The sequence below is a fragment of the Aegilops tauschii genome, chromosome 3 (assembly GCF_002575655.3).
Source record: "Aegilops tauschii subsp. strangulata cultivar AL8/78 chromosome 3, Aet v6.0, whole genome shotgun sequence".
NCBI classification, from domain to species: Eukaryota; Viridiplantae; Streptophyta; class Magnoliopsida; order Poales; family Poaceae; genus Aegilops; species Aegilops tauschii.
In genome coordinates this window covers 457,500,181-457,572,269 of record NC_053037.3, presented here as the reverse complement: position 1 = coordinate 457,572,269, position 72,089 = coordinate 457,500,181, and positions in this window count along the sequence as shown.

Below are 72,089 nucleotides of genomic sequence, written 5' to 3'. Positions count from 1 at the left end.
GTGAGTACATTGAATGTACTGGCAAATTCACACCATAGGATAATGATGAATAATAACTATCACTACATGCATATATGGCTGGTGGAGGCTCCATGGTTATTGTTTTTGCGTAAAGCCAATTTTTCCCTACTACAAAGGAATATATTTTATTTAACTACAAAGTTTGCTGAAAACATTGAGAATGGTAAACCCCATCTCAATCCCAATTAAAAGTTAACAATCCAACAAATTAATTAACTAGAGTGACGAGATCAACATGATAATTCAAGAACCAGATACTCAAGATGTCCATAACCGGGGACACGGCTAATCATGATTAGTTTGTACACTCTGCAGAGGTTTGCACACTTTTCCCCACAAGACTCGATCTCCTCCTTTGGATTTCTCGCACTACATGGTGTTTGAGAGACGGATGGCCGAGACACAGTCTTTCAGAAACATTAACTCTTTACTCTGGGTAGACAGTACCAACCTACATCACCTACATCTGCTAGTCTACCACTAAAAGAGGTCATGCAACATACTCAACTATGCTAGAGCCCATAATAGCTTGTGGCTGCACACGGAAGTTTCTAGCATGAATAATCTTATGATCCCTTTGAGCCTGGGTGGCATTCCGTAGGATGATCACACGGGTACCCCAGGATATCCTAGGACACCACTGGTATATCCCCAGGTGTCCGGGCAAGCCACTGGTATATCCCCAGGGTGCCCCAACCAATCCACCCAGATGTGTATTAAAGTAGCCACCTTAAGTTAACCATTAATAAACAATCTCACATCTGTCATGGATCACTCAAACCAAACCACGTCTACGAGCATAGCATGGCAACCTAAGCATAACATAGAAGTAACTCCCAAGGGTTTGATAATAAAAGGGCAATAGGTTCTACCTCATCATCTACTTCCCAATACCCACAAGTTAAATCACATCCTAATCATGCAGTGTTTGATGATGAAACTAATGCATAAAAAAACTGGGTAATGAAGGGATATGATCAGAGTGTGAACTTGCCTGTACTGATGATGAAGATGATTCGCACTCATAACTCCTGATAGTTCTACTCGTCACACTCCGGTCAATCTATCGTGAGCAAGCAATTGCATGCATAAGCACTCATGCAAAAGAATAAAAGAAAAGATCTCGGAAAACTTTGAAAACAAGCAAACAAGTCTTGCAATAGAAAAAAATTCAGACAGTACTAAAATTGAGCGAATTTGGCCTTATCAGAAAGTTTAGGTCAAGAGCTTCGATTTGCAAAAAGAATCAACTCAAACGGAGTTATAAAACTTGAGTTATGAACAAAAGAAGTTTGAATTCACATCTGTTTGAAATCAAATTTTAAACTTTCAAAAATATGTTTAAGTTGTTTTACTGGATAGAGGGGGTCATAACCAAGAAGTGGGCATTGGTTTCGTTGGATTTGGATAAACGAGTAAAAAGTAACGAAGGTTTGAAGATTAGGGACTAATCTGTAAATAAAATATTCACAGATGGGCCCCTGGCCGAAATTAAAAAGAAAAGAAAAATTTCTACCGAACGAATGTTCGCTACAGAAACTGTAATAACGAATTCGTTCACAGCAGAACCCTAACTGACGAACGTCCACTAAATAACTAAACCTAAAAAAACAGATCTAGGTTTTGTAGAAAAAACCGGTCTAGGGTTAAAAAAAAACCGGAAGAAAAGTGGCGGCTTTTACCGGCGGTTTCCGGTGGTTTTCCGCGGCGGCGAGCTTCGACGGCGGCGGCGCGGCATCGACGGCGAGGCGCGGGCGGTGGATCCAGGCGCGAGCGCCGACGACGTGCAGGCGGTGGCACGGGCGAAGTCCGGCGGCGAGTGGAGCGGCGCGGCGGCGGGTGCGGCAGAGGGCGGCGGCGGCTTCTTGCGAGGAGGAGCGGGGCGGCGTCGGGGCCCGTCTTCTAAAGGCCAGGGGAGGAGGGGAGTCGTGGGGAAGGGGCAAGGGCGGCGAGGAGAGGCCGGGCGGAGCACGGCGCCGACGGCGGCGTCGTGCGGGCAACGGACTCCCGCGGGAGCTCGGAGACGGCGCGGGGCTGGGCTGGGCCGCGACTGCGTTCCGGCCTTGGGCCGGCCCAGTCGACGGCGGAGAGTTGTTTAAAAAAACCTATTTTACAAAAATAAAATAAAACCAATAAAAAAATAATATAGGCCTATAATATATCAAAATTTTCAGAAAAAGATTTTCTTCAACTTGAACATATTTTCAGCGTCAAATAAAATCTACAAAAATTTAAATAAAGCAAAGAGTGCTACTGTTGCAATAAAACCCAATAAAAATCATTTTAAAAATACCAAAATGATTTCAAATTTATTTCTCTCGAATTTTCTATTGTAGGGAATCATGTTACCCTATTTTCCATATATTTTATTTTTGGAGAAAAATAATTTGAATAAAAGCCAAATAACTCCAAAATGAAAATGATTTTCAAAAGGGATTTTCAATTTGATTCTTCGAAACTCCCAACTCATATATCATACATTTTGAAGAAGTCATTTTATCTTCTCTCATGAAAATCATTGAGTTGCATGAAGTTTATGAATTGGAAATATTTCCGAATGAAATTCAAATCTTTTCAAAACCCTTTTTCATTTATTTAAATGGAAGAAGTCATGTCATCTTGTCTCCAGGGTTTTGTGGTGAAAAGAGTTTGAATTCACGGAGATCATAAATGCAAAAATGAAAGTTTGGGGAAGTCCTTTTATTCCCTCTCATTTAACTTTCAAAAGTTTCAAATTTCACTCACTTTCAGTCAATCAATCACACAACAATCAAACAAACAATCAAAACTATTTATTTATTATAACATTCCAAAATTTAGAATTTTGGGATGTTACAAACCTACCACCCTTAAAATGAATCTCATCCTCGAGATTCGGAGAGGCTAGCAAGAAATAGGTTTGGTTCGGGTCTCCTCAAAATACATCGATCGTCGCAGGGGGTCTGGGTGCTACCACCCTTAGAAGCATGGTTACGGTCCCATCAATACTCACATACTCCATCCTTAATTCTTGACAGGGCCGGTCTTCTCAGATCTTCAGTATAATTCCTTCTCTGGCTCTTCCGGTAGTGGCATAACCTTTACCGCAATTCTTCTGTCCTTTCATCTTGGTAAGGTTCTTCTGTGATCGGGTCTTCTTAGCTGACGGGTCTAGCGCCAATACTAACTATCGATATCTCATGGTGGTCAACAATTTATGGTTTCTCCTACAGGAAATGGGTCTGGGTTGAACCTCACCGTATGACCAATGGTTGGCAAAAGCTGCCTTGTACAAGGGAAAATTGTCATACCATTCTAAGGTTTAAACAAGGTTTTGATCGTCGTCGCTCTACTATGGGTAAGTCACTCAGATTTACCATCCCATATAGCAAGGCGAATAATAAGAGTAAGTCGGTATGGCGATCAATCCATCCTGCACCCAAATCATTACCTTGTATACGGTTTAGTGAATCTCACATTCTAACACTCGGTCATCCTCATAGGCATTGCAGAATTTCTCTTGTCGACGAACTAAGTTTGGATAAATCCATTGATTCTGCAAGCCAAACAAATATCTATCGTACTTCACAACTCTCAGGTTTTGCGTTACTCCTATAAAATCGTCTGTCGATAAAATCGTAACTTCTTCCAGGGTTTTTCCTTCAGCAAGAGTGTGCTTGCTTCTTGGCAGGTCCTGGGGCTTGTGGGTTATGGCCCACTCATCACTTGTAAACCTTGAACTCATCCTCGGGGCAACTGATCATTATTCCAACATCCAGCTTCCTAGCATACTTAAAATCCATCCAATTGTACTGTCTCTCTTCCTTCTATTGGCACCAAACTAAGACGTGATTACTCAGGCTCATCATGGAGTTGCAATTGCTCCATATTTCCAACATCATACCTCCTTTATATCCAATAGTACTTCATCCCTTCATACTCTTGGAGTATCCCACATATCAAGATAAAACTCGTACTTATTTTGTCTGAAGTCCACTTCGTGGAATATCATTATCTTTTCCAGGGGTCTAGTGTCCTCACAGGGTACTACCACCCTTGAAATGCACAAATTCATCCATACACCATATTTCTCATATCCTCGAAAATGGTCAAAATCTTTCTTCATAGAGTAACAACTCATAAAAATCCAAATCAGTACCAACGGTGCTAACTTTATTGATTCTCGAATTACTTCAATCTCCTGCATTTCCATTACATGCCTCAACTCAACACCTCAATACAAAAGAGTTGTTCCCACTACTTCTACTACTACTACATTACTTCTCACAAACACAACTAATTATCACAAGTCTCCTTCTCCTTGGGACAATCCCTGGCAAAGTGCCCTGCTTCATTACAACGAAAACATATTACTTCTGACAAGTCCCGAGGTTTCTGGCGGTGTCCTGGACTAGGGGTACTCACCACACCATCTCCCGGCTAGGTGGATCGGGCCGAGGACCCCCATGGCGGTTCACTCATGGGCCACTTCGGGCAGCCCATGCCGCATACAAGGAGTATTCCACAAGACTTGGTGATCAAGACAAGGACTCCTCTCCACCAACGTATTCGGCTAGCTCTTGTTATCCTAGGCCTCTGGTGCATTATATAAGCCAAGGCCAGGCTAGTCAATAGATTATGACATTACTCATCATACCCTCAGGTTTTAGACCACAACATATGATCTCGTGGTAGATCAACTCTTGTAATACTCATATTCATCAAGATCAATCAAGCAGGAAGTAGGGTATTACCTCCATAGAGAGGGCCCGAACTTGGGTAAACATTGTGTCCCCCGCCTCCTGTTACCAACGACCTTAGACGCATAGTTCGTGACCCCCTACCCGAGATCCGCCGGTTTTGACACCGACAATGGTGCTTTCATTGAGAGTTCCATTGTGTGATCGGCAAAGGATCAATGGCTCGTCTGCAGATCGACTGCGACGTCGGCATCTTCATCGTCGGCTCGACTGGTCACCTTGGCTTGACCGAGGACTGTGCCCTGCCTTCGATCATCATATTCGGGCGCGTGCCTCCATCAAAATCAACTCCGATCCCTATCATGATCATGGAGAAATCATCCTTGGAGCTCGGGGGCTCAACGTCAACATTGCCCTCGGGCGACCCCGCTGTTTTTCCGAACAGCGAACTTGTATCCGCTGCCACCACCTCCTCGAGCATCGTTTTGACAATTCCTTTGGCGGAATTGTGCGGAATTAAGTCTACAACAACCATGCAAAATTTCGTCAAGTTCCGATGGAGGAATCTCCGGCAATCTACGATATACCGGAGCCCTATCAAATCTGGATGGGAATCTGGACGAGTTTAGGGAGTGGTCTCCAGTACCTAACTCGTACGTCCTTTGGAAGATCCAACTGTTGATCGGCTGCGGAATTCCTATATCTACCACCCCTCAAAATTTCAGCTCGATCCGACCGTCCAAACTCCGGGAACCTTCCGATTAGTGCATCAATTTTTGGATCTGTTTTCTGCGCGAATACGGATCCGACGAGAATTCATGTTTCTTTATGAACGTGATATTGGACGACCTTCTTAAAGGAATTTTCTTCTAGGGTATTGTGCGTTGTTCTTAACACGTGCCCATAAAATTTTAAGCCTTCTCTGAGGCACTCTTCACCATCGCGCTGGTGTCAAACCAGTCCGGTAACATTGCTCCACGTCTGCCGACTTGCGCTAGACAGATCATCGCTTCATCGAGCCGAGCTTAACCTTATCGGATCATCAGCTCGGCAAGCTGAACAAGAGTTCGGCATCGCGAAGGATAAATCATCACCAACACCATCGCCCCACGGATTGCACGGGTCAGGCGCACCGACATCGCCGCTCGGTCACTTCATCAATCCGGCATTGACCGCGTCACAAGTTATGACCAGTGTCGGCATGGCCGCACTGTTGCTTCTTCAAGCCGATGTCCATCACGCCAAACTGCTTCAACACCTCGGTTGACATGCCAGCTGCAATGTCTCCTTACCGACCCGCTCCGTCATCTCGGCTAGACCGGGGACTTTGCTATTTCTTCATCAACCTACTCCGGTGACTTTGGCGTCACCAGCCGACCTGCTTCGACTCATCGGCTGACATGGAGGCTTCGACACCTCGGCTGGACCGGGGACTTTGCTATTTTTTCATCAACATACTCCGGTGACTTCGGCGCCACCAGCCGACCAGCTTCGTCACGTCAGCTGGTCCGGGGGCTTTGCCTCGGCGAGCCCACCTTTGCCAGCATTGCCATGCCGTTGCTTTATCGCCCATCAGGCAATGGGTGTGCGGATTGAGTCCCAATTTTGGGAGTAACCTTTCTTCAGATTGCTACAACAGATAAACCAGGTGCTATTAATCCTAGTATTTTTTCTTGCTTGGGTTTATTTTTTCCAAGGAATTATTACTCTGGTTTGTTTCATCATCTGTACACAGGTCAATCAAATGGTGGCCGTATTAACGATGGTCGTGTGGTGGTTCGGTCAGTTTCCGTATACAGTTCGGCGGATGCCACATCCGGAACTCGGACCGGCCTGTGAATTCAAGATTTGTCACGCCTTCACCGCGTCACGCCGACGCTCTGCATCGACATTGACTTTGGCGCCAGGCCACTTCTCTTTAAATAAATTATTTTTGCAAAAAGCAATTATCCTTTTTGGACCGCACTATTTTATGTGTGTAGGTGTTCGACTTCGACTGCGTCATGTGGTCACTTCGGCAAGCCGACGTCGTTGTCCCAATCGGCATAAATCGGCTCGCGTTATCACCTTGTTGGTCGAATCGCCATACCGACATGTTCGGTTGCCTCGGGGACTTCGGCATCGCTGAGAGAGCTCTACCTCATCGAGTGTTCGGCACACGGGCCATATTTCTTTTATTACTCACTTTGCATAAATTATTAATTATGCAACAATTTTTTTTAATTTATTATTATTGCTATTATCTCTGGCTTGCACTATTTTCTGTGCACAGGTAAAGGATCCGGGTCAGGCAGCGCTGTCACCTCGGCGTACCGACGTACCACGTCACCTCGGCTGGACCGAGGGCTACGTCATCACTTCATTAACCCACGCCGGGACTTCGGCGTCACACTGCTGGCCTGCATTGGCCATGCTATGTCGCCACTTCGGAGTGCCGAGCTCTTCGCTCCGCTACCTCGGGACCGGCTTGGGGGCTGGGACCTTGTCCCGTCGTAAGCTCGGGCCGTGCATCGACACCGAGCACATTAACCAGCTAAGTCGCTTTTATGCTCAGAATTTTCAGTTTTAAATTTTGTTCGGTTCGACCAAAGCATTATACTTTTTTGGCAAAAAGTTGTATGTGAAAACTTTGTTTGTGACACACAAATTCAAATACCCCATTTACTTGGGGGCTTCCTTTATGAAGCATTTCCTCTTGCATATGATTATACTTGTACGGCTTTGTTCCCTGTTCGTGTATTACGCCACAATATGCATCATGTTCACTTAAGTGTTCCGCAAGTTGGGTTGCCTTGTTCCTGTGTTTACCCCTATGTTCCAGATTGTTCGGCTAGGGAGTAAAGGGAGCACCTCTGCGATTGTCACGATCGGGTCATCCGAGCTCGGACCTCAGACTGGGTGAAGCCGAAAGCCAGCGCTCTTATTGTTTTCAATCATGGTCGGCACACAACGGAACTCATGAGTACAAAAAATCTATTTCACAAGTCTCATAGTAACAATGAGCAACCGAAGAAAGGTATGGGTGGGGGTACTATTTTCTTCGAAGATGCTTCTTACACTTCGTCAGTAATATAGCATAAGTTCCCTGAGCGCGCTTTGTCTGTTACAGCCTTATGGCCTGATTGCCTGGTTGTCGGAAACACCGTCGATATTCTCGACAGGTGGAGTACATAACACTTTTCGGCCCTTGACCGAAGAGGGAGAAGCCGATGGCCGGTTAAGATGCGTTTAAAGTTCGGGTGAACACATATCTGATATAAGTACTTCGGTAAATACAATCGTTATACATAAAATTCTTTTACCCAAATCACTTGGGGGCTCTTAAAATTTACGTGAGCCATTTTATAATAAATGTTTTCTTCTTAGTCGTTGAAAAGTCCTTTTCTATCACTCCTTTTTTCGACACGAGTGTGTGGTCAATAGCCGGGGAGCCTTATTTCTCTCTCAAAGTCGCTAGAGTTTAGTTTGCTGAACTGGCCTAACGAGAAGTACTCCGCCTTCGGGATAGGAGGTTGAAGCCGTAGGCTGACCTGCTTTAAGTCTTGAGATAGGATGTGTCATGTTAAAGCACGACAGAAGCACAAAATTTTTTCTAAGGCCAATTTTCGGATTGGTACCGAACACTTGATCTAGTTCGGATGTCAAGTTTTTACTGAAGTTTTTTGGTCTTCCAAGCCTATGGCACTTTTAAACTATTTGTGTGTTTCCAGCATAAGTCTAGCAGTGCAACGCTGGACACCTTTAGAGATTCGGCAAAAACATTCTCGGATATTGCTATGTAGGCATCGGTTTCAAATTGTGACTTCGGTCAATAGTTGGGTTGCCCGGCTACTGTGCTTGCCTCCTACGTTCCGCTTTATTCGGCTAGGTATGCAAAGGGAGAACCACTGCGATTGTGCTTCCAGCTAGCATGGTTAAAGCACCTCGGTGGAGAAAGCCAAAAACTGACTGTCACAATAAGCACAAACTGGTCAGCGATCCGATGACTGTGTTAAACTATAAGATCGATAGAGGTCACCCCGTGTTAAATGACGGGCCGTTCATAACATTGGCCGAAGTGTTTACGGCTTGACGTCGGCTGTCCCCGAACACTAACCGGGGGCTCATAGCCAGCTTCCCCAATTTAAAGCTTCTATGACTAAGTGAAAGTTATAAAGCCCGCATATCTGATTGCCTCGTTTCCGCTAACACAACCGCCTTCGGGCACCGAGACGTCGGCTAAGGGTTGTTTTGTTATTATGGAAACACCCTGTGTAGCATCTACAAGGGGGTGGAAGCCGACGATGGGCCACTTTCAACTGATAAACGGTCGCAACGGAGTCAAAATAAACATATCATCGGCGTTCGTATTAATATATGAGGGCTGCCTTCCGTAATCATCGTCATAAAGCCATAAATATGCATCAATTTGACTTATGATTTTGGCCAAGCCGGGTTGCCTGGCTCCTGTGCTTACCCCTATGTTCCCGATTGTTCGACTAGACGGTAAAGGGAGCACCTCTGTGATTGTTACTACCGGCTCATCCGAGTTAGTACCTCAGACTGGGTGAAGCCGAAAGCTAGTCATCTTAACGGATATAATTGGTCGGCAACGACAGAAGTGAAAATTTAGGTTCGCTAAAGACCACATAGTTCGGGAACTTTCCCCAAACTAAATCCTCAATATTTTTCTCCCGCATTGATCGGAGGTGTGGTTTCATGACCATGGTCGGCATGGCAACCCAAAGAAAGGAACCGATAGCGGACCTATTTTCTTTGGAAGATGTTTCTTCATATAACATATCTCTCCGCATACCTTTGTTTATAAAACCATATGGCCGGATTGCCTCGTTTGCCACAAATCTTTGCCCTCATAAAGGCTTTAAAAAGTGGGACAAACACTCCCTGGCTACTAGCCGAGGAGGTTGAAGCCGATGGTCGGTCAACAAAGTTTTGTACAATGCGGATCCGAGCATTAATGATGTTAAGTACTTGGGTACATAGAATCATTACACATAAATTGTGAGAAAAAATCAACTTTTCCACAGTCAATATTTTAAAGAGTCAATGGCACAGTCTCTTTGAGACAACCGAGCATCTAACATAACGCTCTCATAGTTCCCTATTGACATTGATTTCCTATCTCTTAAGCCCCTTAAGGCCGAACTTGGCAAGCTCAGCTTTCGTTAGCTCTATCTCCTTTATGAGATCTTTTATTCTCTTTCTGAGAACTGTGTGTTAAACACAACAAAATTTTCTGTCAAACGGATATCGATCCTTAATTTGGCCACCTGTGCCCACATTAAGGCTCAGGAGCTACTGGGCTTTGCGCTCATTACTTACTAATATTAAAGGGGCACATCGATCCCCTGATCTGGTGTTGCCACCCGACCAGCGTCTCGGGGACTATTGCATTGGCAATCCAGTGCAGAAAATAAGTGCAATATAGTTTTCAAGGAGATTATGATCCTCAGGTTGGTCGGCCGCACCCAACCTGAGTCTCGAGGACTTTGCACACCGCTTTTTGTGTCCCGAAGTATTCTGCCGAGCTAGGAATTGATCCTCAGGCCGATTTTGCGAATCAACCTAAGTCTCAGGGGCTACTGGGATCAGCGGTCCTATGTCATCCTTCAGGTGCATCTCGGGTTTTAGACGGATACACACCTTGAGGGCTACTGGCTATATATCTCGGCAGAGAATAAATTGCACCAATCAAAAATATTGACAAAATTCGGCCCGTAGTCGGGGTGGTGCTCCACCTCGGAAGCAGTCCGGCATAAAGCTCGGGCGCCAGTGGCTGGCTCCATAGAGGGCATTTTCGGCATTAAGCTCGGCTAAACTCCTTCAACTTTTTTGAACCAAGGTGATCTATGACACCTCGGATATAGTCCGGCGTTGGAGCTTGGACATAGTCCGGCGTTGGAGCTCGGATACATTCTGGCGTTGGAGCTCGGAAGCGGTCCGGCGTTGCTGCTCGGCTGCAAAAGATACCTCGAATACAGTCCGGCGTTGGAGCTCGGACGCAAGAGGACACTGCCACCCGGGAACAACTTCAAACCCGAGGTGTGGCATAAAAATAACAAGGCATTGATAAAGTCCGGAAACTTAAAGGGGTTCTTCCGATCGTGCTTGTCCTTATCAAGTCCTTTTGCAAGTTCATCTCTGTTGACGCGAAGTCTCTCGTGACATCCTTTAATATTCTGGAGTTGCGTTCCAAACTTCTGGATTTCAACATCCTTGGTATGAACCACGGTCCCACTGTCCTTCAGTTCCTGACGAATCTCCGGTATCTCGAGGTTTTGTTCCTCCAGCTTGGCTACTTTCAGCTTCTGGGTCTTGAGTTCTTCACGAAATACTTCCTTGTCAAATACGGTTTCCTGTAGGTCCATCTTAAACTTCTTGATGTAATTCTCCAGATCCTGGCGATACACCAACTAAGGTTAAAACTGCATCCTTTGCTGATAGGTGCTCCATTGCCCTTTTGTCATTCAATCCTTCCGACGAAATGCATGCTTAACTCAGCGCGGTGACAATAGCACAGACGAACGATAACATCATGAATATCCATGTTTCTGCTCTTGTCATTTCCATGAGCTATCATTACATAGTTGATATCTCCTGCCTTCGGGTTTTGTTGACCAAACTTTGAGTTTTTAACTCTCCATGTTCCGGTCTTTCTCCGATACACCTTGATCTCGGGTATTGACAGCTTCCATAGTCTGCCAAGTTCCATAAGGGTAGCCTTCCTAGGTCATACAAATCTGGGAATTCTTCAGAGCCTTCAAATTCTCCTAGTCTTCGGAGTCTCCAACCGTTGTAGTTTCCATTATTATAATGCACGATAAAATCCTCTTTCATTCCAAAGTGGTCTTAGTTGTCCGATATCTTGTACTCCTTGGAGTGGTCTCATCAGTCGAATCTTCGTGTGGTCAAAAGGGGAAAGGAGTATAGTCTAACTAAAAGGGAATATTTGAATAAGCTCAGAAGAGAGGTAAAAGATCTTTTTTAAAAAGAAGTTTTTAGAGAAAATCTTTCCTATGGGCTTGCCACTTTTCTAGGGGTCACATCCTACATTCAACATGTGCTCTGATACCATCTTGTAGCGACCCGGCCTCAGACAGTCAAGTCTCTGTGCTTAAGTGTCATACCTGGATCGGTATGCTGACACACACAGTACTCGAGGATTTATAACAGAGGTAAATCACATGTATAAAGTAACGTAAATACTATTACCTCAATCCATATAGCGGAAGTAACAACAAGGTTGTGGATTCCCATCAACACCAACGGCAAAGTTGAGTGTAGAAATCGTAACCCTAACGTATCACTTACTCGTCATAAGAAGTCCTGCAACATGAGACGTTGCAGCCATAAAGGGTGAGTACATTGAATGTACTGGCAAATTCACACCATAGGATAATGATGAATAATAACTATCACTACATGCATATATGGCTGGTGGAGGCTCCATGGTTATTGTTTTTGCGTAAAGCCAATTTTTCCCTACTGCAAAGGAATATATTTTATTTAACTACAAAGTTTGTTGAAAACATTGAGAATGGTATGCCCCATCTCAATCCCAATTAAAAGTTAACAACCCAACAAATTAATTAAGTAGAGTGATGAGATCAACATGATAATTCAAGAACCAGATACTCAAGATGTCCATAACCGGGGACACGGCTAATCATGATTAGTTTGTACACTCTGCAGAGGTTTGCGCACTTTTCCCCACAAGACTCGATCTCCTCCGTTGGATTTCTCGCACTACATGGTGTTTGAGAGACGGATGACCGAGACACAGTCTTTCAGAAACATTAACTCTTTACTATGGGTAGACAGTACCAACCTACATCCCCTACATCTGCTAGTCTACCACTAAAAGAGGTCATGCAACATACTCAACTATGCTAGAGCCCATAATAGCTTGTGGCTGCACACGGAAGTTTCTAGCATGAATAATCTTATGATCCCTTTGAGCCTGGGTGGCATTCCATAGGATGATCACACGGGTACCCCAGGATATCCTAGGACACCACTGGTATATCCCCAGGTGACCGGGCAAGCCACTGGTATATCCCCAGGGTGCCCCAACCAATCCACCCAGATGTGTATTAAAGTAGCCACCTTAAGTTAACCATTAATAAACAATCTCACATCTGTCATGGATCACTCAAACCAAACCACGTCTACGAGCATAGCATGGCAACCTAAGCATAACGTAGAAGTAACTCCCAATGGTTTGATAATAAAAGGGCAATAGGTTCTACCTCATCATCTACTTCCCAATACCCACAAGTTAAATCACATCCTAATCGTGCAGTGTTTGAGGATGAAACTAATGCATAAAAAACTGGGTAATGAAGGGATATGATCAAAGTGTGAACTTTCCTGTACTGATGATGAAGATGATTCGCACTCATAACTCCTGATAGTTCTAGTCGTCACACTCCGGTCAATCTATCGTGAGCAAGCAATTGCATACATAAGCACTCATGCAAAAGAATCGAAGAAAAGATCTCAGAAAACTTCGAAAACGAGCAAACAACTCTTGCAACAGAAAAAAATTCTGACAATACTAAAATTGAGTGAATTTGGCCTTATCAGAAAGTTTAGGTCAAGAGCTTCGATTTGCAAAAAGAATCAACTCAAACGGAGTTATAAAACTTGAGTTATGAACAAAAGAAGTTTGAATTCAAATCTGTTTGAAATCAAATTTTAAACTTTCGAAAATATGTTTAAGTTGTTTTACTGGATAGAGGGGGTCGTAACCAAGAAGTGGGCGTTGGTTTCGTTAGATTTGGATAAACGAGTAAAAAGTAACGAAGGTTTGAAGATTAGGGACTAATTTGTACATAAAATATTCACGCATGGGTCCCTGGTCGAAATTAAAAAAGAAAAGAAAAATTCTACCGAATGAACGTTCGCTACAGAAACTGTAATAACGAATTCGTTCGCTGTAGAATCCTAACTGACGAACGTCCACTAAATAACTAAACCTAAAAAATAGATCAAGGTTTTCTAGAAAAAACCGGTCTAGGGTTTTTAAAAAAACCAGAAGAAAAGCGGCGACTTTTACCGGCGGTTTTCCGCAGTGGCAAGCTTTGACGGTGGCGGAAGCAGCTACGTGAGGCGGCGGATCCAGGCGCGGGAGGCGGCGGCGTGTTGGCGGTGGCGCGGGCGAAGTGCGGCGACGTTTGGAGCGGCGCGGCGGCGGGTGCGGCAGTGGGCGGCGGCGGCGTCTTGTGAGGAGGAGAGGGGAGGCATCGGGGCCTGCCTTTTAAAGGCCAGGGGAGGAGGGGAGTCGTGGGGAAGGGGCAAGGGTTGCGAGGAGAGGCCGGGCGGAGCACGGCGGCGTCGTGCGAGCAACGGACTCCCGCTGGAGCTCGGAGACGGCGCGGGGCTGGGCTGGGCCGCGACTGCGTTCGGGCCTTGGGCCGGCCGAGTCGGCGGCGGGGAGTTGTTTAAAAAAAACTATTTTACAAAAATAAAATAAAACCAATAAAAATAAAACAATAATATAGGCATATAATATATCAAAATTTTCAGAAAAAGAATTTCTACAACATGAACATATTTTCAGCGTCAAATAAAATCTACAAAAATTTAAATAAAGCAAAGAGTGCTACTGTTGTAATAAAACCCAATAAAAATCATTTTAAAAATACCAAAATGATTTCAAATTTATTTCTCTCCAGTTTTCTATTGTAGGGAATCATGTTACCCTATTTTCCATATATTTTATTTTTGGAGAAAAATAATTTGAATAAAAGCCAAATAACTCCAAAATGAAATGATTTTCAAAAGGGATTTTCAATTTGATTCTTCGAAACTCCCAACTCATATTTCATATGTTTTGAAGAAGTCATTTTATCTTCTCTCATGAAAATCAATGAGTTGCATGAAGTTTATGAATTGGAAATATTTCTGAATGAAATTCAAATCTTTTCAAAACCCTTTTTCATTTATTTAAATGGAAGAAGTCATGTCATCTTCTCTCCAGGGTTTTGTGGTGAAAAGAGTTTGAATTCACGGAGATCATAAATGCAAAAATGAAAGTTTGGGAAAGTCCTTTTATTCCCTCTCATTTAACTTTCAAAAGTTTCAAATTTCACTCACTTTCAGTCAATCAATCACACAACAATCAAACAAACAATCAAGACTATCTATTTATTATTAAATTCCAAATTTTAAAATTTTGGGATGTTACCTTATCATATTATTTGAAATATATGTCTTTGAGTAGATTTCGATATGAACTACTAGTACATACTCCAAACACTGATGTATATATATAGACGTATTTTAGAGTGTAGATTCACTGATTTTGCTCCGTATGTAGTCTATATTGAAACGGACGTAATAGTACGCACTCTCCCTCGCCCCTCGCTTGACCCTCGCCCACATGCTGGACGTGCATCAATTCATTCAGTCTCAGATAGCTAGAATGATATATACTGCAGTGCCATTATTGCTTGACTTCCCGAAGAGGCGAAGAGCCAAGCGCAAGGTTAATATTTTGGAGATGCCAAGCACAAGGTTTATAGGAGAATGAGTGGTAGTAGTACTAGTAGTATGTACCAGTCGTACGGATTGTATGAGGAAGAAGGCAACAAGATGTATGTTTTGCGTGACAGTCTCTTCTTACAGGAAGTGCTAGACCTAGTGGACCTCATTGTTGCAATGGGAGTACTCCCTATCATAGATGGCACGATTCAGAGTGGTGGGCAGCGGGCATAATTCGGAGCTGCTTAGTCTTAAACCCCATGAAGAAGTCCCATCGAAAGGAATAGCCATGCTCTACACGTGCTCCTATGTAAAGTGAGTAAATGAGTCAAATAGAGAAATAGACAAAGTAAAAAAATCACCAGCCTTAGATCCAGCCCTATTGTATCAGTGAATGATATTTCTACGTCGTGATTGACATGGCTAATATTATTAACCATGCTACGGAGGTAGAAGTGGATTTTATTTATTTGCGGAGGTAGCAGCGGATGGATATTCAACGAGGACTGAAATGATGGCTGCTTCCTCGGTCAAACATAGAGAAAGGTGGGCCTCATGATTTGACGGCTTATTAGTCATTATTACTGCCTATACTCTTTGCCCATATATAATAACCGTGTGGTACTGTAGTGGGCTATACTTTTAATAACCATGCTCAAAGAGAAGAGGTGCACGCACCCATGGTTGCATTCTTGTCCTAGCATAGTTGTTCCCTCTTCATGCGTGCTCATCTCACCACCTCTCTTCATGCATGCTCCTAGTGTATTTGTGTTGAGCTAGTGTGGACTCATGCACCCTTCATACACTCTACCAAACACCCAAAAGTGGGTCGAGAAGGGAACTTTTGCTCTCATGCACCCTTCATACACCCTACCAAACACACCCGTAGTACTAGTAGCACTCTTTGCGTCTTTTGCATCTTCCCCAACCACACACGTGACACGGTGGAGCTCATTTCTGTAAGATGATGCAGCCCACGTGATAATTTGACGCGTCTAGTAGTAGTTACTTACTTATAAATAACGGAGGGTCGGGAACCACGCATGAACGGTGCCGCGTCATTTATAAATAAAGTTTTTTCTTCTTCAGTGGCACGTACGCAATATAAATAGGTTCATATGGAGAGGAAAGGAAACCGCTCCACTATATACATAGCCAGGACGAGCCTACACGGTTGCTTGCTGGGGTTGCTCTCTTCACATCTCTCGCACAAAACGACTGTGGCCACATCTCTAACATCCGGGCGGATCACGTCCACCGGGGGAAGGGGTGGATGCTTTGTGTAGATGTGGTCGCCGTCGCCGACGGTGAAAACCCACTGTCGGCACGTCCCGATCAGGGGTCCCCGCCGTTCTCTCTCACAAAGCCGGTGAGGTTGCCTTCGTCCCTTGCTCACTGCCGCGACGTGGGCAGTTGCCTCCTCCCGCCGCCCTCCTCTAGGTTGAGATACGTCCCGACATTCCTTAGGTACAACTTCCTTACAGCCGGCTTGCACCACTGCCCCAGCTGCCCACATCGCTCCATGTGGATATTTCTCTACTTCATTGCCTCGCACATACCTCTACTGGCTTCTACTGTATTTGTGATGAGTTTATGTCTCATCAACTAGTCCCAGTAATCTTATTCTAACCATGCTTCTTCAATTTCTTTGCCACAGGGATGCTCATCTCGATTTTAGTGGAACTGCACAGAATGATCCGATGGTCAAAGGGTTGCAAACTTCATTTCTTTGGAAGCTTCAACGTTGCCAGCAAATTAAAGCCTCGTTAGGGTTTAGGGTTTAAGGGCTAGGGACTGCATGGATATTTTTTTCTTTAGCTGTCTCTATTCCAAAATAAGTGTCAACTTTAGTAGTAGTACAACTTTGTACTAAAGTTTGCATAAAGTTGAGACACTTATTTTGGAACGGAGGGAGTACATATTGTCTATGATCTGTCAATCATTGAGATGCAATAGCATGCATGTTAGTCTCCTTTGTATTTGATGAAATGTTGCAACAGGCAACCTTGGACGCAAGATACATGAAACAGAAGGTGGAAGCTTCATAGCATTGTACAAATTTATCTCGCTGAGAAATTACAGTACGTACTATACTAGTACTATGTAAAGAGTTAGGTGACGCACGGTGTCCAGAAAATATGGTGATAGTATGAGGTGGGCCATGTAATCACTGAGCCTGCGTGTTTTCACTGCTTTCGCACTCCTCCACTGTAAGAATGGAGAAAATTGTAATCTAGTAGTACCTCCTTTCACCGAAAGCGTGGGACATCCAGCAGTCGTACCACCTCAGTAATACCAGTGAGCCGTCAAATCACATAGACCCAGCGGTAAGTTGTACGAACGAAGCAACCATCACTCTTGAATCCGCTTCTCCCTTTAACGCAGGCGCCCATGAGAGGTCGCGTCCACTCTGCCCGGGCATGAATGCGGCACCGATTCTTTGGAGTGGCGCTGACTGTTTCGGGCGGGAAGCACGCGCGGGCGATGGAGGGGCTTTGGGTGGGCCAGGCTGGTCAGGAGCGGGTGTGGCAGCTGTCCGCCTGTCCCGGCCGGATGCTCGGAAACGAGAGGATGCACCGACTCTCACGGCTAAGTCGTACACTACACACCATCTCTCTGTAGGAGTAGGTCGATGTGTCGCTCTCTCTAACACACACATGCTGTTAAACACACACACACACACATACACACACAGGTTCATAGAATAGGAATATCGCGCGAGTGTGAAGCCACAGGAAGTGAGATACAAATGGAGTACGTACAAGAAGAGAAGAGGTGACGAATATTCCATCAAACCTGGACCGAGGAGTAGTACTCTGTCGGATTACGGGTTCCGGCAAAACCCTTGAGGTTCGAACTCTGGGGTGTGCATGAAGATCTCTCTCCCCCAAGCCCACTCTCACAGCAATCCTAAGGCCTAGCTCGCCGGACCCAAGGAACAAGAGACGCAAGAGTTTATACTGGTTCGGGTCACCGTTGTGGTGTAATACCGTACTCCAGTGTGGTGTGGTGGATTGCCTTGTAGGCTGGGGATGAACAAGTACATGGAAGATCAACCTCCTGAGGAGAGGTGTTCTTGGGCTCGATGAGCTGGTGGTGGTGAGGATGATCTGAATGATCCGTCCAGAGTCTGATCGGTCGATCCCCTACTACGGTGGTGGCTAGTCCTATTTATAGAGGCCCTGGTCCTCTTCCCAAATGTTTAGGCGGGAAGGGATTCCACAACAGCCAATTCGAAGGGGGACAGCTAGTACAAGCTATCCTGACAAAAGGTGGTCTTCGCCTGCCAAAGGCTCTGGTGGTGACGCCGTCGTGGGCTTTGCGATGACCTCCGTCCTGCCGTCCTGCTGGTCTTCGTCTCGTTGCACTGATATGGAAACCTTTGCCTGATGCCTCGGGACTTGATACATCTCCAACGTATCTATAATTTATGAAGTATTCATGCTATTATATTATCTGTTTTGGATGTTTATGGGCTTTACTAAACACTTTTATATAATTTTTTGGGATGAACCTATTAACTGGAGGCCCAGCCCAAATTGTTGTTTTCTTGCCTATTTCAGTGTTTCAAAGAAAAGGAATATCAAACGGAGTCCAAACAGAAGGAAACCTTCGGGAGAGTTATTTTTGGAACGAAAGCAATTTAGCAGACTTGGAGTAGACGTCAGGGAAGCTTCGAGGTGGCCACAAGGCAGGGAGGCGCACCTGCCCCCCTGGGCGCGCCCCCAACCTCGTGGGCCCCTCGTGGCTCCCCTGACGGACTTCTTTCGCCTATATATGTCCATATACCCTAAAAACATCGGGGAGCAGAATAGATCGGGAGTTCCACCGCCGCAAGCCTCTGTAGCCACCAAAAACCAATTGGGACCCTGTTCCGGCACCCTGCCGGAGGGGGGGGGATCCCTCACCGGTTGCCATCTCCATCATCCCGGCGATCTCCATGACGAGGAGGGAGTAGTTCACCATCGGGGCTAAGGGTATGTACCAGTAGCTATGTGTTTGATCTCTCTCTCTCTCGTGTTCTTGAGCTGATACGATCTTGATGTATCGCGAGCTTTGCAATTATAGTTGGGTCTTATGATGTTTCTCCCCCTCTACTCTCTTGTAATGGATTGAGTTTCCCTTTGAAGTTATCTTATCAGATTGAGTCTTTAAGGATTTGAGAACACTTGATGTATGTCTTGCATGTGCTTATCTGTGGTGACAATAGGATATCACGTGATTCACTTGATGTATGTTTTGGTGATCAACTTGCGGGTTCCGTGACTTCGTGAACTTATGCATAGGGGTTGGCACACGTTTTCGTCTTGATTCTCCGATAGAAACTTTGGGGCACTCTTTGAAGTTCTATGTTTTGGTTGAATAGATGAATCTGAGATTGTTTGATGCATATCGTATAATCATACCCACGGATACTTGAGGTAACATTGGAGTATCTAGGTGACATTAGGGTTTTGATTGATTTGTGTCTTAAGGTGTTATTCTAGTATGAACTCTATGATAGATCGATCCGAAAGAATAACTTTGAGGTGGTTTCGTACCCTACAATAATCTCTTCGTTTGTTCTCTGCTATTAGTGACTTTGGAGTGACTCTTTGTTGCATGTTGAGGGATAGTTATGTGATCCAATTATGTTATTATTGTTGAGAGAACTTGCACTAGTGAAAGTATGAACCCTAGGCCTTGTTTCAACACATTGCAATACCGTTTTCGCTCACTTTTATCATTAGTTACCTTGCTGTTTTTATATTTTCAGATTACAAAAACCTATATCTACCATCCATATTGCACTTGTATCACCATCTCTTCGCCGAACTAGTGCACCTATACAATTTACCATTGTATTGGGTGTGTTGGGGACACAAGAGACTCTTTGTTATTTGGTTGCAGGGTTGTTTGAGAGAGACCATCTTCATCCTACGCCTCCCACGGATTGATAAATCTTAGGTCATCCACTTGAGGGAAATTTGCTACTGTCCTACAAACCTCTGCACTTGGAGGCCCAACAACGTCTACAAGAAGAAGGTTGCGTAGTAGACATCAAGCAGTTTCTGGCACCGTTGCCGGGGAGGTGAGTGCTTGAAGGTATATCTTTAGATCATGCAATCGAATCTTTTAGTTTCTTGTTTTATCACGAGTTTAGTCTATAAAAGAAAACTACAAAAAAAAGGAATTGAGGGTGCCTCATATGCTTCATCTTTTTAATATCTTTCATGAGAATAAGGATTCCGATAATTTGCTCAATTGCTAGAGGAAGAATCCGTTAGAATGTTTGACACTAAATCTTTGGATGATGAGCATGATTGCAATGTTGTTAGTATGAACTCTTTGAATATCCATAGTACTAATGATGATTGCACTAGTCATGATGAAAATGTCTCTTATAAGCATGTCAACTTTTGTGGAATACATAGAGCTTGCAAGTACACACCAATTAGGGAAAATAGATTTTGCAAGAGGCATAAGTATTTGGAAACTAAATGGTTGCAAGAAAGGCTAGATGTTTGTGCTAAAAATTTAAAATTTCTTCGCCATACTTGTGAACTTTGCAATGAACATGGTCATTTAAATCTCCAATGCAAATTGTTTCATGATCGAATCGTGTCCAAAAATTGTGATGACTTGATTTCCCTTGCACATCATAATGAACTTAGTTTGCTTTTGGGTTATGAAGAAATGAAACGTATAAGGCATATTCCAGAATATAACCTTGAGAAATTCCTCGATATTGATCTAGAAGAAATTTTTATGTATTGTGCGGTGAATTGCATTGAAAATCCTTGTATTGACAATTACATAAAGAAAAGAAAACAAATAGAAGATGAAGAGAATACTAACGAAAGGGAAGAGACTTCCCAATATCCTCCTATTATTTCCTATGATGAATCAGGTAACGAGGAGGAGCCTTCTATTCAATCAATCTCATTAATAAGGAGCTCCAAAAATAGGATTGAACCCACACATAATGTGAAGAAGAAAAAGAAAAGACGAAGAAACAAAGGTAAAAAGGTATCTCTCCCAAATGATGTTGCTCCTATTACTCCTTGTGATGATGATAATTGCTATACTATTGGTGCTATCCATACTATTAATGATGAGAGTGATTATGCTTATGATATGAAAAGGCCCAAGCTTGGGGATGCTATGTTTGATGAGAATGACATGTTTGACAATATATTTTCTGCAATTAATGTTTGTCCCAAGCTTGGGGATGCCATGTTTAATGAAGATGATATTTTTAGCCTCCCAAGTTTTGATGAGCAAATTTATTATAATGATAGCATGCCTCCTACTCATGATGATTATATTGATGGAAGTGGTTTGGAAGAGTGTCAACTTTAGGATGTAATGATCCCACTATTTTGGAGGGTGTTGAATCTTATTGTGATAATTATAAAAGTGGATTTGGAGAGGTCATGACTTTATTTAGTGATGAATCCACTATTTCGGAAGAGGTTTCAATTGATTATGATGAGAACAAAGTTGCTACTTATGATGATTATTGTGATGAAACTTATGCTATAAAAGTAGTGATGATTATATTTATAAAACTTGTCATGATTATGATTACCCTTTTTCTGAACATTACTCTTTTAATGTGGAAACAATTTATAGTATTCGAGTTTCTTATGATACTCCCACTATTCTGAATGAGAAGAATTTTGCTTATGTGGAGAGTAATAAAATTGCTATGCTTGTAGATCATGAAAAGAATGCTTTAGGTGCTGGTTATATTGTTGAATTCATTCATGATGCTACTGAAAATTATTATTAGGGAGGAATTTATGCTTGTAGGAATTGCAATAATACCAAGTTTCCTCTCTATGTGCTTAAAGTTTTGAAGTTATGCTTGTTTTGCCTTCCTATGCTAGTTGATTATTGTTCCCATAAGTTGTTTGCTCACAAAATGCCTATGCATAGGAAGTGGGTTAGACTTAAATGTGCTAGTCATATTCTTCATGATGCTCTCTTTATGTTTCAATTCTTATCTTTTATGTGAGCATCATTGAAATCATCATGCCTAGCTAGGGGCGTTAAACGTTAGCGCTTGTTGGGAGGCAACCCAATCTTATTTTTGTTCCTTCATTTTTGCTCCTGTATATCAATAAATAATCTATCTATCCTCTTGTTAGATGTGGTTTTATGTTTTAATTAGTGTTTGTGCCAAGTTGAACCTTTGGGAAGACTTGGGTAAAGTCTTTATGATCATGCTGTAAAAAACAGAAACTTTTGCGCTCACGAGATTAGCTGCCATTTTTAACTGGAGAGTGATTTTAGGTTGATTATTTTTGTAGATGATTGATAGACAAATTACTCAGGTCCAACAATTTATTTCAGAATTTGTCGAGTTCCATAAGTATACGTTTGATACAGATTATTACAGACTGTTCTGTTTTTGACAGATTCTGTTTTCATTGTGTTGTTTGCTTATTTTGATGAATCTATGAGTAGTATCGGAAGGTATGAACCATAGAGAAGTTTAAATACAGTAGATATTACACCAATATGAATTTAGAATGAGTTCACAACAGTACCTAAGTGGTGGTTTTATTTTCTTATACTAACGGAGCTTACGAGTTTTCTGTTGAGTTGTGTTGTGAAGTTTTCAAGCTTTGGGTAAAGATACGATGGACTATGGAATAAGGAGTGGCAAGAGCCTAAGCTTGGGGATGCCCAAGGCACCCCAAGGTAATATTCAAGGATAACCAAGAGCCTAAGCTTGGGGATGCCCCGGATGGCATCCCCTCTTTCGTCTTCGTTCATCGGTAACTTTACTTGGAGCTATATTTTTATTCACCACATGATATGTGTTTTGCTTGGAGCGTCAATTTATTTTGTTAGGATTTGCTTGCTGTTATTTAGAACAATGTTTTGCATCTTTTATTTCAATAAAAGTGGCATTGATGGCCTCTACTATGCCTATTTCACAAGTCTACATGTTGCTGTTTGAAAACAGAAAGTTTACCACTGTTGCAAAAATTCCCTAGAAAATTCAGAATGTGATAAAATGTTGAAACCTTTTGCATAAAAAGCTCTGATAAATTTACTACAGTGGGAATTTTCTTTCATAATTTTTGGATCTAGGGAAGTATGGATCTTGCTGCATTCTTTACAGACTGTCCTGTTTAGGCAGATTGCTGTTATGTTTGCATATGTTTGCTTGTTTAATGATTATATTTGAGGATAGGACTATTAAATATGCAGAGGCATTTAGTATGCAATGTTGAATAATTTTTTTAGTGATTTGCTACAGTATAGTATGATAAGGTTTTTGCATTGGTTTATACTAACTTACCTCACGAGTCCTTGTTGAGTTTTGTGTGGATGAAGCTTTTGAGATTTAGGAAGACCGTGATATGAGAGGAATTAAGGAGACACAAAAGCTCAAGCTTGGGGATGCCCAAGGCATCCCAAGATAATATTTCAAGAAGTCTCAAGCGTCTAAGCTTGGGATGCCCCGGTTGGCATCCCACCTTTCTTCTTCGACAACTATTGGTTAGTATCGGTTGATCCTAAGTTTTTGCTTCTTCACATTATGTTTGCTATTCTTAGAATGTCATTTTATTTTGTTTTTCTTGCTGTTTGAATAAAATTTCAAGATCTGAAATTCTTAAATGAGAGAGAGTCTTCACATAGCTAAATAATGATTTAACTACTCATTGATCTTCACTTATATCTTTTTGGAGTAGTTTGTCATTTACTCGTGTGCTTCAGTTATATCCTATGAGTAAATGGTTGAATGATTTGAATGTCATAAATCTGAAATTATATATGTTTCATATGCTTATCCCATGAGGAGTAATGACTTCACATATAAGAAGTAGAGGTGGTAAATTTATTGAAGGTTAGCAAACATTGTATTGGTCACTTGAACAATTCAGGAAAGAATATTGAGGGAAGAGAGATTTCACATATAAATATACTATCTTGGACATCTTTTGTAATTGTGAGCACTCATTAAAATATGACATGCTAAAAGCTTGATGTTGGACAAGGAAGACAACGTAATGGGTTATGTTTTCTTATATCCGAAATAAAGTATATTGTCATGGATCATTCAACATGCTGAGCTTGCCTTTCCCCCTCATGCTAGCCAAATTCTTTGCACCAAGTAGAGATACTACTTGTGCTTCCAAACATCCCGTAAACCAGTATTGCCATAAGAGTCCACCATACCTACCTATGGATTGAGTAAGATCCTTCAAGTAAGTTGTCATCGGTGCATGCAATAAAGATTGCTCTCTAAATATGTATGATCTATTAATGTGGAGAAAATAAGCTTTATACGATCTTGTGATGTGGAAGCAATAAAAGCGATGGACTGCATAATAAAGGTCCCTATCACAAGTGGCAATATAAAGTGACGTTCTTTCGCATTAAGATTTTGTGCATCCAACTATAAAAGCGCATGACAACCACTGCTTCCCTCTGCGAAGGGCCCATCTTTTATTCTTGTCTTATACCTTATGCAAGAGTCATGGTGATCTTCACCTTTCCTTTTACATTTTATCCTTTGGCAAGCACATTGTGTTGGAAAGATCTTGATATATATATCCAATTGGATGTAAGGCATCATGAACTATTATTGTTGACATTACCCTTGAGGTAAAAGGTTGGGAGGCGAATCTATAAGCCCCTATCTTTCTCTGTGTCTGATTAAAACTTTGAACCCACAAATATCGCGTGCGTGTTAGTAATTGTGAAAGACTAAATGATAGTTGAGTATGTGAAGTTTGCTGAATCGAAGCTCTAACATAGACTCTTCCTGAAAATAAGATGAATTGTAATTGTTTGATGACTAATAACACTGTTTGTTAGTTTTCAAGAAAGTTTATGATCTATACTTTAACATGTGAATAGTTTGTTACTTGATTATGAAAAGTTTTATGAGATGAGCTACTGTTATGACATATGATGATGCTAGAAAAGGTGATTGAAATTATCATTGATCAAACTTGTGCACCTGCTAGCATTCACACTTCATAAATTATTTCTTTTATCATTTACCTACTCGAGGACGAGCAGGAATTAAGCTTGGGGATGTTGATACGTCTCCAACGTATCTATAATTTATGAAGTATTCATGCTATTATATTATCTGTTTTGGATGTTTTTGGGCTTTACTAAACACTTTTATATTATTTTTGGGACTAACCTATTAACCAGAGGCCCAGCCCAAATTGTTGTTTTCTTGCCTATTTCAGTGTTTCGAAGAAAAGGAATATCAAACAGAATGAAACCTTCGGGAGAGTTATTTTTGGAACGGAAGCAATCCAGGAGACTTGGAGTAGACGTCAGGGAAGCTTCGAGGTGGCCACGAGGCAGGGAGGCGCGCCTGCCCCCTGGGCGCGCCCCCACCCTCGTGGGACCCTCGTGGCTCCCCTGACGGACTTCTTTCGCCTATATATGTCCAAGTACCCTAAAAACATCGGGGAGCAGAATAGATCGGGAGTTCCGCCGCCGCAAGCCTTTGTAGCCACCAGAAACCAATCGGGACCCTGTTCCGGCACCCTGCCGGAGGGGGGGGGGGATCCCTCACGGGTGGCCATCTCCATCATCCCGGCGATCTCCTTGACAAGGAGGGAGTAGTTCACCCTCGGGGCTGAGGGTATGTACCGGTAGCTATGTGTTTGATCTCTCTCTCTCTCTCTCTCTCTCTCGTGTTCTTGAGGTGATAAAATCTTGATGTGTCGCGAGCTTTGCAATTATAGTTGGGTCTTATGATGTTTCTCCCCCTCTACTCTCTTGTAATGGATTGAGTTTTCCCTTTGAAGTTATCTTATTGGACTAAGTCTTTAAGGATTTGAGAACACTTGATGTATGTCTTGCATGTGCTTATCTGTGGTGACAATGGGATATCACGTGATTCACTTGATGTATGTTTTGGTGATCAACTTGCGGGTTCCGTGATTTCGTGAACTTATGCATAGGGGTTGGCACATGTTTTCATCTTGATTCTCTGGTAGAAACTTTGGGGCACTCTTTGAAGTTCTATGTGTTGGTTGAATAGATGAATCTGAGATTGTTTGATGCATATCGTATAATCATACCCACGGATACTTGAGGTGACATTGGAGTATCTAGGTGACATTAGGGTTTTGATTGATTTGTGTCTTAAGGTGTTATTCTAGTACGAACTCTATGATAGATCGATCCGAAAGAATAACTTTGAGGTGGTTTCGTACCCTACAATAATCTCTTCATTTGTTCTCCGCTATTAGTGACTTTGGAGTGAATCTTTGTTGCATGTTGAGGGATAGTTATGTGATCCAATTATGTTATTATTGTTGAGAGAACTTGCACTAGTGAAAGTATGAACCCTAGGCCTTGTTTCAACACATTGCAATACCGTTTTCGCTCACTTTTATCATTAGTTACCTTGCTGTTTTTATATTTTCAGATTACAAACACCTATATCTACCATCCATATTGCACTTGTATCACCATCTCTTCGCCGAACTAGTGCACCTATACAATTTACCACTGTATTGGGTGTGTTGGGGACACAAGAGACTCTTTGTTATTTGGTTGCAGGGTTGCTTGAGAGAGACCATCTTCATCCTACGCCTCCCACGGATTGATAAACCTTAGGTCATCCACTTGAGGGAAATTTGCTACTGTCCTACAAACCTCTGCACTTGGAGGCCCAACAACGTCTACAAGAAGAAGGTTGCGTAGTAGACATCAAGACTCCTTGCCTGCGCCTGCCCCTTTAGCACCAAAAAGGAAACTGGTACTCTGTGCCCGTTGCGCCCGCCTGGCGCCCGCCTGGCCTTGATCGTCATGGCTCACGTCACGGGAACCTCCAGAGGTGCGCCCCGCCTTGATATCTCCGTTCCTCACGAGCCAGCCTAGCGAGGCTGCCCCTAAGGAGGTCTTGTGTCATCCGCCTCGCGAGGCTTGGCCCCTCGCGAGGGTCTTGAGTGGTTGTCGATGAAGATGGGACGTACCAGGCCGTTCAGTGGAGCCACCCGCGGGCCGCAGGCAGGCAAGTCTGGGGACCCCCGTTCCCAGGACGCCGACAGTAGCCCCCGGGCCCAATGTGCGCTCGGACTTGGCTTCGAGGCGAAGCTAAGGGGCAAGTATGGAGCGCCGCGGGCTCCAACAGCCTGCGGCCTTGATTGACGCGTGGCGATTGACAGGACGTGGGCGTCTCCGCTTCCCCACGCAGCCTTGATATCCGACTGGCTAGGCGGCCACTGCAGTCTACACACCTCCTCCTTCATCGCAGGCGGCGCACTCCCTAACTCCACCACCTTCCCGAAAACCACGGTCTCTTTCTCCGACCAGACCAGAACCTCGTCCTCTCCATCGCCATGGTGCCGAGTCGGACAAAGAAGGGGAAGAAGAAGCCCCAGGCTCCAGCCGTACCACCGCCGGTCTTCGAGCCCGCCGTCGAGCAGTCGGTGGTGCTTAACCAGGAAGCGATGGACAAGGTTCGCCTAGCGCTCGCTGCCGATTCCAGTGAGTGGGGGGCGACAGTGGCTTGGCCCGCCTCCCGCGTCGCCATGGATAAGACGGCCACCGCCAATTCTTATCTCTTTCTGAAAGAATAAATAAAAAGAATAAGAAAAAATAATGAAATTCTTAATTAGAGACTACGAGTGTAATAGGAGCATCCGTTGACAAAAGGATCACCCTAAGATGATCATCTCATGAACGCGAGGATAAGGATACCAGGCCGAGAAACCCGGGCAAGTACTCCCCTAATGTGCCGATCGCTAGCGCATCCAGGGCCCCGGCGCCCATGATTTCAACTTCATGTTCCCGAGTTGCAGAGAACAATCCGAACTGAGGCAATCTTTCCGGATTCGCTCCGCCTTACAGCCTTGCTTCCCCCTCCATCTTCACGCTCTCTGGGCAGGCCTGATTCCTCCCTTCTCGTACTTCTTCAATGCGGTGCTCTTGCATTACCAGATCAACGCGCTGCACCTCGATCCCCAATCTATTATCCTCCTTGTTGTCTTCTCCTTTGTCTGCGAAGCCATGGTGGGCATTGCCCCCTCCGTGGCCCTGCTTCGCCACTTCTTCTTGCTGCATCTGACAGATGCCCTTCAGTGCTCAGGTGTGTATCCTTTCAGGCCGTCGCGGCGACGGCCGGCTCTGGGATTGACTTCGAACTCTCACCGGTCGTTGAAGGCTTTAGGAAGCGGTGGGTGTTTGTGGACGTTGGTGTGCGCAGCCCTCTGCTACTACTCCTGTGGATTCCAGCTGCCCCGAGCTCCATCTGGGAACACAAGAAGCTCGTCGACCGACGGCTGGCCCATGTCTGGCACCGGTTGGCCAGGTTGAAGGAGCTTGGGGTGACGGCGCCTATGGTGGTGAAGGAGTACATCCAGTGCCGTATCACTCCACTTCAGCGCCACTCTCGGCCGATGTGGACCTTCTCCGGCTACGGGGATCGTATGACGCTTCAGGTGCCCGCTCTTCCCCTTGAGGTGCGGTGCACGATGCTCGAGCTCCTGACGGGCGACCCAGCGCCAGCCAGCTTGCCGGAGGAAGGTTGTCTGCTGTACTGCTGCTCGAACAAGGTGGGGTTTGCGAAGCAGATGGCCCCTTTCGACGAATGGGGGCTCCGCCCGATTGGCCTTGAGGGGCCTCACGAGAGCCCCGTCTGCGTGGCTCCACTGCCCGTCACCAGCGCGGCACTCGCCCCAGAAGTGGGCACAGGAGGGCGAGCGCCGTCGGATGCTAGCGACGCGGCTGCTGGGGGGTCGACGTCACTCGAGGCCCCTGAAGCGCAATCTCCTGGTGCTTGAGGCGGCCGCCCCGAGGAAGCTGCTGAGGTGACGATGCAGTCCTCCTCTCCTGAGGCCGAAGCCCCGAGGCCCCAGCTAGCCGCCGCGAAGCAGAGTCCGAGGGCTCCCCGCAACCCAACATCCCTGAGGTCGCCTCCTCGGGAGTTACACCAACCGTGCACGACGCTGGTGGCCGCGTCCAAGGCCTCGGCCGGCTCCGATTGAACTTTGATGCGCTCCGCAAGAGGAGGGGATCTCCAAGCTGCAGCGGCAATGCCTTCCGGCCATTGAAGCAGAGGAAGTACATTGCCATAGACGAGTGAGTACCTTATCTTTGTAATTTCTTGAGTGCTGCTTCCCCTCCTAACCATGGTTCCTCAGGGCCCCTTCTGCTAAGGCGACAAAATCTCTCGAGAAGCGGCCTCCACCTGCCTCGAGTAATCCGCTGATCCTGAGCGCTTCTAGCCGGCCTGTTGCACTAGGCGCGAGGTCGGCCGGAGAGGCGCACGTGCCAGCCTGGCGTCCCGACCCCGCGTTCTTTCTGTTCCTCCTTCGCGGTCCTTCCTGGGGTGTTGAAGGTGTGCCAAGGGCTCCTCCTCTAGTTACTGACCGCGACTGGATGACCTCGGCCCTGGCGTCCTCTTCGAGCAACGAGCGTCCGCCCATCCGGGCCCCTGCCGAGGCCCGAAGGGCGACTGGGAAGGTGCCGCCCTCCGGCTCCCTGCCGGGAGGAGGCAAGCCGCCTCAAACCTTTCCAATGATCTCTAGCGTGGAGGACGGACCTGGCCATGCGTTCAAGCTCGCGCGCAAGCGGGGTGCTGTCCGCCATGAGCTCTTTCGAGAGGCAATGGGTGCATTGAGCCGACTTGAGGAAGAGCTCATGGATGTTGACGCTCACCTTGAAGCCGAGGGCCTTCGGCTGGCAGACGAATGGCATCAACTGAAGGTGGCCATCAACCTCGGGCGCCTCCAGCGTGAGGACGCCAACACGAAGGCTGAGGCATCCCTTGCAACCTCACGCGAGGCCCGCGCCCGAGCCTTGGAGGAGGCCAGGGAGGCAGACCGCCGCCGCGAGGTTGCCGAGGGGCGCAGGCAGGAGCTCCAGGCCCTGAATGCCTCCCTAGAGCAACAAGTGGAGGCGCGTAGAGCCGCCTTGGCGTCGATGAAGGGGGCGCCGTCTGACGAGGGGGAGATCTTGAAGTGCGAGGAAGCGCTGATGCTGGGGGCCACGGAGCGCAACCTTGAGCTTGAGCAGTTGGAGACGAGGGAGCGTCAGGTTGCCCAAGTGGAGGATGCTGACAGCGCGCGCGAGGCCAAGACCCAGGAGGAAGTTGATCGCAGGGTGGCTGAGGCTCGCGCTGACCTTGCTAACGGGTATGACCTGAAGCTAAAGTTTGTGGAAGCCAAAGCTGAGGGTAGGACCACCGCCCTCAGGTCAAGGCTGGCTGAGGCGGAGTAGTGCGAGAGGGCCGCTGCAGCTGCCCTGATCTCCGTGCAGGCTGAGTTGGCCTCCGCCCATGCTGAACTGCTCCCGCACCAGCAGCGGGTTACCGCTGCTGAGTCCCTCACGCAGCAGAGCAGGGAGGAGGTGATCCGCTGACAGATGTTGCAGCGCGAGCACAGCCCCATGCTCCGGGACCTCAGGACGAGAGCCAACCAGGTGTTGGGCGTCATTTGTGATGAGCACGCCCCACATCCCCACGTGGAAGACTATGCCAGCCACCTCCGCCTCTTTACTGATGTCGTGAGACGACTGGAGGACCGGGCCGAGAGGGCTCGTGAGCTTCTCGAGGAGAAGAGCCGAGGCCTCCTCGGGCGCGCGTTTTCTCGCGTTTTCAGCCATCTCCAGAACATCAACCCTGACTTTCACTTCGACGCCGCCATCGCCCCAGTGCCCGAGGTCATCCGGGACAACTTAACACGCTGGGTGGACGACAATGTGGATGCTTTGGTCAGGGCCTTCGCCTCCGAGGATGATGTGGTGGTGGTCGTAGCGGATGAGGGCGGCGGGGTTGACGACGGTGAAGATGATGCCACCGGGAGTGCCAGCAACGTGTCCGAGGGTGATTCAGAAGATGCGGCGAGCGACATGTCTGATTGATCCCGCGCTCCTCTGTTTGAGACCTGCATGCAAAGATTAGGCACAGCCCCGCGAGGCATAAGAGCATTTTGGAGGGGGAGCCCCTTGTGTAAGTAAATTACTATTCTATTTTTAGGCTGGACTTGAAGCGCGCTTCTGCGAGCTCGCGAGGCCCTCAGTGGGCTTGTTGCTGTAATTTACCTTGACCGAGTGGGCCTTGAGCCGTTTTTGTGGTTGTCATCGCGCTTTGCTCCTATGGGGAGCCCCCCGGGGCTCACGAGGTATAGATTCCCCACGAGGCCTGCTGATTTGCCTGAGAGGGCCTCGCGAGGAGCGAATGCCAGTCCATGGCAGGGTGTGCGCGCGATGACCCTGTGGCGATCACACTCTTGGTCCTGGGGTTTTTTGCCGCCACCTAGGCACGCCTGAGCGCGGCCAGCGAGCGCGTGTCACGCCCAGCCCCTACTCGCAAGGCGCTCGGAAGGGGTAAGGTAGCAGGCACGAGCCTTTTCAAAAGGCACGCAACAAAAACGCAAGAAATCTGCTCGAGCAAAGAAAGTCCCCCCATATTGACAACAAAAGCAAGGCTCCAAATTCAGCTCAAAAAAGGGCGACAAATCGGGTTACAGAAAAAGGGGAATGAAAGCAAACGGCCACGTCCGGCACCTAGCTAGTCTTCTTGTCTTCCACCAGTGCGGAGCTAAGTGCTATCACTGGTTGTGAGCATAGTCATTGGGGGACAATGTCGACGGCCAACGCGGAGCATGGTGCTTCCACTAGGACGTGGGCAGGAGCCCCCGAGGCCCGAGGGCGGCACTCCGGAGACTCCGGGGCGTGTACAGCCCCATTCTTTATTAAGTGAGAGTGTCACGAGCGGAGACCTTCACAGGCGTGAGCCTTACTTCATATCGCCAGATGAGGGCCCTGCCTTGTGCCACCCCGACCACTGTTGGGGTGTCCGGAAACCAGGACGAGGCCAAGGGGCAAGGGGGACGCCAGCGGCGCCCTCGGCGACCACGGGCCCTCTGCCGGGGGGAAAGGGCTCACCGGCGCCTCCCCCGGCAGAGGACCAACCTCCGTATGGCGCCTTGCTACGCGCGGCGCGGGGGAGGCCCTGGCTCCGAGCCCCCCACGCACAGCCCCCTGTGCTCCGCCCCGACCAGGGCGGAGCCACCGCCCTGGGATCCCCGACGGTCGCTGCGGTCTGGTCCACCTGCAACCCATGGTTAGTGCACGCCTGCCCTTGCGATACCTGCTGCACTCCGTCATCGTCATCGCTGAAGGGGTGGGTGAAGCCTTCGGGTGACTCGAGGAAAGCCCTGGCTCCTGGGGCCCTCCCCTGGCATGTACTCTAGGTTTAGCATGCAGGGCATCTAGGCGTCCACGGTCACCCCGCTGAAGCCGCCGCCCGGGCGTCCCATGCCTTGAGCCATCAGTCGCAGTGCCTGGCCCTGGCGGTCATGGGGTGGCACTCTGGCACACCCTCGCAGTGAGCCTCTGATGCCCGCCTCCGCCAGTGGTGACGTCGCAACAGTAGGACGAACGGCGCCTGGGTCTGTGTTGGTGTTCTCAGGTCCCCCTGGTGCCGCAGGGGGCGTGCGGGATCGCCGAGGCCTCGCGCGCGCTTCGGCCACAACCTGAGGCGTGGGCAAGGTGCAGAAAGGTGGCGCACCTCTGCAGGCACAATCCAGCAGTTCGGCGACGCGCTCCAGCAGCACGTCGCGGCCGCTCTCGGCCAGCCTGCATCGTCGCAGCTCCCGTGCCACGATGAGCGCAGCTCACATGTTCGCCTCCTCCCGCCGGGTGTGCGGTGCCGTTGCTGCAACGTAGCTTGAAGATCGTGCGGCGGCGCGCGCGTCGCGGCGTAAGGGCACAGGCGGCCGGGGCTTGCCGTTCGCGTCCGGCGGCGTTGGGTGGCATGCGTGCTGCCTAGAGCGAAGAGTTGAGGTCTTGCTGGGTAGTCGGTGGTGCCCGGGCGGGCCAGGCCGCCCAGCGGTCGGCTTGGGTCCTCAAATCGTCAGACATCGGAGCTGTAGGGTGGCGGCGAGTTGGTCGATGAAGAAGAAAGCTTTGGCGCACCCCTACCTGGCGCGCCAAATGTCGGATTACGGGTTCAGGCAAAACCCTTGAGGTTCGAACTCTGGGGGTGCGCACGAAGATCTCTCTCCCCCAAGCCCACTCTCACCGCAATCCTAAGGCCTAGCTCGCCGGACCCAAGGAACAAGAGACACAAGAGTTTATACTAGTTTGGGCCACCGTTGTGGTGTAATACCCTACTCTAGTGTGGTGTGGTGGATTGCCTTGTAGGCTGGGGATGAACAAGTACAAGGGGAGAATAGCCTTCTTAGGAGATGTGTTCTTGGGCTCGATGAGCTGGTGGTGGTGAGGATGATCTGAATGATCCGTCCAGAGTCTGATCGGTCGATCCCCTACTACGGTGGTCGCTAGTTCTATTTATAGAGGCCCTGGTGTCGTGGTCCTAAGACTGACAGTAGAATAGGGGGGTAAGTATGGAGAGGCAAGATCCTAGCTATGGCGAAGTTGTACACACGAGTTTTACGAGTTCAGGCCCTTCTCGAAAGAAGTAACAGCCCTACGTCTCGGAGCCCGGAGGCGGTCGACTGTATTATGTGTGTGTGTGTTTACAGGGGTGCGAACCCTTGTCCTAGAGGAGGGGGGTGGCTTATCTAGAGTGCGCCAAGACCCCAGCTCCCCTCCGTTACACAGGGTTCAATGTACATAAAGAGAGAGCGTTACAGGAAATGCCCGTAATAAAGTGCTATAAATGATCATTAAGTATATGAGTAAACGCCCGACCGTTGCTGCGCAGAGCGGCGTTAGGTCTTCTGCACGTCAAGTGGTTTAGTGGTCGAGCGACCTAAATAGGAGGGGTCTCCGAGTGAATAGTAGGTCGAGTGGATTGCACTCGACACCTTTGTTGGGCCCCCTCTATTTACTCTTGAACTCCTTTGCTTCTAGGACAAGGACCTTAGGTAGGACGTATAGGTTAGGCCTATTACCCTACCCCAGGTCTATGTCCTCATCATTAGCCCCCGAATGGATTGAGGTCCGAGTGAAAAGAAGGTTGAAGTTGACCTTGCTTCGACTCTTGCTTTTATCTCCAAATGGAGGCCAGTTGTTGGAACTTCGGCTTCGTTTCAGTCGCCTTGTTCGATTCAGAAATTGCCGACTAGTTTTTATAACGTCACCCGTCAAGTGTTATCCTTGACATGGAATCTTTGGCGTGATCGGTTGTAGAGGATCCCGGATTTCGCGGGATTCGAAATTTTGGTGGAAGCGCGCCAGGCGAAGCGCGCCATGGTAAGCGGTGTAGATAAATAGGACATTTTGATTTCCGCGCCACCTTTTTCGCCACATATCCCATGTGCGACTGTTAAGGGATTTGACAGGATCGGCCGGGCCCACGTGTCAGCTACTCGGAAGTAGGCCTTTAAAAGCGGCGAGGCCGAGGCGTCCGCATTGTGCGTGCCCATTCTCCTTCTTCTTCCTCTTGCTCCTTCACCTCGTTCAGCTTCTCCACTCTCGACGCCGCTGCTCCGCCGCCATGGGGAAGGAGAAAACGGCAACGCTGGAACGCGCGAAGAAGGCGACGGGGGTGGCGAAAAGCAAGAAGATGAATCGGGGGTCTTCATCGCGCTCGGGGCTGCCGTCAGGTTGGATCCAGGGAGATTGGATCCGATCCTCACTTTGGCAGGAAGACTTGGACGATATGGACGAGTTAGGGCTGATCGACCATGAGTCCGCGCGGCTGCCGGGGGGGGGGGGGGCGAACGGAGCCGCAGCCGCGACCGGGTGAGTGTGTTCTGCTCGCCACTCACGTCGACCGCGGCTTCTCGCTTCCTCCACACCCCTTCTTTCGAGGTTTCTTGAATTTCTTCGGGGCTCAACTCCATCATTTTACTCCCAACACCATCACATACCTTGCTGCATTCGTGTCCATGTGCGAGAATTTTCTGGGGTGTCGACCGCACAGGGGTCTTTTCAAGCACATTTTCACCATCCGCTCCCAAACAGTGAAGAAAGCAAACTCAAACGACGAGAAAACCCATGATATCCAGATGTGTGGGGGGTCTAGGAATCCAGAAGAGGAAGAGGAGTTCCTTCCCTTCGATGACTTTTCATGAGTCGGTCAAGGGCTGGCAGTCGACCTGGTTCTACTGCCAGGATATCATGACCCCAGGCCAGTCGATTGGACTTCCCCCTTTCTCTTCTGATCGTGTTCAGACTCCATCTTTGCTGAAAGTGACCGCCGCGGAGAAGGCGGAGACGGGCATGCTGGTCGAGAGAGTAGTTCAACTGATCAACCAAGGTGTCACCGGCATGGATCTGTTGGAGGTGTTCCTCAGTCGGCGCATTCAACCACACCAAGCTCGTGACCACTCCATGCGGATGTACTCCGGTGCTGGCGACACCGCTCGGGTTCATCCGGAGGAGGTGGTGGCCAAAACAGTGGCCCAGTGGCTGAGGGGCATCATCGGGAACAAGGACAACCCCAGGGGCGCCAGGAGAGTCAACCCTTTCTGCGACAGCAACAAGGCAGACAAGGTTTGGCCACTACAACTGATTGAATTTGGATGTGTTTTCTGACTGTTTGTTGATCCGACTGATTTCCACTCGGCTCCTTGTTTTGTAGATTTACACAGAGATGTACTCAATGCCCAATGGCGTACAAGCTCTGGAGCAGGACCATGAGGGCGAGGACAGCGCGGAGGAGAGCAGCGAGTGGGAGTCACCAGCCGACGATGATGAAAATGAGAGCGATGAGTCGGACGATGAGGAGGTAGCCGACTCACCACCCCGTTCCGAACGTCGATCCAAGCAGCACCATGATCCCGCGGGCAGGCGCGGCAAGGCTGTGGCCTCGAGCGCCCCATCTCAAAAGCGCGCTCGGTCTTCGACTCCAGAATTGGCTGAGAAGGTCACCAAGCAGCCCACGATCAATCCTTCGAAGGCTCGGAAGACCTTGCCTAGAATCAAGATGGACGTTCCTGTTGCTTCTAGGTAAATGTTCTTCCCGTATTTTCTTGTTTTGACCGATTCTCTTGTACTGACCGAGTGGATGATGAACCTTTACAGCCCGGCCTCGGCCGCGACTGATATGGATATCGACAAGACCCCAGACGACGAGGAAACCGACGACGCAGCTACCTCCAAAGCCAGTAAGTCTGCCCGACTCAAATTTATTTCGACGACTAGATTGTTTGTCAACTATCTCTTTGACTTTCTCTGTTTGTTGCAGCTCCACAGGACGTTGTTGTGCTCCCGGACGATGAAGAAGAAGTACCGTTGAGGGGAAGGAGGAGGAGGGACAAGGAACTGAGCGGGAAAGCGCCTGAGGCCCAGGTTCCTCAGTTGACTGTGATGCCTGGGACGGCAGTCAAGCGATCGACAGATCCGGCTTGTACCAACGTCACTTTCGCTGTCCCGTTGTTGACTGATTGCCCATCAGGATCAACTTCTCAGACTTCTGCTGCACCAATACAGCTCCACGCATCAGACCCAGCTGCTGCTTCGACTGCTCTGCCATCATCCTTTTCACCGCGTATCGAACCCCGGACGACCCGCCGCCTGCCGCCAAGGAAGCTCTTCTTCAGTTGAACCTTGTGATGGGGCAAATGAAAGTGGTGCATGAGGCCAGTCAGGTGGCCTTCAACGCCGGAGCTGCTCTGCAGACCAATGTCCAGGTTAGTTGATTTCTGATTGATCATATTTCTCGTCCGATCACCCACTGGGGTATGACTGTTTTGAAGTTGCACAAGTCAATTTGAGTCGTCTTGGATTGGATCTTTGAACTAGTGGGGGCACTCTTAGTGCACCCACTGGGTGTAGTCCCCGAGACCATAGTTGACTGCGGGCAGTCGACTGTGGTCTGAGAATCTGAATTTTGCCACTCGGTCTGGACGGACCAGGTCGAATGAAACCAGAACTAGTGGGGGCACGCTAAGTGCACCCACTGGGTGTAGTCCCCGAGACCGTGGTTGACTGCGGGCAGTCGACTATGGTCTGAGAACTGCTTTTTTTTAAAAAAAACTCGCGCTGGGCAGACCATGTCGAGTGTTTATTCAAACCAGTGGGGGCACGCTAAGTGCACCCACTAGGTGTAGTCCCCGAGACTGTCGTCGGATGTTTGATTCGGTGGTAGTCTTAGAGTAGCTATCACTGTGATGTCTTTTTATCTTAGTCGACTGATATGGCTTATACTGCAAAAATCTTGTGATCTTGGCGCTCAGCTTTCTACAATGAACAAGTAGCAAATCAGCCTCAACCTTGATCTGGAATTGGCCAAGAAGAATCTCAAGACTGCTCGTGATGAAGTAGCTGCCATGGGAGGTAACCAATCATCAACTGCCTATCTCACTGCTGGCACTTTTCCTTTCCATTTTTTGAACCGAGTGACTCCACTCGAGCAGATGTATGTAGTGAAAACCGTCAACTCCAAGCCCGTCTGAAGAATGTTATTTCTTTAGAGAAAATGAAGCAGGCTTTGGAGAAGAAGGATCTGGATCTTGCTGCTGCACAAAAGGAAGCGCGAGAGAAAATGGCGCTTGCTGACAAGAAGCTTGCTTTAGTCGGCAAGTTAGAAGAAGAGACCTCCAAACTGAAGACTGCTGTTTCTGACGCCAATCGGGAGGTAGAGCGACTGAAGAAAGACAAGGACAAGCTGACTGACGAGCTTGGGAGCCTCAAGGCCAAGAAGGGTGAGTTGGAGTCTTATCTGGGCCAGCTTGCTGCAAAGCTGGTCCTAAAACTTGAAGGTACTGATTGACTGACTTATTACGGTCGGCTTTCAGGCCTGATTATACCGTCGACTCACCATTTACCCAATTGTGCAGAGCTTTGTCAAGAATTTGAAGCGGAAACTGGGCGGGTCGAGACGGGTCTCGATCCCATAAATTGTCCAGTCAAGGATGATGTTGCGATGAACGTACTGCGGTTGGAATCTCGTATGGACAGCGTGGTTGCTTATCTTGCCCACCTGAAGGCAGTGATGACTCGGGTTGACGCTGAACTCTGGCCTCAGGCGGAACTGTCTCAAGACCTCGAGTCTCTGATGGCTCGACTGAATCAAATACTTGACCGAGTGCAAGAATGGAAGAAGTCATCTGCTCGCTGTGGCGCTGATGTCGCGTTGTCCCTGGTCCGAGTGCACTGCAAAGACGTCAAAGAAGATAAGCTGGCGGAGCTCAAGGTTGCTAACACAAAGAGGCACACTTTCTAGTCCTTCATGGACACTTTCCTTGACGCCGCCACTCGCATTGCAGACAACATAGACCTTGACAGTTTCTGCGACCCAGCCAGTCCTTCTCCAGACGCGTGACCGAGAAACATTATGTTCCACCTTTATTTGCCTCGGAATGCCGAGTGATTGTGTAATCGTTAAACTTCTTCGGGCTTGATGCTCGAATACTTTTGATCCGTTGTCTAGAACTTTAGGATTTATCTGAACTTGGTTTATCTCTGAATATGCTTGTGTTTGCCTTCGAGTGGAATTTGCTCTTCACTCGGAATAATCTTTGTACTTGAGATGCAGCTATTGTACTTATGGCGCAGCTCTGAGGAGAAGGTTGTAGTCGACTTGCACCTCGTCGTCCTTGCGGATAGGGATGGAGCGTACGTTGTACTCGTGGCGCAGCTCTGAGGAGGAGGTTGTAGTCGACCTGCACCTCGTCGTCCTTGCGGATAAGGATGGAGCGTACATTGTACTTGTGGCGCAGCTCCCAGGAGAAGATTGCAGTCGACCTGCACCTCGCCGTTCTTGCAGATAAGGATGGAGCGTACATTGTACTTGTGGCGCAGCTCCGAGGAGAAGGTTGCAGTCGACCTGCACCTCGCCGTCCTTGCGGATAGGGATGGAGCGTACATTGTACTTGTGGCGCAGCTCCGAGGAGAAGGTTGCAGTCGACCTGCACCTCACCGTCCTTGCGGATAGGGATGGAGCGTACATTGTACTTGTGGCGCAGCTCTGAGGAGAAGGTTGCAGTTGACCTGCACCTCGCCGTCCTTGCGGATAGGGATGTGTTTCAAACTTAGGCGAGTACTGGACTGTAGCTAAGCCCCCGAGTGGGAGGGTTGCTCACCACTCGGTAGGATTTTTCAAACTTAGGCGAGTTCTGGACTGCAGCTAAGCCCCTGAGTGGGAGGGTTGCTCACCACTCGGTAGGATTTTTCAAACTTAGGCGAGTACTGGACTGCAGCTAAGCCCCCGAGTGGGAGGGTTGCTCACCACTCGGTAGGATTGTTCAAACTTAGGCGAGTACTGGACTGCAGCTAAGCCCCCGAGTGGGAGGGTTGCTCACCACTCGGTAGGATTTTTCAAACTTAGGCGAGTACTGTACTGCAGCTAAGCCCCCGAGTGAGAGGCTTGCTCACCACTCGGTAGGATTTTTCAAACTTAGGCGAGTACTGGACTGCAGCTAAGCCCCCGAGTGGGAGGGTTGCTCACCACTCGGTAGGATTTTTCAAACTTAGGCGAGTACTGGACTGCAGCTAAGCCCCCGAGTGAGAGGCTTGCTCACCACTCGGTAGGATTTTATAAACTTAGGCGAGTACTGGACTGCAGCTAAGCCCCCGAGTGGGAGGGTTGCTCACCACTCGGTAGGATTTTTCAAACTTAGGCGAGTACTGGACTGCAGCTAAGCCCCCGAGTGAGAGGCTTGCTCACCACTCGGTAGGATTTTATAAACTTAGGCGAGTACTGGACTGCAGCTAAGCCCCCGAGTGGGAGGGTTGCTCACCACTCGGTAGGATTTTTCAAACTTAGGCGAGTACTGGACTGCAGCTAAGCCCCCGAGTGAGAGGCTTGCTCACCACTCGGTAGGATTTTATAAACTTAGGCAAAACGGATTCGCGGCTAAGCCCCCGAGTGAGAGGCTTGCTCACCACTCGGTAGGATTTTATAAACTTAGGCGAAACGGATTCGCGGCTAAGCCCCCGAGTGAGAGGCTTGCTCACCACTCGGTGGGATTTTTTTAAACTTAGGCGAAACGGATTCACGGCTAAGTCACCCACTGGGGATTTCAGACACAAGTATAAGCAGCGGCAATCATTTTTAGAAGACTGTAAAACTCTTGTCTCTAATAAACAAACTACAAAGGTATTTCTTACTACAACTCAACAGAATGAGCGCTTAAGTATAAAAGGGGCGGAGCAGCTCCGCATTCCAAGCCCGTGGCTCGTCTTTCTGATGTTCGACATTGTAAAGATGGTATGCCCCATTGTGGAGCACTCTGGTGACTATGAAGGGACCTTCCCAGGCAGGGGCGAGCTTGTGTGGTTTCTGCTGATCCACTCGAAGAACCAAGTCTCCTTCTTGAAATGCTCGACCTCTCACGTTTCTGGCGTGGAATCGACCCAAGTCTTGCTGATAAATGGTCGACCGGATTAAGGCCATCTCTCTTTCCTCTTCTAGGAGATCAACTGCGTCTTGCCGGGCCTGTTCTGCTTCATCTTCAGAGAACAGTTCGACTCGGGGTGCATTGTGAAGCAAGTCACTCGGTAGAACAGCTTCAGCTCCATAGACCAAGAAGAATGGAGTTCGACCAGTCGACCGATTGGGAGTTGTCCTCGATCCCCAAAGAACTTATGGAAGTTCATCAACCCAGGCGCCTACTGCATGCTTGAGATCACGCATCAATCGGGGTTTCAGTCCTTTGAGAATCAAGCCATTTGCTCTTTCCTCTTGTCCATTCGACTGGGGGTGGGCGACTGAAGCATAGTCGACTCGAGTGCCTTGGGAAGCACAAAAGGCTCTAAACTCATCAGAATCTAAGTTCGACCCGTTGTAAGTGATGATGCTATGCGGAACCCCATATCTGAATGTCAACTCTCTGATGAAGCTGACGGCAGTGCTGGCTTCAAGATTCTTGATAGGCTTGTCTTCAATCCATTTGGTAAACTTGTCGAATGCTACAAGCACATGAGTGAAGCTGCTCCTACCAGTCCTCAGTGGCCCAACCATATCTAATCCCCAAACAGCAAAGGGCCATATGAGTGGAATGGTCTTCAGGGCTGATGCAGGCTTGTGGGACATGTTGGAGTAAAACTGGCAGCCTTCACATTTGTCGACTATATCTTTCACCATTTCATTTGCTCGTGGCCAATAAAATCCAGCTCGGTATGCTTTGGCCACAATGGTCCGAGAGGACGCATGGTGGCCACAGGTCCCCGAGTGGATGTCGTTGAGGATCACTCGACCTTCTTCTGGTGTTATGCATTTCTGGCTGACTCCAGTTACACTTTCTCTGAACAGCTGTCCTCTTATCACAGTAAAGGCTTTGGATCGACGGACGATCTGTCGAGCCTCCTCTTCATCCTCTGGGAGTTCCCTCCTAAGGATATACGCAATGTATGGCACTGTCCAGTCGGGAGTGATAACCAAAACCTCCATGATCAAGTCGACCACGGCTGGGACTTCGACTTCAGTCGGATCTGTGGCATTCTTAGGCTGCGGGGGCTCTTTAGTGAAAGGATCTTCTTGAACTGAAGGTGTATGAATGTGTTCCAAAAACACGTTGTTGGGAATGGCCTCCCTCTTGGAACCTATCTTTGCCAAATCATCAGCTGCTTGATTTTTCAGTCGGGGTATATGATGGAGCTCTAACCCCTCAAACTTCTTTTCTAACTTTCTCACTGCATTACAGTAACCAGTCATAGCTGGGCTTCTGACGTCCCACTCCTTCATCACTTGATTGACTACCAAATCTGAGTCGCCGTAGACCATGAGGCGACGGACGCCGAGTGAAATGGCCATACGTAACCCATATAAGAGTGCTTCATATTCAGCTTCGTTGTTGGAGGAATCAAAGTGAATCTGGATAACATATCTGAGCTTGTCTCCTTGGGGGGATACCAGTACCACCCCAGTGCTGGAACCATTCAGCATCTTGGAGCCATCAAAGAACATGGCCCAGTGCTACGAGTGGTCTTGAGTCAGCAGTTGCTGTTCGATCCACTCGGTGAGGAAATCTGCTATTGCTTGGGACTTGATAGCCTTCTTCGCCTCAAACTTGATATCCAAGGGAAGGAGTTCAATCGCCCACTTTGCCACTCGACCAGTTGCATCTCTGTTGTTCAGAATCTCTGGTAATGGAGCGTCGCTGACGACTGTAATGGAGTGGTCAGAGAAATAGTGTGCAACCTTCTTCGTGGTCATGTAAATCCCATACACAAGCTTCTGATAATGTGGATATCTTTGCTTTGATGGAGTCAGAACTTCAGAAACATAATATACTGGGCGCTGAACTTTATAGGCTTTTCCTTCTTCTTCCCGCTCGACCGTGAGTACTGTACTGACAACTTGTCCAGTGGCTACAATGTAAAGCAGTAAAGGCTCTTTGCTGATTGGGGCACCAAGCACCGGCTGGGTGGAAAGCAGGGCTTTGAGCTCTACAAATGCTGCATCAGCTTCAGGAGTCCACTCGAACTTATCAGACTTCTTCATCAGTCGGTAAAGAGGCAATGCCTTTTCACCGAGGCGAGAAATAAATCGACTTAAGGCGGCCAAACAACTAGTAAGCTTCTGGACATCGTGCACACGCACAGGGCGTTTCATCCGGAGTATAGCACCAACTTTCTCTGGGTTAGCGTCGATCCCTCGTTCGGAAACGAGGAAACCGAGTAATTTTCCGCCAGGAACTCCGAATGTGCACTTTGATGGATTAAGCTTGATACATACCTTCTGAGGTTAGCAAAAGTTTCAGCAAGGTCAGCCAGCAGGTCAGAACCCTTACGTGACTTGACCACAATGTCATCCATGTATGCTTCCACATTCCGACTGATTTGAGTGAGCAAACACTTCTGAATCATCCACATGAATGTGGCTCTGGCGTTCTTCAGGCCGAATGGCATGGTGACATAACAGAAGCACCCGAATGGAGTGATGAAAGCTGTTTTTATCTCATCGGGTCCATACAGTCGGATCTGATGATACCTGGAATAGGCGTCCAGAAAAGACAATCGCGCACACCCTGCAGTCGAATCGACGATTTGGTCAATGCGGGGGAGAGGAAAATGATCTTTCAGGCAGGCCCGATTGATATGCTTGAAGTCAATGCACATGCGAAGTGAATCGTCCTTATTGGGGACCATGACAACATTGGCGAGCCACTCGGAGTGGTAGATTTCTCGGATGAACTCAGCTGCCAGGAGCCGAGCTACTTCCTCACCAATTGCTTCCCTCTTCTGTACGGCGGACCGTCGAAGATGTTCCTTGACTGGTTTCACTTTTGGGTCGACTCGCAAACGGTGCTCAGCCAGCCCCCTAGGAACACCCGGCATGTCAGAAGGTTTCCATGCAAAGATGTCCCAGTTCTCACGGAGGAACTAGATGAGCGCTTCTTCCTATTTGCTGTCGAGTGTTGTTGAGATGTGAGTTGGAGCAGCATTGGGATCGGTCGGGTGAATATGAATCGGCTTCGTTTCACCAGACGACTGAAATGCAGAGTCTGTGGCAGGCTTCTTGGCTCGTAGCAAATCACTCGGATCTGCATTTTTATGATACTCTTGCAATTCTACTACTGCCATTTGTGCATCGGCGATCTTTGAGCCTTTCTGGAAGCACTCTTCTGCCTTCTGCCGATTGCGAGTGATAGTGATCACTCTTCTGGGACCAGGCATCTTCAATTTGAGGTACACGTAACATGGTCGAGCCATAAAACGTGCATAAGCAGGCCTACCCAGAATAGTAGGATAAGCACTCTAGAAATCCACGACTTCAAATGTCAAGTTTTCCTTGTGGTAATTCTTGGAATCACCGAAAACCACATCGAGGACGATCTGGCCGAGTGATTCAGCCTTCTTGCCAGGTATAACCCCATGGAAACTCATATTGCTTTCACTAAGTTTGGACATCGGAATGCCCATCCCTTTAAAGGTTTCAGCATAAAGGATATTCAGGCCACTGCCACCATCCATCAGCACCTTAGTCAGCCGAGTGCCTTCCACAACTGGGTCAACCACCAACGCTTGCCTCCCAGGGGTGGCTATGCGCACTGGGTGATCAGACTGGTCGAATGTAATGGCAGTCTGAGACCACTTCAAATAACTGGGCGTCGCCGGAGCGACCATGTTCACTTCTCTGTTAATGACTTTCAGTCGACTTTTGCTCTCAACATCAGCAAAAATCATCAGAGTGGAATTGACGTTGGGGAAACCATCATCATCTTCTTCCTTATCCTCACCCTTGTCCGACTCCTTTTCCTTCTCCTTGGGCTGTTTCTCTCGGAACTGCTGAGTCAGGAGCCGACACTGTCGAGTGGTGTGTTTAGGGTAAATGAAATTACCCTCTTCATCTTTTTTGGTGTGAATGTGGCATGGTAAATCCAACACATCATTTCCATCTTGATCTTTCACTTTCTTGGGGTTCCATGGCCCTTTGGGCTTCCCCTTGAACTTTCCTTGAGTCATGGCTAAAGCTTCACCAGGAGCAGCTGGCTCGGCTTTGCGCTTCTGTTTCCGACTGGAATTCCCTCCTCCGGTTTCATGGGCGACTGTTTTGTGCTTGCCACTCCGGAGTCGATCCTCCTCTTCACCATTAGCATACTTGGTGGCAATCTCCATCATCCGACTCAGAGACATATCCCCGGTCCGACCGAACTTCAGGTTCAATTCTCGATACTTGACACCTTCCTTGAAGGCACAAACTGCTTGGTGATCTGTCACATTCTCCACTGTGTGGTGCAACGTGATCCATCTCTGGATATAATCCCTCAAGGTTTCATTCGGTTTCTGCACACAGGATTGCAACTCTGTTAACCCTGCTGGCCGTTTGCACGTACCTTCAAAGGTTCTAACAAACACTCGGGCGAGTTCATCCCAACTATATATGCTGCCAGGTGCTAACTGATTCAACCACGCTCTGGCCGAGCCCTCCAACATCAGAAGAAGGTGCTTCATGGCCACTTCATCATTGCTGCCGCCAATCTGAACAGCCACTCGGTAGTCCTCAAGCCAAGTGTCAGGCTTGGACTCACCAGTGAACTTGCTGACTCCGGTCGCCAACCTGAAGTTGGGAGAAATCACTGCAGCCCTGATGGCTCTGCTGAAACACTCTGGACCTGAGACATGCACTCTGCTGCCAGTCGGATAATCTCTGTCATGACCTTCTCTGTGAGCTCTGTTCCTGTCAACCAGACCCTGAACGAGAATAGATCTCGCATCAAATCCCGGCTCTCGAGGGTCGACTGGAATCCTTCGCCCACCACTGTGAGGGCGTCTGTCATCGTTGAAAGAACATGCGGTGCCCCCATGTTTGGTTTTGGTAATTGATGACAATATCTATGGACTAATGGTTGCCTTGAGTTATATTTGAAGGATTTGTCCATAGGCATTTCTTGAAGTTCATGTGTTGGTTTCAAGGAGTTTATGTGGTGACCAAGGTGTTATTAAGGAGTTATCCAAAGATTGGTCATGTGAGAGTTGAGCTTATTGCAAGCATGTCTTGGAGAAGAAGATTGTGTGATCATTCATGTATATCTTCTAGACATCATCCAAATGAAGAGAGTTGAAAAGATTCATGGTTGATCAAGACTAAGTCAAGAGTGAATCAACTTGATCAACTCACAAAGCGTAGAAGATGTACCGAGAGGGATCAAGCGATCCCATGGTGTGGTAAGCATTGTCAATTACGCTTTGTGTACTAACCCATGATCTTCGTGAGAGTTCTTTCTGGGGTTAGGTTGCGGTGTGCAAGTTCAAGTGAAGCATCATGAAGAGATCAAATGCTTGAAGCTTGCCGTCCATTGTGGTGACAATTGACTTGTGAAGATGTTGCGGTGTGCAAGTTCAAGTGAAGCATCATGAAGAGATCAAAGGCTTGAAGCTTGCCGTCCATTGTGGTGACAATGGACTTGTGAAGATGTGCGGAAGAGTGGCTCACCCATAGTGGAGTATGGGGGAGCAATCAACTAGTCTTCATCGAGCCAACGCAACCAAGAAAGGTGGTCCAACTTGAGGGAGTCAAGATCGTCATCATCTAGCTCAAGTGGACCATGTGCAAGGCAAAGGTTTGCTCTTGATAGGTTTTCTATTTTACCGGTCTCATGATGGTAGTTGGGAGACCGGGTTATAGGATCGATTGCCGTACTATCAAGGGGGGCTCTCGATGAGTAGCTTGATCGTATCGTTCATAGAGAGCTCAAACCATTGCATCCTTGCATCATCTTTATTGGTTCTTGTTTGGTTCTTCTCTTTGTGAGTTTTGGAGCTTATGGTCATCTTGATGACAAGCTCGAGTTCATCGAAAACGGAGTTCACTCGCATCTTCTATGATGTTTTCGATGTTGGAGGTTATGCCGGTTCTTCTCGGTTGGAGGTTTCACTCCTCTATTTGTTGGCAAACCTCCCCAGCCTCTTCTTACTATAACCAACAAGCTTGAGTTTGCTCAAATCGGAGCTCATATGCAGAAGTTATGGCAGTTTTGGTCCCAGCGGTAGTACCGCGGGCCGGAGCGGTAGTACCGCTTGGGTGCTACAAGCCACAGTACCGCTCCATAGCGGTAGTACCGCTGGTAGCCCCCAGCCATAGTACCGCTGCGGCTTCGTGCTAGTACCGCCTCGATTCGAGGGGTCTTTTTCCGTGTCGGGTTTTACGGTACTAGCCGCGGTAGTGAAGGCGGTAGTACCGCTCGTGTGCGGTAGTACCGCCCTGACCACCGCGGTAGTACCGCTCTAGGCCCAGCGGCAGTACCACGAGGGGGAGCGGTAGTACCGCTGGCCAAGCGGTAGTACCGCTCTCTGCGGGGCTGGTTTGGGGGTAACGGTTGGATTGTTCCCCCCACTATATAAGGGGGTCTTCTTCCCCATTCTACCTTATCCGTTGAGCTCGTGTTCTTCCCCCATTGTTGACCTTCTTCGATCTTGCTAACTCTCAATCCCTCCATGGATTCTTGCTAGTTTTTGAGGGAAAAGAGAGAGGAGATCTAGATCCACATTTCCACCAATCACTTTCTCCTCTTTGTGAGGGGAACCCCTTGGATCTAGATCTTGGAGTTCTTGATGTTCTCCTTCTTGTTCTTCCTGTCTTTTTCTTCCCTAGCATTAGTTGCTTCGGTGGGATTTGAGAGAGAAGGACTTGGGCACTCCGTGTGCCCTTGCCATTGCATTTGGTGCATCGGTTTGAGTTCTCCACGGTGATACGTGGAAGTTACAAGTTGAGAAGCTTATTACTCTTGGGTGCTTGGTGCCCTTGAGCTTGTTCCTCTTGGGTGCTTGGGCGCCCTAGACGGTTGGTGGTGTTCGGAGCTCAATCATTGTGGTGTAAAGCTCCGGGCAAGCATCGGGGTCTCCAATTAGGTTGTAGAGATCGCCCCGAGCAATTTGACGGGTACCGGTGACCGCCCCCAAGGGTTGCCAAAGTGTACGGGTTCGGTGACCGCCCCCAAGGGTTGCCATTTGTACGGGTTCGGTGACCGCCCTCAAGGGTCCCTTAGTGGAATCATGGCATCTTGCATTGTGCGAGGGCGTGAGGAGATTACGGTGGCCCTAGTGGCTTCTTGGGGAGCATTGTGCCTCCACACAGCTCCAAACGGAGATTAGCATCCGCAAGGGTGTGAACTTCGGGATACATCGTCGTCACCGCGTGCCTCGGTTATCTCTTACCCGAACCCTTTACTTATGCACTTTACTTTGTGATAGCCATATTGTTTCTTGTCATATATCTTGCTATCACTTAGTTGTTTATCTTGCTTAGCATAAGTTGTTGGTGCACATAGGTGAGCCTAGTTGTTGTAAGTTTTGTGCTTGTCAAATTAACCGCTAGGTTTATTCCGCATTTGTTCAAGCCTAAACCGTAATTATTTTAAAGCACCTATTCACCCCCCCTCTAGGCGACATCCACGATCTTTCAATCGTGTTGCCGAGGCACGTATGACCCACTCCTTGGGGGAGGCGTGGGCACTCGACAACGATCATCGTGGTCGAGTCGGTGATCATACTGCTCATGGTTTCTGTACTGTTCTCGCCGATCTCCACGTCCCTCACGCCTCGGAGGCGATCTTGGGCTCTGAGCCGACTGAACTGTGTCTGCCATCACAGATCTGCTGTGGATCCTATTCCGTGACTGAGATACTGGTGTGTTCTGCTCTCCCGCAGCTCGGAGTAAGGCCCGGATCTGCATCAAACCTCTGCCAGCTTCCGACTGGGAAGGCTGAATCGACTCTGCTATTCGGGCTGCGGCTGTGAGATTCTGAATCGGAGTTCGGTATACCTGAGTTGGAGGCGGAAAAAGCTATCGTCAACTGGATTCAGGAATCCGCTGCCTAGCACGCTCGTCGAGTGCGTGCTGGAGATTCTCCAGTCGAGTGCGCTCAGCCAAGTTGGCCAGGCGCGCCTCCTCCAATGCCCGGGCCTCGGGGGTTTCTCCAACGATAGGGAGTGTGAAGTGCATCCATATTGCGGCGGCGAAGCTCTTCCCTCTGCTGCGAAGAGAGGGGCTCGGGGCGGTACTCCTCGTGGACGCGCGATGGGTCGCCGCCACCATCGCCGCCGTCGTCACGGGGGAAGCCAGGAGGACTGCGTGGTCCATTGACCACCAGGACTTCCGCTGCAGGATCGCTGCTGTCGCACTCGGATGCAGTCTCGACGGAGCCAGTCGACAGGTCGAATAGGCTATAGAGAGTTTCGTCGGGCTCGATCGCCGCGACTTGTGGGGTGGCCGATTGGCGGGCCACCGCATGCCTCACCCACCGCTGGAGCCGCGACCGACCGGAACGCTTGCGCCGGCGAACAAAGGGGGTGAGGACGTGATAGGAGCCGACCGATACTGAGTCGACGGCTGCCGAAGAAGGACGCCGCGGGCGCACGCGCGAAAGTGCGTAGCCCCGCGGATGGGGAGCGCCTCGACATCAAGTGGATCCTCTTGGAGCCAAGCGGAGTCATCGGCGATGAACATGAGCACACCGAGACGGATCTCGCGGCCCTCGGCCAATCCTCCGCCAGAAACCATGATGATGGGGATCGGAAAAACTGTAACTTCTCCAACAAGTCGCTAAGACACCTACCCCAAGGTGGGCGCCAACTGTCGTGGTCCTAAGACTGATAGTAGAATAGGGGGGTAAGTATGGAGAGGCAAGATCCTAGCTATGGCGAAGTTGTACACACGAGTTTTACGAGTTCACGCCCTTCTCGGAAGAAGTAACAGCCCTACATCTCGGAGCCCGGAGGCGGTCGACTGTATTTTGTGTGTGTGTGTGTGTATTTACAGGGGTGCGAACCCTTGTCCCAGAGGAGGGGGGTGGCTTATATAGAGTGCGCCAAGACCCCAGCTCCCCTCCGTTACACAGGGTTCAATGTACATAAAGAGAGAGCGTTACACTAAACGCCCGTAATAAAGTGCTATAAATGATCATTAAGTATATGAGTAAATGCCCGACCGTTGCTGCGCGGAGCGGCGTTAGGTCTTCTGCATGTCGAGTGGTTTAGTGGTCGAGCGACCTAAATAGGAGGGGTCTCCGAGTGAATAGTAGGTCGAGTGGATTACACTCGACACCTTTGTTGGGCCCCCTCTATTTACTCTTGAACTCCTTTGCTTCTAGGACAAGGACCTTAGGTAGGACGTATAGGTCAGGCCTATTACCCTACCCAGATCTATGTCCTGATCACCTGGTCCTCTTCCCAAATGTTTAGGCGGGAAGGTATTCCACAACGGCCAATTCGAAGGGGGACAGCTAGTACAAACTATCCTGACAAAAGGTGGTCTTCGCCTGCCAAAGGCTCTGGTGGTGACACCGTCATGGGCTCCGCGATGACCTCCGTCCTGCCGTCCTGCTGGTCTTGGTCTCGTTGCATCAATATGGAAACCTTTGCCTGATGCCTCGGGACTCCTTGCATGCGCCTGCCCCTTTAGCACCAAAGAGGCAACTAGTACTCTGCGCCCAATGGCGCCCGCCTGGCCTTGATCGTCATGTCTCACGTCACGGGAACCTCATGAGGTGTGCCCCGCCTTGATATCTCCATTCCTCGCGAGCCAGCCTAGCAAGGCTGCCCCTGAGGAGGTCTTGTGTCGTTCGCCTCGCGAGGCTTGGCTCCTTGCGAGGGTCTTGAGTGGTTGTCGATGAAGATGGGCCGTACTAGGCCGTTCAGAGGAGCCACGCCGCGGGCCGCAGGCAGGCAAGTCTGGGGACCCCCGTTCTGAGGATGCTGACATACTCCCTCCATCTAGGTGTTAAGTCATCTTACGAAAATCAGATATTCCCAAAATGGGTCTATATCTCAATTAATGAAGATTTGCATGTTACCATCCATATGTTACTACCCACTATGAAGGTAGTAACATAGACTAGTAACATATGCATGTTACTAGTGCAAGTTACTCACCACTATGACCAGCCTAAGCAATGTAACCAAACGCTCCTTACTCTGCCTTCTTATCTCCCCCGGAAACCCAATGCATGGAGTGCAACTACGCGTTGATCAGTCAAGAAATCAAAGTCGGCTTGCATGCGAGTTAATACGTGGCCCTGCATGGTAGCTAAAATGACATATCTTAGTTGTTGTGATTAATTGTTGCGTTTAGGGACATAAATGAGGGCTTTGATTGGAGGAAGGACCGGTCAAGTTTCTCCTTCTCCTCCAACCTGCTTGCACCTTGGTCCCGCTGCACCTTCTAACGTGACATATTACACCTAGACATAAGGAATAGTACGAGATACGGTGGCACACTGACTCAGGTCGAATACAAGTGCCCAAAATTGTGTGCATGTTATAATAAGGATTCACTTAAGACTAGCCACAATGGGTAGTAACATAGACTAGTAACATGCGTATGTGTGGTAACATGCAACACTTTATTTATTAGGCTATAGACACATCTTGCCTTCATATGTATGATGTTACTCATACTACTAGTAACTAAATATGTGCGACACATGTTGCCTTCATATGTGTGATGTTACTCATACTACTAGTAACTAAATATGTGTGACGCATCTTGCTTTTATTTTTTCTTATTAATTTGTTTGTTTCACCCTCTGACTGGTGCGTACTACATGGAGAGAGGTAAGGTGACTAAGGCTGCATTATTTCTGTACTACCAACACTGCTTTAAATCCCAAAAGACCTTACCACCAAAGCCACATGACACGATTATGATTTAAATCCCAATGACTCCCACGCAAAAAAAACACAGCATGCTTGTCACACGAATGCAGGAATGTATAAAAGGTTATTTTCCTCTCGTTAAACATAGCGTGAGGTGGTGTTGCTGGTTAGCCTGTTCGCTCATCAAACTTGAGGTCTCGGGTTCGATAACCACACTTGAGCATAATTTTGTTTTTGTTTGACTTCTTTCTTCCACCCAATGACAGGTAGGCCCCGCATGACAGAGAGAGAAAGTGATCTGGGGCGGTGCCAGGAGGATTCTTTGACTGGTCAAAATGGATGGATACGGAGCTATACGATCTCGTAGAGACAGTATAATCACCTCATCACGTATACGCTGCAGCCTCGACGCTTGTTTTCTAGGGTTTGCACTCTTCACATACTCTCTCCACTATATATATACACGCTGGAGCCTCAGCGCTTGTAGTTGCTCTCTTCACACTCTCTCACCCTCTCCAGATCTAAACAAGACTTCGTTGGCCTCTCTCTCTCCCCCTCACTCCTGGTCAAAGAGCTGGCAGGATCCGTCCGCCAGGAAGGGAAGGAGGCTTAACGCTGTCGCCGTCGGCGAGGAAGGGAATCCACTACCGGCGCAACTGTTCTCTTTCACCCAGCGGCGGCGCGGGAGGGCCTCCGACCCCTTCTTCCTCGTCGTCGTACATAGTGTGGGCAGAACGGCCTACGGTCACCCACCGAACCACACCCCAAGAACCTTAAGGTATAATTTACTTATTCCACATGTATTGCTCTAGCTGCATGTGGGCTTTTTTCGCTTCTGCACTTGAATCAAGGTGTTGGATCAAACAAGAAAGTAGTGGGGAAAGTTGTATAGCATGAATCTAGGACATGGTTCAAAGAGGAAAGGAATGGGGGAAAGTTGTATAGCATGAATCTAAGACGTGGTTCAAAAAGGAAAGGAAGGGGGGAAAGTAGTGGGGAAAGTTGTATAGCATGAATCTAGGACGTGGTTCAAAGAGGAAAGGAATGGGGGAAAGTTGTGGGGAAAGTTGTATAGCATGAATCTAGGACGTGGTTCAAAGAGGAAAGGAAGGGGGAAAGTACTAGTACAGACTGGCTATCCCGCACCTACGTTGGTCGAAATGGGAAAACAATGACAAACACAGTATGCACATCTGTAACAAACTGATCTTTTTGTTTTGGGGGACAAGGCTGTAGAGTTTGAGCAAGACTAGATTTACTGCGCTCACATAGGGAAAGGTGTCTAAAGATAACAAAACTGGGACCAACACAAATATGCTCCTTGGTTGTTTGTTCTTTGTTGCAACAGACTGTGCATCACCCCTTCATACATCGGTAGATGCACATGGTGCTGGTGCGTCCACTGTCCCGTGCAACTCTTTAGCTATTGTTAATCTAAGGCCCTGTTTGGTTAAAAAGTCCTAGGACTTCTTTTAGTCCCAACTAAAAAGTCCCTAGTCCCTACCTGCTTGGTTCCAGGGACTAAACATGGACTCGAGGTTATTAAATGACATGCTAAAATACCATGTTACCCCTAGTAATGAACTAATAGAGATAAGGTGCGATGCGGGACAGGGGCAACTATTGGAAAAAGTCCCAAAAAGACTCTCCCTCGGGGTCTTCTTTCTTTAGTCCCAAATCCCACTTTTAGTCCCTAAAAGTTCCTCCTGTTTGGTTTAGATGGGACTGAAAGGGACTTTTTTTAGTACCTACACCAAAAATTCCCTGTAAACAAACACCCTCTAATAATGCCACTGGAAAATTGATGCAATGCCACAGTTAAAAGCAAATTACATGATTAACGAATTTTATTGTTAATATAATCTCTCTGTTAATATGAATCAATGCCACCATTTGAGAAATGCTCTTGTCTTGCTTTCTTTCCCATTTACATAAGTTAGATGCTTCTTTATGTTGGCTTCTGTGTCATCCACCGTTATTGACCACTAGTTGTTTCCTTTACACCTCTGTGTAAACAGGGTTATCTACTTCACCTCGTTGCTATTGTTACCTTTTGTTGCACTGCACAAAACACTTTTGTTTTAATAGTGTTTTGTGTAGTTCAACCAAAATGTCACTCCGACAACGTTGCTTGATTGCTTGAACTTGGTGGAACTGCACAAGAGGAGATCTTACTTCCTATCCGTGTTGGCAAATTTGGTTCAGATCTTCTTCTTGTGATTTGTTTGAATTCCGCGTCATGAGATGTCAGTACTAGCCTTCTTTCACATGATTGTGCAGTGTGCTTTCATATGTTGTGCTACTTGTACGGTAACATTGCTTGATTTTAGTGAACTGCACAAATGGAGACAAGACTTCCAATCTGTATGTGCACCGTAATATCCCATTGAGGTAAGATAAGGATATTTCACAAATGTTGGCCTGTATTTTGCCACTTTCATCAGAAAATTAATGTCGTTGTTTAGTGTTATTCTTGCGCTCCCTAATTGACATGCCAAATCTTACATTGAAGGCGAAGCTTGTCTGTTATTGAACCAAGTGATGAAGGGGAAGAACAAGCGGAAGAAAAACAAAAATCAACTCCCGGTGCTGTAATGAAGCACTAGGACTGTGATGACACAAGTAATGATATAGTTGTGCATCTTAATTTATTGCTATGGCTGGAACGAGCAATTGTTTTGCCACTGATTTGATGCCACTCTTAATGTAATATGTAATTATCTCTACTTGTGCAAACATGGATCTTCTTTGAAGATACCATATATTTTAGTGGAACTGCATAAGAAGATGTTGGAAACGTTAAACTAATCGAGGAGTATATAGTAAGCATGGCAACCATAGTAGATAACAACAGATGGTTCCGTAGAAGTGCTTGATTTGTATGCTCTACACAATAAGCCTCCTGACAAAGGTTGGTACTCGCCCACGGATTTCATCCATATGATTGAGCTTTGTCATCTCTATTGGTGTTGTGCTACTGTTTAGATACTGTCATGAGAAAGTGGTATTGTCCTTGAGAAGTGCTTCATCTGTGTTGTTTTAAATATTTCCTTTCCTTTTTTTCAAGCAAACAGGGATGCTAGCATTTAGTTGTCCTCTTGTCTTTGCACAACAGGATCATCCTCCTCTAAAGAAGAATATGGAGTATGTGAAGTGACTAGTTCCGATTATGCCAGGATGAAGAAGCCCTATCTATCTTCTCATCAGAAGGAGCAGTTGAAGGATGGTTACATTACTCCCCACAAGACCAAACTAACTTCAGCTCAGAAGGACTGATAGATCTCCATCTTTTTTGCTGTGATGCGCAAGTACAATGTTGTTCTAGGATTCTTTCCGGTGAGTTCCATTTTTTAAAGTGTGCTCTACATGGACCACGTAGGTGCCTGTTTAAACTATCAATTCGTATACAATTTGCTTTATACTAATCACTTTTTTGTATTTGTGCAAACAGGGGCGCTCAACTTGATTTCAATGGGAACTGCACAAAATGTTCATGAATACAATCATTCATTTCCACCACAAGAAAGGAGGTGCCGATGCGTTGCAACATATAAAGGCGAAATCATACAAGCCACACGCAAATTTGGTTGATTTTAGTGGAACTTCACAAAAAGAACAGCTGGTTTATTTAGCACGATGTGCCATGTCAATGTCTGAACTGATGGCAAACCCTGCCCATTCCACAATCGTAGGCATTTGATATTTTGGAATGGGAAAACCTAGTCAAAGTCTGCTCATTGATGTATGCAAAACAACACGCATTTAACATTTTGGAATGGGACAACCTTGTCAAATTTTGCTCATTGATGTTAGCAAGAAGACATGCGTTTGATATTTTCGAATGGGACGCCCTTTGCTATCAGCAACATCGATCGATTTTCTTTATTCTTTAGTTGTGAAGTAAATATTGGCTCTGACATGTGAATCGCTGAGATGCATAATCATCGATTGTTTTGAATGTTCTCTATGAATTGCCGGGCCTGTGTGTTTGATTGCAATGTACAGGAACGCCAAAAAGCTGCCCAAACTCTTTGTACTCCCTCTGTTCCTTTTTACTTCGCATATTAGATTTCTTTCAAGTCAATTGATTTTACATTGTGAATGTTCATACTTTTTCTATAAGATTGGTCAAAGTAGAGATACTTTGATTGCAAACAAAACTTGTATGCAGACTAAAAAGGACCGGAGGGAGTACATATGAAACTGCTGCAAACGAGGTGATCACCCTGGGAATAATGTTAGTACGTATTGTTTTGCATGTTCATCCAATGCCAGCGATACAATAATTCGAACTAATCAAACTAAATTCATTCATATAAACATGTCGGTTTTCATTACATTTCATACATACTTCAACTAAAAAGGGGTGCGTTGTAGGTATAATCAATTAACCGAAGCTACCCACCTGTGTCCGGCTGAGCTAAACAGAAGCTTCTTCTCCAGCGGACTGAGCTTCAGTGACTTAACTGCAGGTGCAGTTGCGTAACTGACATGTGGCCCAGATGCCTGTTGGGCCCACGTGTCAGTGACCCAACTGCACCAGCAGTTAAGTAACTGAAGCTGCGTCCTTCTCCAACATAGCTCTCCAACTCCACATCGCCGCCAAGAAGCTAATCGGCCATCAATGGTCAACCCGCCTAGCCTGGCTTCAACCGGAGGGTAGCAGTGGTGGCCTTACTTGGACCCGAGCGGCGGCGACCTACCGTGTTCTACTCTTCCTCGTTTTCTGTGTGGCGCGATCTCGTTGACAGCGGGGCGGGGCCTCGACGGAGTCGGTGATGTCCTCTGTACCGTTGCCGGCGGGGCCTCGGCTGAGTCGGCAATGTCCTTTGCCTCGTTGTTGGCGGGGCGGGGCCTCGGCAGATTAGGGCCTCACCGAAGCTGGAGAGGTCCTCCGCCTCGGTGCCGGCGGGGCAGGGCCTCGGCGGAGCCGGTGATGTCCTCTGCCTCATTGTTGGAGCGGCGGGTCCTCGGCAGAGAAGGGCCTCGCAGAAGCCGGCGAAATCCTTCGCCTCGGTGCCAGCGGGGCGGGGCATCGGCGGAGCCGGCGGTGTCCTCTACCTCGTTGTTGGCACCGCGGGGCCTCGGCGGAGCAGGGCGTCGTCGACACCAGCGAAGCGGGGACTCATCGGAGCCGGCATTGTCCTCTGCCTCATCCTCGGTCTCGCCAAACAGCGCCTCCCCGCTTCATTGCCCTCTTTGTAGGCGGCCGCAGCCTCAGCCACCCGCAAGCGGTACCGCCAGCGCTCGAGGCAGCCCATGCGGGCGGAGCGGTACGATCCGAGCAGCGCCTCCTGCTCCGCCCGCTCCGTGGTGATCTGCTCCTCCGCCTGCAGGTGCTCCTAGAGGAGATGGTGGTTGTAGGCGGCGTCGGCCTGCGCCTCCCGGATCTGCTCCTGACGCTTCCGCCTCACCGTGTCCATGTATTGGGCACGGGCTCGCCGATGGTCATGGTGCAATGCACCGGCGAGGATGGCGCGGAGGAGGGGGTTGGCGCCGGATCGTCGACTACCATGTTCTCCATTGGGACGTCGTCGTACTTTGGCTGCCTGCCGGACAGCTAGTCGGCAGCAATGGCTGCCATCTCCTTGTGGTCAGTTGTCCGCCCGCCCCGAAGAGCGCTGGAGTGCGAGGAAGCCATGGTGGGCAGTAGTGGTGTGGACAGGAGAAAGGGAACATAGGCGGATGACTGTGGCTATGGCCGGCGCAGCAGTTTATATAGCAATGGTGGGCGGCGGAGGGACGGACGTGTGGCGCCGGAGTAGCTGCCTCGGCAACCGCGTATCATTAATGTGGGCGGCAGACGGACGGACGGACGTCACTTGTGTCGTTTGAAGGCGGAGCAATCGCCTGCACCGGGAAGCGGGGCGGGCGATGCTGATCGTTTTGGGCGGAAAGCGCGCGCGGGCGAGGGAGGCGATCTGGGTGGGCCAAGGCAGTCAGACTCATGCTTGGCAGCGGGTCGGTCCAACAGCCGGACATGCTGGCTCGCCAGCGAGCTCGCCGAGCTGAGCGACGACACTCAGACGATGGACGTAACTTCCGACCAGGAGCCGGCGCCACAGTCCAAGTCGGTTCATGCCGTGTTCAGCATAGAGCAGGTGCGGCTGCACTTCGATGCCCTAATGGCGAAAGAGCTACCAGCGCAGGAGGACCTGTGCTGCAACATCCGTCTCCTCAACGAGCACCAGTGAACAAGCGAATGACAATGTCGTCGCGGACATGTGGCCCTATGATCCTAGCTTCCGAATGAGCAGCGGGTGCTGTATCAGACCATCTGTAGGGCCCGCGAGGCCCTCTCCGTCGTCCTTCGAGTTGTTGCGCTCGTCGTGGCACCGCCATCTCACGTTGTCAACATGGTCAACGGACATGAGGAATGAGGAGATGAATTTACTTGGAGAGGATGACAGTGGGGTCTCACCAGGGCCATAGCCGCACGTACGCAAGTGCCTCATTATATACAACTATAATTTTTTTCCTTCCTCCTGGTTCCTTGACATCACGGTCCCACACCATTGTCAACCTATGTAGTCAATAAACGAGAGAATTGCACAAGGAGCGGCCGACAGCTGGGACCAAGCAGCTCGAGCAGTATTTGTGTTTTTGAGGTGTGAGCACTGCAGAGTTTTTGTTGAGCGATGTTTTCGTTGTTGTTCAGAGGAGAGCAGGGTATTAACTGGGCGGGCTGTGGCCCTTCTAGCCCAGGCCAGATATTATTATTTTTCAAGCTGAAAATGGCTAGCCCAGCTATACTTTTTTTTGCAGAATACCCACGCAAGGTCAACTTGTTATTCTCCGCCCCGCTGGGCTGCAAATATTTCCTAGGAGGGATGCATTAGGCTCAACAAGAAAATGGGCTTTAAGAAATAATAAATGGGATGTAATTATAAAAACTGGGCAGTAACTATAAAAAATGCACCAAACACGTAATTAGTTTATAAAATATTAATTTTAGATTTTGAACATTTTAATTTCATTAATTGTTGCGCGCACAATATTTCGTTGGATTTTTACGTAATACAAATTTATATTGAAATTGTATTTAATCTGACTAGAAATTTCGGGATAAAAATATTTCGGATCCCATCAAAATGTGGGAAATTTTATTGAATTCTGTTTTGAACGGTTGGTTGAAATTATTAATCGTTGTCCTAGCTAGAAAATGGGCTATACTTTTAACAAACTGTAAATGGGCTGTAGTAAATTCCATTAGAATTCAAAAATGGGCTGTACATTCTTACAAATCACAAATAGGCTATAAGTTCTCTGCCACACACTTGTGGGCCTACTAAGTTGACGCGCCCCCTAAAAAAAGTAAGTTGACGCGTATGCAAGGCTTTGTCAACTTATAGTCAACACACGGTTCTAGTAGCAGTGGCCGTTGGATGTCCATCCAACGGATGTCGTGCTTCTTCTTCAATCTCGGATATTCTAGCTTCAGCCGCCCAAAAAATGATTCCTCCCCCTGACATCTGGGGCGCATCGTTTCGGAGGCTGACCTGTGGGTCTACTAAGTTGACGTGTACCAAGGGCTTTGTCAACTTAGTCAATATAAACGATTCTAGCTGCAGTGACCGTATGATGTCCATCCAACGGCCGTCATGCTTCTTCAACCTCTGGTCTTCTTGCTCCAGCCGCCCAAAGCAGCGCCGGTCGTGTCGCCTGCTCCTGCCTCCCGTGGTCGGCTGTGCTGCCGTGGAGGCCTCACCGCCCCCTACTACTCCCACCGCTGGCCAGGCCATCCCTCCACTCAGCCACACCCCCTGTTATTCTGCGGCGACGGCAGCCTCACACCGAAGCCGAACCAGTGAACCCTCGTACTCCTCTCCGCGTGGGCATCCACTGCCGCGTCTTCCCCGGATCCGCGTCGTCCCCTTCCTAGGCCTCGCCGTCGTCCACCGCCTTGGTGCTCTCGGTGCAGCGTGGTCAATGTGGTCAACGAACGACTTCCATCGGAAGAGTACTGTACGTGGAGAGGCTGACAGCTGGGTCCACGGCCGCTGCAAGGAAGTGCCTCCTTATTACGCGCAAAATAATGATTCCTCCACCTAACAATGGGGACCCACCGGACGGGCCACCGTATTTCGGGAATAAAACATTTCCCCCTGACTGCTGGGACCCACCAACTACATCTTCGCACGCAAGGAAGCGCGTCCATATTACGGGTAAAAAAAATGATTCGTCCCCTGACTGCTGGGACCCACCAGCTACATCTTCTCACGCAAGGAAGTGCCTGACAGTCGGGACCCACCTGGTCGAAGCGTACGTAGCGTTGTCATTCTGGTCGCGAACGTGTACGTACATGCTGGTCGATCGGTCTGTCTGCAAGCTGCAGCGATGAACCGTGGCCGTGTAAGGAAGGGCACGTGTCATAGTATAGGCGCGCACGTGTCGTAGTAGAGGCGCGCACGTAGCATGTACACATACGTACAGCCAGGGTGCAAGAAAGTAAATACGGCCACGTACGTACATATGAGCGGGGTCTCGAACGCCTACTCGTGCATACGTACGGCTAGGGCTCATGTACATGGTTGGGTCGGAACGGAGAAACTGCGTCATCGTCGTGTTCATGGGGAGGCAACAGAATGTGTCGTGTTCATCGGGAGGCAACGGAATACGTCGTGTTCATCGGGAGCCAACCAGCTTGGACGGAACAGCCGATCGAAAGGAGGCCTGGCGTACCGCAGAACGGAGGAAACGGCCTTGTGTTCGACCGGCCACGGTCGAAACGGGATCTTGTTCATCGGGTGGGGTCTGGCGTACCGCAAAACGGAGGAAACAGACTTCTCTTGGACCTCCTACGGTCGAAAAAGGGTCCTATTGATCGGGAGGGGTGTGGCGTACCGCAAAACAGAGGAAATGGACTTGTGTTGGAGCGCTACGGTCGAAACGGGGGTCTTGTTCATCGGGAGGGGTGTGGCGTACCGCAAAACGGGACTCCACGGGATACTGTTCGTCGCCACCATCGACTGCCTCCACGGGCTACTGTTCATCCACCGTCGACCTCCACCAGTCTCCAACCGCGACTGTTCATCCACGACGTCACCCCTCCAGCCTCCACCGGCGACTGTTCATCCACGGGCTCCTATTCATCCAGCCTCCACCGGCTACTGTTCAACCAGCCCTCTCCACGGGGTCCTGTTCAACCACCCCTCCACGGGCTACTGTTCATCCAGTCCTCCACCGGCTACTGTTCAACCAGCCCTCCACGGGGTCCTGTTCATCCAGCCCTCCACGGGTTCCTGTTCATCCACCCCTCCACGGGGTCCTATTCATCCACCCCCAACCGGCTCGATCGATCGGGGTCCTGTTCATCCAGCGGCAACACCACAGGGTCCTGTCATCCAACCCCCAAACAATGATCATTGTTCATCAAGAGGCAGCAGGTTCGATCGGCGTCAGTTAGCAGCAGTAGCGAAGGAATCGCTCGATCGGGTTCAGTTAACAGCCATCGATGATCGCTCGGGTTCAGTAACGCGTAGCCTGCAGTGCAATCGTTCGGGTTCAGTACGCGAACGCCTCGCTCGGGTTCAGTTAGAGCCCAACGCCTCGCACCCACGCGCGTACGTGTACGAGAAGAACGCGCATCGCTCAGACCCCGACCACCCACCGTTACCGGGAACTCCCTGATATTTTCCTCGCCCTCGCTTCTACCAGGGTTTTTTCCGTCATGGACGGCCAAAAGAATGTCATGCAGCTGCGTCTCCGGCCCGCCCAGAACGAAAAGCCCATTTTCTGTCGTGATTTTTTGTCGTAGAAGTAGGATCCCACCACATCTATGATGATACCGGGTTTTGTCACAATTATCGTCATAGAAGTGCCATAAGCATGACAGGAAAAAAATTCGTTCGGCGCAAAATGTCATGGATGTGCCTTTTTTTGTAGTGTCCCTTTCGGGTACGGCTCCTCAAGATAGGCAAACGGACGTGAATAAAATTGTAGTAGATTGATAGATCAAACGCCAAAATGAAATAAATAAGAATAAATTTCAGCAAGGTATTTTTGTATTTTTGGTTTAATAGATCTGAAAATAAAAGCAAAGGAAAAGTAGATCGCAAAGGCAAATAATATGAGAAAGAGACCCGGGTGCCGTAGGTTTCACTAGTGGCTTCTCTCGAGAAAAATAGCAAACGATGGGTGAACAAATTACTGTTGGGCAATTGATAGAACTTCAAATAATCATAACGATATCCAGACAATGATCATTATATAGGCATCATGTCCAAGATTAGTAGACCGACTCCTGCCTGCATCTACTACTATTACTCCACACATCGACCGCTATCCAACATGCATCTAGTGTATTAAGTTCATGGAAAAACGGAGTAATGCAATAAGAACGATGACATGATGTAGACAAGATCTATCTATGTAGAGATAGACCCCATCATTTTATCCTTAGTAGCAACGATACATACGTGTCGGTTCCCCTTCTGTCACTGGGATCAAGCACCGTAAGATCGAACCCACTACAAAGCACCTCTTCCCATTGCAAGATAAATAGATCAAGTTGGCCAAACAAGACCCAAATATCGAAGAAGAAATACGAGGCTATAAGCAATCATGCATATAAGAGATCAAAGAAACTCAAATAACTTTCATGGGTATAAAAAGGTATAACTGGTCATAAACTCAAAGTTCATCAGATCCCAACAAACACACCGCAAAAAGAGTTACATCATATGGATCTCCAAGAGACCATTGTATTGAGAATTCAGTGAGAGAGAGGAAGCCATCTAGCTACTAACTACGGACCCGAAGGTCTACAAAGAACTACGCATGCATCATCGGAGAGGCACCAATGGAAGTGGTGAACCTCTTCGTGATGGTGTCTAGATTGGATATGGTGGTTCTGGACTCTGCGGCGGCTGGAATTGATTTTCGTCGACTCCCCTAGGGTTTCTGGAATATTGGTGTATTTATAGAGCAAAGAGGCGGTCCGGGGGCACCCGAGGTGGGCACAACCCACCAGGACGTGCCAGGAGGGGCCTCATGGCGTGCCCTGGTGGGTTGTGCTCTCCTTGGAGCACCCCCCAGGTGCAGCCAGGGCCCATTATATGTCTTCTGGTCCATAAAAATCTCCGTAAAGTTTCGTTGCATTTGGACTCCGTCTGATATTGATTTTCTGCGATGTAAAAACATGCGGAAAATAGCAACTGGCACTTGGCACTATGTCAATAGGTTAGTACCAAAAAATGATACAAAATGACTATAAAATGTTTATAAAAACATCCAAGATTGATAATATAACAGCATGGAACAATAAAAAATTATAGATACGTTGGAGACGTATCAACCATGTTCTCCTCGATGTTCTTGGAGATCTATCTGATGTAATCTTATTTTGCGGTGTGTTTGTCGAGATCCGATGAATTGTGGATTTATGATCAGCTTAGGTATGAGTATTATTTGAATCTTCTCTCAATTCTTTTATGCATGATTTAATATCTTTGTATTTCTCTTCGAATTATCGATTTGGTTTGGCCAACTAGATTGGTTTTCTTGCAATGGGAGAGGTGCTTAACTTTGGGTTCAATCTTGCATGATTTCACCCAGTGACAAAGTAGGGGTAGCGAGATACGTATTGCATTGTTGCCATCGAGGATAAAAAGATGGGGTTTTCATCATATTGCTTGAGTTAATTGATAATCCCCAAGTGCAAGGAATCATCGTAGCAATTTCCAAAGGTGGAAGTGATAAGTATGGAGTGTCGAACCCATAAGGAGCTAAAGGTAAGATCAATATTCTCTCAAGTCCTATCTGCCACTGATACGACTCTACGTACACCGAACGTTTGCTTTCAACTAGAAACAAGAAATAAAACTACGTTGTGGGTATGAAGAGGATAACTTTGCATGATATCGAAGAACTAAAATATAAAAGTAGGTGTTGTTATCATAAAAGTTAGAATATATTAATATATATTATAAATAGCGAGTGTGGAATAATGATGGGTCGGTGTGCGGAATTTTCCTAGGCAATTGTTAACAAGATCGGTAATCATTATTGCAATTTCATATGAGGGACAGGCATAAACTAACATACTTTCTCTTCTTGGATCATATGCACTTATGATTAGAACTCTAGCAAGCATCCACGACTACTAAAGATCATTCAGGTAAAATCCAACCATAGCATTAAAGTATCAAGTCCCCTTTATCCCATACGCAACAACCCCCTTACTCCGGTTTAAGCTTCTGTCACTCTAGCAACCCACTATAAGTGAATCATTAACGTACTGCAACACCCTACATCGGGAATCCCCCACGTGTGCGCGGCACGGAAAGCGCCATAGGACAACACCAAAGTAAAACATACAACTCAAACCAATATATATCATCAATCAACCCAAAGGACAAAAGAAATCTACTCAAAACATCATAGGACAGCAACACATCAGTGGATCATAATATGTGGCATAAAGCACCATGTTCAAGTAGGGGATTTCAGCGGGGTGCGGGAGTGTGGACCGTGTAAAGAGATGAGGATGGTGATGTTGATGAAGACGATCACCGCGGCGATGGTTCTGTTGGGGATCGTAGCAGAAATTTAAAATTTTCTACGCATCACCAAGATCAATCTATGGAGTCATCTAGCAACGAGAGAGATGAGTGCATCTACATACCCTTGTAGATCGCGAGCGGAAGCTTTCAAGTGAACGGGGTTGATGGAGTCGTACTCGTCGTGATCCAAATCACCGATGACCGAGCGCCGAACGGACGGCACCTCCGTGTTAAACACACGTACGGAGCAGCGACGTCTCCTCCTTCTTGATCCAGCAAGGGGGAAGGAGAGGTTGATGGAGATCCAGCAGCACGAAGGCGTGGTGGTGGAAGTAGCGGGGATCTCGGCAGGGCTTCGCCAAGCTCAGCGAGAGGGAGAGGTGTCACGGGAGGGAGAGGGAGGCGCCAGGGGCTGTGGTACGGCTGCCCTCCCTCCCCTCCACTATATATAGGGGCCCTGGGGGGGCGCCGGCCCTGGGAGATGCAATCTCCAAGGGGGGCGGCGGCCAAGGGGGGTGGCTTCCCCCCCAAGCCAAGTGGGGCGCCCCCACCCCTAGGGTTTCCAACCCTAGGCGCAGAGGGAGGCCCAAGGGGGCGCACCAGCCCACCAGGGGCTGGTTCCCCTCCCACTTCAGCCCATGGGGCCCTCCGGGATAGGTGGCCCCACCCGGTGGACCCCCGGGACCCTTCCGGTGGTCCCGGTACAATACCGGTGACCCCCGAAACTTTCCCGGTGGCCGAAACTGGACTTCCTATATATAATTCTTCACCTCCGGACCATTCCGGAACTCCTCGTGACGTCCGGGATCTCATCCGGGACTCCAAACAACTTTCAGGTTACCGCATGCTAATATCTCTACAACCCTAGCGTCATCGAACCTTAAGTGTGTAGACCCTACGGGTTCGGGAGACATGCAGACATGACCGAGACGACTCTTCGGTCAATAACCAACAGCGGGATCTGGATACCCATGTTGGCTCCCACATGTTTCACGATGATCTCATCGGATGAACCACGATGTCGAGGATTCAATCAATCCTGTATACAATTCCCTTTGTCAATCGGTACGTTACTTGCCCGAGATTCGATCGTTGGTATCCCAATACCTTGTTCAATCTTGTTACCGGTAAGTCACTTTACTCGTACCGTAATGCATGATCCCGTGGCCAAACACTTGGTCACATTGAGCTCATTATGATGATGCATTACCGAGTGGGCCCAGAGATACCTCTCCGTCATACGGAGTGACAAATCCCAGTCTCGATCCGTGCCAACCCAACAGACACTTTCGGAGATACCCGTAGTGCACCTTTATAGTCACCCAATTACGTTGTGACGTTTGGTACACCCAAAGCACTCCTACGACATCTGGGAGTTGCACGATCTCATGGTCTAAGGAAAGGATACTTGACATTGGAAAAGCTCTAGCAAACGAACTACACGATCTTTGTGCTATGCTTAGGATTGGGTCTTGTCCATCACATCATTCTCCTAATGATGTGATCCCGTTATCAATGACATCCAATGTCCATAGTCAGGAAACCATGACTATCTGTTGATCAACGAGCTAGTCAACTAGAGGCTCACTAGGGACATGTTGTGGTCTATGTATTCACACATGTATTACGATTTCCGGATAACACAATTATAGCATGAACAATAGACAATTATCATGAACAAGGAAATATAACAATAACCATTTTATTATTGCCTCTAGGGCATATTTCCAACAGGTTCCCCCGATGGCACTCTGGCGCCACCGAGAAAGAGGGGGAGAGTATCTCCCCCTTGTGCTTCCTCCTCCATGGCCTTCCCCCTAGATGGGGAAAGGTTCTCCCTCTGATCCTTGGCCTCCATGACGATGATGGCCTCTCCTGGATCCTCCTCCATGGCCACCGGTGATGATGGCCCCCTCCGGCAGGGTGCCAGAGAGGGCCTAGATTGGTTTTTCGTGGCTACAGAGGCTTACGGCGGCGGAACTTCCTATCTCTCTTCTGTTCTGGGGTTTTTAGGATTTATAGGAGGGGTTGGCGTCGGTTTCACCTCAGGGGGCCCCACGAGGCGGTCACAAGGTCGGAGGGCGCGCCCTCCACCCTTGTGGTTAGCCCGGGACTCTTCTTTCGCATCTTTTTATTCAAGTATTTTTTGTATTTTGTAGAAAAATTCTTCGTTAATTTTTGCTCGTTCCGAGAACTTTTATTTCTGCACAAAAACAACACCACGGTAGTTCTGCTGAAAACAGCGTCAGTCCGGGTTAGTTCTAATCAAATCATACCAAAATCATATAGAATTGTTGTAAACATGGCATGAATACTTCATAAATTATAAATACGTCAGAGACACATCATTAATTCATCTACATCATGTCATCTTGCTTAAGGCGTTACTCCGTTCTTTATGAACTTAATACTCTGGATGCATGCTGGATAGCTGTCGATGTGTGGAGTAATAGTAGTAGATGCAGTCAGGAGTCGGTCTACTTGACACGGATGTGATGCCTATATGCATAATCATTGCCTTGGATGTCGTCATAACTTTGCGCTTTTCTATCAATTGCTCGACAGTAATTTGTTCACCCACCGTATTATTTGCCTTCACGAGAGAAGCCTCTAGTGAAACCTATGCCCCCCCCCCCCGGGTCTATTTTTCATCATATTACTTTCCGATCTACTATTTTGCAATCTTTTATTTTCATATCTATATACCAAAAAACCCAGAAATATTTTATCTTTTATTTATCTATCTCTATCAGATCTCACCTTTGCAAGTGACCGTGAAGGGATTAACAACCCCTTTATCGTGTTGGGTGCAAGTGTTTGATTGTTTGTGCAGGTGTTGGTGATTTGTGTGTTCTTCTTCTACTGGATTGATACCTTGGTTCTTAACTGAGGGAAATACTTACCTGTATTGTGCTGCATCACCCATTTCCTCTTCAAGGGAAAAACCAACACAAGCTCAAGAAGTAACAAACCACAACACTGGTCCATGTTATGTTTTTGTCACTTACTTTAAGCGTACTAGCACTACTGCAGGATGCTGCTAATGTGACACTATGATCAGAGACCCTTCGACGAAACTGTGTGCGATGCAATAATCGCAAACGGTGGTGTAAAAACCATCAAAAAAGGTGCAAAACATTTGCGATGACGGATGCATCAAACACGGTTCAGATTTTAGTTGCGTGTGCGATGCAGGGCATACGGTTCAGTTCAATTAACTGTTTGCGATGAGGCAACACAAAAGAAACGGGCAGCCAGATGAAGGCGTGTGCGATATACAACACTCGAATGAACTGTTTGTGATTAGGCAACACAAAAGAAATGGTCAGCCAGATCAAGGTGTGTGCGATATATGACATGCGGTTCACTCTGCCTTGTCGTCAGTGTGTGACCTCTGTGGCAACCGTTCGCTCCCCACTAGCCTCTTCTTGTACCATGGCAACCTTCCACCGCCTCTTTGCCTTTCCCTCTCGATTTGGAACTCCTATCGCACACTCTTCCTCCCTCCATTTGCCTTCACCCTTTCCTTCTGCCATTGTTCGATCGTCTTCTCCATGGAGGGAACAGGCCGGAAACGACCCTGTTATTCTTGCCCCGATCTGAAAGATGACGTGGTGGAGGAAATCATTGATCGGTGCGACGTCATCACCTCGGCTAGCATGGCAGGTTCGTTAAAGACCATTCTCGACTCAACTAATAACATCATTACACACAACCCAAGGGTCCAGGAGTAGTTTGATCTCCCCTATCTTCTTCGCCGTGACCCTGATCACTGGCGCGGGGACGATGGAAGCCTCGCCTTGTGCAAGTTGATGCCGCTTGATAATGATACGTGTGATGTTAAGATGCCATCGCTTGAGCCTAAGGCTTGGTAGGCGCAAATAGAGATTGGGTTGTTTATATTGGGTACAACTGCGAGTGGGAACTTGTGAATGTGTACACTCGTCACCGGGTTCCACTTCCAAAAATCTCAGACTGCCCTGAAGTTGAGCACACCGGTATTCTACGTACGTTCAAATACGATCATGGTGACTGTCGTCTATGGAAGATAGGAATTTGTCGAGTTCCCAACTGCTCTTGGAATTACACAAACTATGAAGTTGTTGCTATCTTCAACAAGCTTGTTGCCGTCCTTGCTTCCACGACTCGATGGATATTGCTCAAAAATCAATTTTTGTACATGGATGAGTACTGTGATGCAATTCAATACGAGGGCCTTGTGTTTGCTGCCACTACTCGTGGCACTGTTTTTGCATGGAATCCTTATGGTTTCGGTACGTTTGTCTTCCAGCGTAATTATAATTGTTTCATCCACATGCATGCGGGTTAGCTAGCTAGTTTCCCTTTACTAATTAACCATCTTGTGTTTCCAAGGTCCTGTTAACATTCCACCACCTATACTTGAAATTTTTTATAACCAAGGGGGAGATGACGATGGTGATGATCACGAGCATGAGGACGAGCAGGACCCATATACTCAGTGGCGCCTGGCAACTTATTCCGATGGATCACCTCTTCTTGTTTGTATATAGGGAGCATGAGGAAGCAGGTGTTGTCTCGCATGGTCGCACTCTCCGGACCTATTCCAACATCCATTGCAGGGTGTTTGGGATGGATACTAGTGTGCTAGCGCCAACACCTTCTCCCTGGTTCAGTATTGATAGTCTTGGAGAAAACTCGCTCTTCCTTGGACAAAACTATCCAATGATGGTGAAAGGCGATCCAGCTGCTGTTGACACAACGTTACTACCATTTATGAGAAGCAACTGTATCTATACCTCGGACATTGCTATGCTTCCCTACCGTGGCTATCAAAATATGGTTACTGAAATAGGCCACTTCAGCCTAGATGATCAGTCTTGCGTTGGTCTCGAGATTGACAGTAGCTGGCCCTTCCGAGAGAATCACTTCTGGTTCAAAGCAAGCATTTCCAACGCCGATGAGTGGTTGAGCTGAAGTTCATTTCATCGCTTTCTTATTTCTTATGTGAGAAAAACTTTACTTTACTAGAATGTTTTGTTGGAAATGATCTATAATCCAACATGTATCCTCGTTGTCGTTGTGGGTTGATGACTTGTTGTATGTAATCAATGGTACATTTACATAGGGTATGAAACCACCTCAAAGTTATTCTTTCTGATCGATCTATTCAAGAGTCCGTAGTAAAATAACCTGAAGTTATTCTTTCCGTTCAATCTATCCTAGAGTTCGTACCAGAATAACACCTTAAGACACAAATCAACCAAAACCCTAATGTCACCTAGATACTCCAATGTCACCTCAAGTATCCGTGGGTATGATTATACGATATGCATCACACAATCTCAGATTCATCTATTCAAACCAACACAAAGAGCTTCAAAGAGTGCCCCAAAGTTTCTACCAGAGAGTCAAGACGAAAAGTGTGCCAACCCCTATGCATAAGTTCATGAGGTTACGGAACTCACAAGTTGATCACCAAAACTTACATCAAGTGAATCACGTGATATCCCATTGTCACCATAGATAAGCACATGCAAGACATACATCAAGTGTTCTCAAATCCTTAAAGACTCAATCCGATAAGATAACTTCAAAGGGAAAACTCAATCCATTACAAGAGAGTAGAGGGGGAGAAACATCATAAGATCCAACTATAATAGCAAAGCTCGCGATACATCGAGATTGTGGCGAATCAAGAACACGAGAGAGAGAGAACAAACACATAGCTACTGGTACATACCCTCAGCCCCGAGGGTGAACTACTCCCTCCTCGTCATGGAGAGCGCCGGGATGAAGAAGATGGCCACCGGAGAGGGATTCCCCCCTCCAGTAGGGTGCCGGAACGGGTCTAGATTGGTTTTCGGTGGCTGCAGAGGCTTGCGGCGGCGGAACTCCCGATCTAGGTTTCTTTCTGGAAGTTTGGGGTTATATAAGAGGTGTTGGAGTCAGGAACAAGTCAGGGGGGTCCCCGAGGCGGCCACGAGGTAGGGAGGCGCGCCCAGGGGGGTAGGGCGCTCCCCCCCAACCTCGTGGTGGCCTCGGGACTCTTCTGGCCCACCTCCGGTACTCCGTGGGCTTCTTCTGGTCCAAAAATGATCTCCGTCAAATTTCAGCTCAATTGGACTCCGTTTGGTTTTCCTTTTCTGCAAGACTCAAAAACAAGGAAAAAACAAGAACTGGCACTGGGCTCTAGGTTAATAGGTTAGTCCCAAGAGTGACATGTATGAAATATTATGCATGGTGGCTTTGCCACATATACGATGTCAACTACATGATCATGCAAGGCAATATGACAATGATGAAGTGTGTCATAATAAATGAAACGGTGGAATGTTGCATGGCAATATATCTCGGAATGGCTATGGAAATGCCATAATAGGTAGGTATGGTGGCTGTTTTGAGGAAGATATAAGGAGGTTTATGTGTGATAGAGCGTATCATATCACGGGGTTTGGATGCACTGGCAAAGTTTGCACCAACTCTCAAGGTGAGAAAGGGCAATGCACAGTACCGAAGAGGCTAGCAATGATGGAAGGGTGAGAGTGCGTATAATCCATGGACTCAACATTAGTCATAAAGAACTCACATACTTATTGCAAAAATCTACAAGTCATCAAAAACCAAGCACTACGCGCATGCTCCTAGGGGGATAGATTGGTAGGAAAAGAACATCGCTCGTCCCCGACCGCCACTCATAAGGATGACAATCAAAGAACACCTCATGTTTCAAATTTGTTACACAACGTTTACCATACGTGCATGCCACGGGACTTGCAAACTTCAACACAAGTATTTCTCAAATTCACAACTACTCAACTAGCACGACTCTAATATTACCATCTTCATATCTCAAAACAATCATCAAGTATCAAACTTCTCATAGTATTCAATGCACTTTTTATGAAAGTTTTTATTATACCCATCTTGGATGCCCATCATATTAGGACTAATTTCATAACCAAAGCAAATTACCATGCTGTTCTAAAGACTCTCAAAATAATATAAGTGAAGCATGAGAGTTCATCTATTTGTTCAAAATAAAACCACCGCCGTGCTCTAAAAAGATATAAGTGAAGCACTAGAGCAAATGACAAACTACTCCAAAAGATAAAAGTGAAGATCAATGAGTAATCGAATAATTATGTAACTATGTGAAGACTCTCTAACATTTAAGAATTTCAGATCTTTTTATTTTATTCAAACATCAAGCAAAACAAAAGAAAAGAAAATGACGCTCCAAGCAAAACACATATCATGTGGTGAATAAAAATATAGCTCCAAGTAAAGTTACCGATGAACGAAGACGAAAGAGGGGATGCCATCCAGGGCATCCCCAAGCTTAGGCTCTTGGTTGTCCTTGAATATTACCTTGGGGTGCCTTGGGCATCCCCAAGCTTAGGCTCTTGCCACTCCTTATTCCATATTCCCTCAAATCTTTACCCAAAACTTGAAAACTTCACAACGCAAAACTCAAAAGAAAACTCGTAAGCTCCGTTAGTATAAGAGAATAAAACCACCACTTAGGTACTGTTGTGAACTCATTATAAATTCATATTGCTGTAATATCTACTATATTCCAACTTCTCTATGGTTCATACCCTCCGATACTACTCATAGATTCATCAAAATAAGCAAACAACACACGAAAAACAGAATCTGTCAAAAACAGAACAGTCTGTAGTAATCTGTATCAAATGTATACTTCTGGAACTCAAAAAGTTATGAAATAAATTGTTGGACTTGAGGAATTTGTCTATTAATCATCTTCAAAAAGAATCAACCTAAAATCACTCTCCAGTAAAAAATGGAAGCTAATCTCATGAGCGCAAAAGTTTTTGTTTTTTACAGCAAGATCGCATAGACTTCACCCAAGTCTTCCCAAAGGTTCTACTTGGCACAAACACTAATTAAAACATAAAATCACATCTAACCAGAGGCTATATAGATTATTTATTACTAAACATGAGAAAAAGCAAAGGACAAAAATAAAATTGGGTTGCCTCCCAACAAACGCTAACGTTTAACGCCCCTAGCTTGCCATGATGATTTCAATGATGCTCACATAAAAGATAAGAATTGAAACATAAAGAGAGCATCATGAAGAATATGACTTGCACATTTAAGTCTAACCCACTTCCTATGCATAGGGATTTTGTGAGCAAACAACTTATGGGAACAATAATCAACTAGCATAGGAAGGCAAAACAAGCATAACTTCAAAACTTTGAGCACATAGAGAGGAAACTTGATATTATTGCAATATGTAGAAGCTTATGATCCTCTCTCATAATAATTTTCAGTAGCATCATGAATGAATTCAACAATATAACCATCACATAAAGCATTCTTTTCATGATCCCCAAGCATATAAATTTTATTACTCTCCACATAAGCGAATTTCTTCTCATGAATAATAGTGGGAGCAAATTCAACAAAATAATTATCATGTGAGGTATAATCCAATTGAAAACTAAAATCGTGATGACAAGTTTCATGGTTATCATTATTATTAATAGCATATAAGTCATCACAATAATCATCATAG